Source organism: Brassica napus, chromosome C2, assembly GCF_020379485.1.
Source record: "Brassica napus cultivar Da-Ae chromosome C2, Da-Ae, whole genome shotgun sequence".
Taxonomy (NCBI): Eukaryota; Viridiplantae; Streptophyta; class Magnoliopsida; order Brassicales; family Brassicaceae; genus Brassica; species Brassica napus.
In genome coordinates, this window is record NC_063445.1 from 22,821,402 (window position 1) to 22,878,273 (window position 56,872).

The 56,872-nt window shown below is 38.8% G+C and overlaps 4 protein-coding genes and 1 pseudogene across 10 annotated transcripts; 3 read left to right on the plus strand and 2 right to left on the minus strand.

Annotated features, from left to right (window-relative positions):
• The first annotated feature begins 11,458 nt into the window (after window positions 1-11,458).
• LOC125581568 (uncharacterized mitochondrial protein AtMg00810-like) lies at window positions 11,459-16,673 on the plus strand. Of its 5 annotated transcripts, none has more exons than XM_048747224.1 (5): window positions 11,459-15,367; window positions 15,537-15,816; window positions 15,896-16,037; window positions 16,121-16,190; window positions 16,277-16,673. In XM_048747224.1, the coding sequence occupies exon 1, from the start codon at window positions 12,212-12,214 to the stop codon at window positions 13,235-13,237; it is 1,026 nt and encodes a 341-aa protein (XP_048603181.1). In that variant the 5' UTR covers window positions 11,459-12,211; the 3' UTR covers window positions 13,238-15,367; window positions 15,537-15,816; window positions 15,896-16,037; window positions 16,121-16,190; window positions 16,277-16,673. The 5 variants fall into 5 exon arrangements, with proteins under 5 accessions (XP_048603181.1, XP_048603183.1, XP_048603182.1 ...); XM_048747226.1 differs by having other exon boundaries at window positions 15,636-15,816; window positions 15,893-16,037; XM_048747225.1 differs by having other exon boundaries at window positions 15,636-15,816.
• LOC125582255 (reticulon-like protein B8) lies at window positions 15,882-16,446 on the plus strand. Its single transcript, XM_048748848.1, has 3 exons — window positions 15,882-16,037; window positions 16,121-16,190; window positions 16,277-16,446. The coding sequence occupies exons 1-3, from the start codon at window positions 15,882-15,884 to the stop codon at window positions 16,444-16,446; spliced, it is 396 nt and encodes a 131-aa protein (XP_048604805.1).
• Window positions 16,674-16,858: 185 nt separating the features above from the next.
• LOC106417818 (glycine-rich RNA-binding protein 5, mitochondrial) lies at window positions 16,859-18,490 on the minus strand. Of its 3 annotated transcripts, none has more exons than XM_022696136.2 (5): window positions 18,350-18,490; window positions 17,937-18,055; window positions 17,766-17,834; window positions 17,565-17,668; window positions 16,859-17,285 (listed from the first exon to the last, which is right to left on the minus strand). In XM_022696136.2, exons 2-5 carry the CDS (start codon window positions 18,043-18,045, stop codon window positions 17,130-17,132), a joined length of 438 nt encoding a protein of 145 aa, XP_022551857.1. In that variant the 5' UTR covers window positions 18,046-18,055; window positions 18,350-18,490; the 3' UTR covers window positions 16,859-17,129. The 3 variants fall into 3 exon arrangements, with proteins under 3 accessions (XP_022551857.1, XP_013714014.1, XP_022551858.1); XM_013858560.3 differs by lacking the exon at window positions 18,350-18,490 and adding an exon at window positions 18,253-18,347; XM_022696137.2 differs by lacking the exon at window positions 18,350-18,490 and adding an exon at window positions 18,248-18,347.
• Window positions 18,491-24,546: 6,056 nt separating this feature from the next.
• On the minus strand, window positions 24,547-25,272 carry LOC106416909. The gene has a single exon (XM_013857788.1). The coding sequence runs from the start codon at window positions 25,270-25,272 to the stop codon at window positions 24,547-24,549; it is 726 nt and encodes a 241-aa protein (XP_013713242.1).
• Window positions 25,273-49,888: 24,616 nt separating this feature from the next.
• LOC106418089 lies at window positions 49,889-50,751 on the plus strand (annotated as a pseudogene).
• The last annotated feature ends 6,121 nt before the right edge of the window (window positions 50,752-56,872 follow it).

The window sequence follows — 56,872 nt, forward strand, 5'->3', positions numbered from 1 at the left end:
TAAGGTAAATAAGGAATATTTGTTTGTTTTCATCAAATAATTACCATAAATGGCATAGGTTTGTAAATAAAACCAAAAACTAAGGGCAAAATCCTATCTTTAACAGTATAGATACATTATTGTTGTCTTATTATATTGTTGTGCTTAATATAAGAATACAAAACACATTATATAATGATAACATTAATATTAACATCAAGTAATATAAATTCTTTCAAATACATAAAATAAATATGCTAAATATATCTTGCAATCTACTTACTTTTAGTCTTTTATTTATTTATTTTATTTATTTTGTCTTCAAAGTTTTTAATCACTATCTCAGTACGTAACATACATATCTTGATACCTAACATATCTCGAATTGTTCTATTGTTATCTCACATTTTAGTCTGTAATTGTGTTTTGTTTATAATATAAGATAATCAATCGAGTATTTTTTTATATAAAATAGTAATCCCTATGTTTCTAATTATAAGTAATTTTGTCTAAAACACAAGTATTTAGAAAAACACATCTATAACTTTAGCACTAAAATTTATGAGAGAAAATGACCAATAACAAATCACACTTCTAATTTTGCTTTTAACATTTTATTTAAATATTTTTTTATCATGTTATTTTTGTATTGGACTTTGAGAACAACTTACATCTACATTGTAAAACAAACAAAAATCTTCAAAACAACTTATATACAAAGAGGGAGTAGTATATTATTCATTTTGTTTCATAATAAGTGTCATTTTAATTTTTTTTTTGTTACAAAAAATATCACTTTACAATTTCAATTCAAATTATACTTACTTTCAGCTGAAAACCAATTGAAAACTGCATTGATTTTATAAATGATTTTATTTATTCTAAATACTATTGCTCAGAGAGGTATAATTAATAACAACTTACATATATTTCTGTTAATTTCTTAATCCGTGCGAAAAATGTCAAAGTGACACTTATTTAGAAACGGAGGGAGTATAACTTTTGGAGACGACTATTCTAATAATAGTTCAGAAGTGTGATTGGGTTCTTCAACGTCGATTTCGACTTATGTGTGTTCTTTCGAACGTGGGCTTTAGGATTACAAATGAAGATTTTCTACGTGTTTCTTCTCTCCTTAATCACTTCTATCTTTTGTTATGTTTTAGTCATGATAGCTTATCAGCTTACCCTTGAGTTTTTCTTCGTTTGTAACCGTCTTAGCCTATTAGGCGTTTAATTTTAATATAAGTATTAGGATAAGACCTGCGCCTTTTGCATGGTAAATTTATATGAAAATTATTTAAGAAATATCGTATGGAAAAATAAAATTTATATTCTTGATCGAATTAATATTTTTGGCCCTTAAACAATTTTTAAAAACTTTTTTGTTAATTACATAATTTGTTTACTGATGAGCTGGTCCCATTTTTAAAAATATTTTAGGTCAAAAAATCACTTATCGCATAAGAACCTAACATTTAGGCCGAAGAATCTCATGCCTACAATTTGGTTACAATGATACTATGCCAACTCGGTTTTATATCATGATTTAGCAATTTAAAAGTTAATTATGGTTATGAGAAGTTTACGTTCTCGTGCCAATCCTATCTATCTTCATTATTTTTCTCATTTTTGTGTCATTTGTTTTCATTTTGGTTTTGCTCGATATAAATATTGATTTTTGAGTTTATTCCCATTTCGTTAATTTGTTTTGGCCTCAGATTTAAAAAATGTTTAAGATTTAAAATTATCAAAGAGATACATACTTTGGTTAAGATCTGCGCCTTGTGCAAAATAAATATTTTATATTTTATATTTATTACTTATTTTATGTTTTATACATATTATGAAATAATAAAATAATAATTATATATTAAATAAGTAAAAAATCAGTTACTATTATGTGATAAATTGACGTGCACATATAAATCAAACTACCGCTCTTGTTTATCCGCAATCATTTTAGGGTAAATAAATCAAAACAATCAATTTTATCTATCATATATGATATATAATTAAATTTAAAAGATATTAACATAGATATATAGTATACTTTTAATATGGATATTTATTGTGTTTTGGTTTCTACTCATATTAATTTATAATTATTTGCATATTTGCTCAACAAAATTTTACACCAACGATTTTTTTTTTAATGTGGAATGTTTAGTGGTTTCAATAATTTATATTTATTTTTAAAAAAATGAAGATTTCAAAACTAAAATATTAATTTTTCAATATATGTTCAATGCAGATATCAAAAATAAGTATGTATTTTCATATGATGTATAGCTTAATTTAAATTATATGAAATATATATATATATATATTAACATAAACACCTATTAAAATAAAAAATCTTTATTCATATGATTTTATAATCATTGTATCTTATTATAGAAAAAAATTTAAACCTTGATCACAAGCAACCAAAAAATTATACTCGTTTTGAAAAATTCAAAATACAACAAATACTCGTTTTGAAAAATTCAAAATACAACAAATACAAAAAATTTAAATTTTTATTATATGATTGTGTAATTGTATAATTTATTTTAATAATAAATAATTAAACAAAAATAATAGAAAGTATACAGATTGTTAGCAAATTTTTATTATTTAAAATCATTAATTGCCATATATATCATAATCACATTAGATAATTCCGTATGTTTTATTTAAGGAAAAAATATATAATAATTTTAATTTGGTAAATGAATTGTCCATAATGGACATACTATATAATATAACATTTCCTAGCAATTTAATTTTGGACTAACAAAATTCTCTAAAATTCTTAATTGATTCTCAAGCCGCCGCAAAATTAACATTTCAATTACGTGACAACTTAGCATGATATTTTTTTTAATTATTATAAACTTCAGGTTATAATTTTTTTAATGTTCCTCTATTAATATAAATGGGATTTGGTGTTTTAAAAAAATGTTCAGGAGTGTGAATAAAGTAAGACATGGTGTATGATCACGAACTATCGTCTGAAGAATAATGGACTGACAAGTGTCACGATTTATTGACAGTCTCGACACGGCGAAAGAGACAGCCAGATAGGTACTTTGACATAGGAACACATTTTTAGCTATAAAGTCCCCCGAGATAGTCGGTGTGATAATCGGCACACCGACTCACCAATTTTTATGGACCCACGGGATCTCTTAAATGCATCGAAGTCATCCATCTCATAACTAAACCACACTAACAAATAACAATATAACAAAAAGTTTGGTCAGAATCAATAATGTTTACATCTACTTAACCAGTATTTTTTCATTCACATATACTAACAAAATCTCTACTTATCTTAAGTGTTAATAAATTCGAAAATCGATGCTGAGTGTTACTTAAATTGGAATATAAACATTTTTATAAGCGCCTTTAATATTGTGTCACTAGTTAAAAACAAATATCATAAAGTCTATTATTGATTTTGTATTATGTTATTACTGACTTACTGGCATATGAATTTTAGACGAAAAAGCAAAGAAAAGTAGTAAATTGTGGGCTCATCCCACATTGATTTCACCTCATTCTTAATTCTTTTATTTTGTACAAGTTGTTTTCTTATATAATTTTTAGTTTAAATTAATCTATTGTATTACTTTTTAAATATATATAATACATATTTATCGTTTTTTGCAAATATAATTATAAGATGAAGTTTAAAGTATTAGAGTGCAAACACTAATAACAATGAAAATAGATATTTTATGACTTAAAATTCATACGTTGTTGATTTATATATCTAAAATAATTAAACACTGAATTATTGTTTTTTTTAGTTTTATTAATGCTTTAGATGTAATTTTCAATTAATTTTATTTTCCTATTAAACTAAGAAAGGAAAGACATATTTTCTCAATTCCAAAAAAATGTGATATTTTTATTGTTTAGAATTATTTATTTCAATAAAACTAAATATTTTTATTGGTTCGAGAAATATTTGTGTATATAGATTGTAATTTTTCGTGTTGTCACTATTTTGTTGTGAAAAAAAAATGATTTAATAGATACTAAAAGTTAAATGTTTGAAATAAATGTATGATATTTTTATTTTTTATTTTAATACAAAGAATAATAATCTATTTGAAAAAAGAAAATTTATTTTTAAAAATGTAATAATGTTTTTTTTCTTTTTGAGCTTTTCTATATTTCGTTTTACCATATTTTAGAAGATAAATATCTTCATGATTTTAGCTCCAAAATTTTATTTCCAACTTATTAGTGATTTTTATGGCAAGATGTGTTATATTAAAAAAAATAGTGATATGTAGATTTAGGAAAAAAAATATTATATGTATTATAACAAACTTGATGGTCAACAACCATTATATGAATTTTTATTTAAAATAATTAGTATCTTTTAGTAATGGTCAACAACGGTCACAGGCTACCATTTGATAAGAAAGAAATTCATGAGTCTACGATCTTATACAATCCAATGATCCATGGACCTTTTTCAATCCAATATTTTCACAGCAAGGTTTCCTGCCCCATTTATTTTGGCTTCTTAGTGACATTAATCATAAATCATATATATAGGTATGCTGCTAGTAGAAAACATAGCGAGAGTGCTTTGAATCAGGTAGTGTGTGCATTCTCTATAGATCATATTTTTTAACAGGTCACTTGCATGCAAAAAGACATATAAATCAAAATGTAACGCAAAGCGGTAAACATTTATAACTGAAGCAGTAAATAATGGTTGTCGAGGTACTTAATAATGGCATCGATTGCTGGAGAATTTCATCAACTGCTTTTTCCTTCTTTGATGGTATTCTAACAATCATGCTTTCTATCTCTAACACCCACAATATATGTTGCGTCAAGATTGGAATCACCCACATCAGAAGTTGTCCAAACTCTATTGCTCCTTGACGTACTCATGGAGGAGATAATATTTTTTATTCTCTTCTTCAGCTGTTACTACATCAGCAAGAGCTTCCCAATCATCCCCACACCGTTATCATCATCATATGAATTTCCCGTTTAAGTTCCCACGTCAGAAGTTGTCCAAACTCTACTGCTACTCATGATGCACCTCCATTTGAGCTATTAGAAGTTTGCTCCACAAAGCTCTCATGATGAAATTTCCCACCATTGTCATCCTCTTTTCTACAGACTTTTAAATTCTTAACTGGGTATCCCTCTCTTCTGGCTTTTCACTGCAATTAACACTCCTCTCCTTGTTCGGCACGGTACGATAATAAGGATATCAAACCCAGAATCAATATATACGAAAACCATTTTAAAAGCAACAGCCTAAGTAGACAAACACACAATCAAAATCATTATAAATCCTGAACAATCTGAAGAGCATGAAAGAATGAAGATAAACTGAAATATATTTCAGCTGATAGGAAAATAACCATAAAAGGCATATTGGAGTTTCAGCCACTAAATCCAACATATAACATTCGCTTTACCTAATATTTAAGGGAATGGAAAGCAAAAATCTAGCAGACAAGCAAAGATAAGCAATGCATAATTACCTTTAACTCAAGAATCTGGCCTGGACTCTTTTTTTATGTTTAGCTTCCACTTGCATTTTCATAGCACCACCCTCACTCCATCAGGAGCTATGATATCCCCTGGCTACACAACATTTATTGTACTTAATAGACAAGCAAGGGAATGTAGCAAAAGAGTCAAAACAATTCATTTATCTCATAAAGAAGGCACTAAAGACCCCATGTTTTCCTGCAAGAATGATTCTTTCTCAAAATCATCACACACTTTTGTAATATTCAATACATAAACTGCATTCACCAGCTTCATTTGACAAACTCTTATCCACTAAAAGTTAAAGTCAAACTCAGACTCAGCAATGACTAAAAGAACCAAAAAGCTTCTTTTATTTTGTTACATTTTTTTGTAACAAAAGAACATGGCATCATAGAACCCTAGTTTTCTATTCCAAACTACGCTCAATTTAAGGAGACAAATAAAAACTATAGCCAGAAGCATAGAAAACAAACTTATTTTGTTACATTTTTTTGTAACACAAGAACATGGAATCATAGAACCCTAGTTTTCTATTCCAAACTAAGCTCAATTTAAGGCGACAAATAAAAACTATAGCCAGAAGCATAGAAAACAAACCACAGTCTTTTCATTCAGCAAATCTCGTTCCTCAAACGTCGTGTCAAGCATAATCTTCCCAAGTTCACTTCCATAATTGGTACTAAACTAACTGTACAGCAGCTTAGATCGGATTCTCAATGCTCTGAGACAGCAGATGTGGATTGACAATCTGGAAACAAAATCCATATCAACGAAAAACTCAGCATTTATTTCAATTAAGATAAAGAAACTAAGGAACTGAAGATAATAAGCTTTAAGTAGATAACAAATTCGATGTGGATGTTGACGTCATCATTTGTAATAGAAGTCTGGTTACCAATTGGAATACACAAAGCATGCTCAAATAGAAGAGTATGGATGAAGAGAGTTGATGAGGACGAACCTGTTCTTCAATAAGTAGCAGCTCTATGCCTCCCCTTCCGAACCGTCGATGCGCTTGCTTTTTTGTCAACAACGGCGACGAAATCTTTAAAGAATCAAAATCGGGGAGGTATCAATCTAATACTTAAGTTCCATACGAATCAAAATATGGAACTTTCGTCAGCCGGCAGACGCTCGAAACTCCAAAGCAAAAGGACGAACAAACCAATGTCAATTCTAGGCCTGAAATGTAAATAAAAGCCCAAACGAAACTATAGTTAGTTATGGTGACACGTAGCAGCAGACGCCCTATGGAGAGAAGAAACTCAACTTTATTGTATAAGATTCTTTTTTGCCTCTTTAAAATTGAAAAATATTTAAGAAAATAAGGGAATGATCTCGGAACCTTCATGGAAAATCAAAAACCAGCTTTGTATTAATCAATAACAGAGCAGCTATAAATACTTAAATACAATCACGCCAAGGCACGACAAAAAAATAACCAAAACAAAAGAAAATAACACAAAGCTCGCGAGATTTAAGCAATGGCAAACATCTTCCTCATCGCCAGTGGATCAAGAAGAACAAGAAGAAACCCTAAAGAAAAGAGATCAAATACCAATTCCATTCCAGACAATAACTTCTCATGCAAGAAGCACACGAAACATAGACAGTCTCCTGGAATCTGTTCCTTATGTCTCACTGATAGGCTCTCTAAGGTATCACTCGAGTACTACAGCTACACTAAGAACGCAGCTCAAACGGCTTTGTCTTACTGCTCATCAACATCATCTTCCCCATCGGTCTCGTCTTATTATTTGTTAGATTCGGATTTAATTATGGACTTCCAACTTAAATCCAATTGGATTTAAACCCATTAAGTTGGAAGCCCATAATTAAACTCGAATCTAACATGGTATCAGAGCTCAGATCCTAAATACCCTAAACTCCTAATTAAAATTAAAATTAACCATTCTGACCGGGTATAAAGGTCGTGATTAACCCTTCCAACCGGGTATAAAGGTTGTGTTAAACTCGCTCGACCGAGTATAAATGTCCTCAAGTTCCGAGATTTCTGGCCGATAAGAGCCATCATCTCGAGGAGGGGTATTAGGGATATATATCCCACATCGCAAATTCTAAGAGACATTAAGTAATATATAAAGGGTTATGGTCAATCCACTAATCACCAATTGGTTTTAAGTTGGAAGCCCATAATTAAACCCGAATCTAAAATTATTCCTCTTCTTCGATCTATTCTTGTTCGTCTCCACTGCAATATCGGTACAGAGAGAAGAAAACAGATGGGAAGAAACATATCTTTTTGTTCAGATTATTGCTCGGATCCATCGTAGATTAGTTCTTTAATTTCTTTAAGTTTTTTTTATCCACACTACTGATACAATTCCTTTTATGCATTCGTTCTTGGTCACTCAGGAAATGCAGAAAATCAGTCATATTGCATAAGATTTTTTATACCTACAAAATTATAAGTATATTTTTAAAATTTTGTTGTAAGCCAATAAAGGAGGAAGTGAAAAATCATTTGCGGTTTGGTTAGATTAGTTGGTTTATTCTCACTTTTATAGCTGGCTATATATACATGTAAATGTCCATTTTAATCAATAAGAGATATTTTGATAACAAACTTCTTCTTCTCTCTCAAGCAAGCTTGTTCGTAATATGGTATTAGAGCTAATATTAAGCTTGATCATCTCGTAATTTCTCTTGCTCGATCTCGTGTTACTTCGATTATCAAGCTTTGATGGTGTATATGAAGAAGATTTCTCTTCGATCGACCCGTATCGCAACCCGCGCAGCTCTGATAGCTTCTCCGGCGATCTCAGGTCCGGATATTCAGGCTACACGAGCACTTGTTGGGTTTGATCATATGGAATAGATTCACTCTCCCTTCTTTATGCATACTTCCGATCATCCAGGTTTACTACTGATTTCTATCAAACTCGATGGATCTAACTTCGATGATTGGGAAGCTGTGATGAAGATAACTCTAGATGCGAAGAACAAAATCGGTTTTATAGATGGATCGATGTCCCATCCTATTGAATCCGATCTTAACTTTCGTGTATGGTCTGGATGAAACAGCCTTGTTAAGTCTTGGATTCTTAACTCGGTACCAACTCAAATCTATCGTAGTATCTTGCCTTTGGATGATGCTACAGATATTTGGCGTGATTTGCATAGCAGATTTCATATGCAAACTTGCCGCGAACTTACAACCTCACGCAGGAGATTCAAGATCTATGTCAGGGCTCCCTGTCCCTCTCAGATTATTTCACCAAGCTGAAGACTCTATGGAGTAATCTGGAGAATTGTGAGGAAGCTGATGATCCGTGTACATGTGGGAAAGCAGCTCGACTTCAACAAAAGGCTGAGCGTGCTAAGATTGTGAAGTTTCTGGCAGTACTCAATGAATCATACGCTGTGTTTCGCCGTCAGATCATAATGAAAAAGACTCTGCCTTTTCTCACTGAAGTTTATAATATTCTTGATCAAGATGACAATCAGAAGAGCTTTGCGACTACAATCTCACCGGCTGCATTTCAAGTATTTGAGACTTCGGTTTTGCCTTCAAATAACTCGAGTGTGTGCTATGTGCAGACTGGTGCTCACAAATGGAAACCAATTTGTTCGTTCTGTAACAAAGTTGGTCACATTGCGGAGAGATGATACAAGAAACATGGCTTTCCTCCAGGTTATACTCCTAGAGGCAAAGCACCTGAGAAGTTTCTGAAATCCACATCTGTTACTCCTCAAGTGAACTTGTCTACTAAACCTGAAGCAAAGTCATCTTCTCTTGACAACTTGATTGGTAATCTTTCCAAGGACCAGATTCAACAGTTCATTGCTTTGTTCTGTTCTCAACTCTAGAACAACAATGTCTCGGGTCAAGGCGAAGCTTCTACTTCTCAGAACACAAATGAGATTCATGGTATCACCTTCTCCTAATCTACATTTTGTTTTATTGGTATTCTTACTGTTTCACAGAGCATGCTAAACAATTATACATGGGTTCTAGAGCTACACATCGTGTTTCCCATGATAAAGAACTCTTTGTATCATTGGATATGAACATCACCAGTTCTGTGAACCTCCTAGATGGCTCTATGATCAAGATCAGTGGTGTTGGAAGCATCCAACTAAAGAAACACATTCTACTCCGGAATGTTCTGTTTATTCCAGAGTTTCGCTTAAACCTCATCATTATAAGCTCATTGACAACTGATCTTGGCCCCAGAGTTATATTTGATCCCTTTACTTGTGAAATACAGGATCGTACTAATGGCTCGATGATTGGCCAGGGTAGAAGGATTGGGAATCTGTATGTGATGGATATCAAAGAAGCTTTTGTGTGTGTGAATGCAGTGGTGGATATTGGTACTTGGCACAACAAAATGGGTCATGCTTCTTACCCAAGACTCGACCTGATAGCTCTGATAGCTGATAACTTGGGAACTAAGAAGCAGAAGAATAAAGGCAACTCTTATTGCCATATTTGTCACTTGGCGAAGCAGAAGAAACTTTCATTTCCTTCTCCAAACAACATATGTAATTCAAACTTTGAGCTTTTTCATATTGATGTTTGGGGACCATTTTCGGTTGAGACAGTGGATGGTAATAAGTATTTTTTGACGATTGTGGATGATCATTCTGGTGCTACTTGGGTTTATTTACCGCGTACAAATGACGAAGTTCTTAAGGTGTTTCCAGCGTTTGTTGCTCAAGTTGAAAATCTGTATAATGTGAGAATTAAGGCAGTTCGATCGGACAACGCACCTGAGTTAAAATTCTCTTCATTATTTCAAGAAAAGGGCATCACATCGTATCACTCTTGTCCTGAGACACCAGAACATAATTCAGTGGTAGAACGTAAACACCAGCACCTGTTAAATGTTGTCCGAGCCTTCATCTTTCAATCTCAGTTTTCACTTGATTATTGGGGAGACAGTATCTTGACTGCAGTCTTTGTTATCAACCGTACTCCCTCTCCTTTGCTTGGTAACAAGACTCCGTTTAAGATTCTTACTAGGAAGGTTCCTGCATACGATCAAAAACGACCATTTGGTTGCTTGTGTTATGGATCTACATCACCGAAACAGAGACATAAGTTCCACCAGAGATCAAAAGGTTGTGTTTTCTTGGGTTACCCTTCTGGTGTCAAACGTTACAAGCTCTTGGATCTGGAGACACATACGATTTCAGTTTCAAGAAATGTCATCTTTCATGAAGATATTTTTCCGCTGGCTTCTACTCAACCATCTGATAGCTTGAAGCTCTTCACACCATCTTCTACTTTGTCCTCAGGTACTCATCACTCATCATTTTCACCATATTCTGATCATCCATCATTTTCACCATCTTCTCATCTTCCATCACAATTTTTTTCTCGCCCACGCAAACAACCTGCTCACTTGCAGATTATCATTGTTACAATTTGGACTCTTCTATCACTTATCCCATTTCATCCTCTCTTTCATATTCCAAATTGTCTCCTTCTTAGGCCTTGATTGGCAGAGCATTAGCAGTAGCAATATGCTATAGAAGCAGTATGCTATAGAAGCAGTATTCTGCAGGAACTGTATGTTTTTGCTAAACTGTTTAATATGATGATTGGTAGAGCAGTATGAGTATCCTATTTAAAATTATTATAAAAATTAGTATATAATATATAATATATAATATATTTATTTTAATGAATATATTTCTAATATATATATATATAAATATATTAACATATAAAATTAAAAAGATATATAATTAATTCAATTAATTTAATAATTTAAAAATTATGTTTATATCGAAAAATATTATTTTAAAATAAATTTTGTAATTAGAATATTTATTTTTAAAAATATTATTTCACTTTTAAAATATAATTAAATTATATTTTAAATGTGAAATACTATTTTTAAAAAAGTATTTTGATTGTAAATTAATTTTAGAAATCAAAATTTTATTTTCTGGATATAAAACTAATTTTATGATATTATTAAATAAATAAATAAATAAATTATATATTTTCCTTAATTTTATAAATTATATATGCAAATGCTCTTCTAAAAGCTTCATATGAGAGCATTGGACATAGCATTTGGAGAGCATTAGCATTTAGTAAATGCTTCTCTAAATACTTTTTTAACAATTGGTGATTGGATAATGTAGAGCATAATGCTAATGCTAAAGCTCTACCAATCAAAGTCTTATTTATCTTACATTAATAACATCACCAAAATCCCAATCCCTCAATCTTATTCTGAGGCAAAGGACTCTAAAGAGTGGTGTGAGAAGCAGTTGATAAAGAATTTGGGGCAATGGAATCGACTGGAACTTGGGAAGTTGCTACCTTACCGGCTGGGAAAAAAGCAGTTGGGTGTAAGGTGTTGTATTCTTTGAAGTTTAATGCTGATGGTACTCTTGAGAGACATAAGGTCCAGGGGGTTGCTAAAGGTTTCACTCAAAAGAAGGGATTGGATTATACTGAAACTTTTTCTCCTGTAGCTAAACTCACGACTGTCCGTTTCTTATTGAAAGTTGCAGCTTCAAGGAACTGGTTTCTCCATCAACTGGATATATCTAATGCATTTTTGAATGGAGAATTAGAAGAGGAAATATATATGAAGATACCTGATGGTTATGCAGAGAGACGAGGGCTCACGTTGTCTAAGAATGATGTATTTCGACTGAAGAAGTCCATTACGACTGGGGTTCTCAACAGGTACAAGTGATCACACACTTTTCTTGAAGTCGTTTGATGATGGTCACTTCCTTGCAATATTGGTGTATCATTGTGGCCAGTACAAATGCTTCAATATCCAGGCAGTTGATTCATGATCTTTCACAGCAGTTCAAACTCAGGGATCTTGGTGCTCTTAAATATTTTTTGGGTTTGGAGATAGCTCGTACTAGTCAGGAAATCTCTCTATGCCAACGTAAATACGCTTTGGAGATACTGACTTCTACTAGCATGTTGGGATGCAAACCTACTTCTACTCGCATGATCCCGAACTTGCATTTGGCTTTGAAAGATGGAGATCTGATTGATGAGCCTGAGCGATATAGAAGCCTTGTAGGCAGGTTGATGTATCTGACTATCACTCGTCTGGACATCACATTTTCGGTCAACAAATTGTGTCAATTCTCTTCTGCACCTCGAACCTCTCATCTCAATGCTGCATATCGAGTCTTGCAATACATCAAAGGCATTGTAGGTCAAGGACTCTTCTATTATGCGACCCCTGACTTGACCTTAAAAGGGTTTGCTGATGCTGATTGGTCTTCTTGCCTGGATAGTAGACGTTCAACTACTGGTCTTTCGATGTTTCTTGGTGACTCCTTGATCTCATGGCGCTCTAAGAAGCAAGACACAGTCTCTTGTTCTTCAGCTGAAGCAGAGTACCGTGCCTTGAATAGTGCTTCCAAGGAGATGATATGGCTCATCAAGCTGCTGAATGATCTGAAGATACCTCGGACTCAGACTCCTACTCTCTTCTCCGATAGCACTACAGCTATATATATTGCCACCAATCCGTTTTTTCATGAGCGAACCAAACATATTGAGAATGATTGTCATTTTGTTCGGCAATGGCTTGATAGGAAGGTTCTCAAATATCTACATGTGCGTACAGCAGATCAAGTGGCTGACATTTTGACCAAACCTTTGTTCCCTCACCTATTTTATCATCTTATGTCCAAGATGAGTCTTCATAATATTTTTGGAAGCTCATCTTTAGGATCCTATTGGTTAATAGATTCTGGTTTAGTGGTTTGGTTAGATTAGTTGGTTTATTCTCACTTGTGTAGCTGACTATATATACGTATAAATGTCCATTTTAATCAATAAGAGATATTTTGATAACAAACTTCTTCTTCTCTCTCAAGCAAGCTTGTTCCTAATAGTTTATTTATTAATGATACATCACAATTCACAAGTCTCGGTTGTAATCTACGTCGGTGGTGATAGTGCATATGTTTTGCTTAATCACGACATCATTCATAATTCTCCAAAAGCTCGAGCCATACTACACATACATCGATGCGTTGGAAGGAACTTAGAGGATTTGAACTAATTAATTATGTTCCCATAAAACGAACGCCACTGAGCATGATCGGAGTGTTCTCATCACAATCACCGGACGGAACTAATCATCTAACCACAGTCACATGCAATCAATCAATCTACAACGATTCTGAGCTATTTAGGTTCCGATACAATGCCGCTGAGCATGAACGGAGTGTTCTCATCATAATCACCGGACGTAATTTAGCGGAGAAACTAACCGGTCTAAACGTAATCACATGCGATTGCTGAAAGGTAAACTTGATTTGGATCAAGTTAAGTTTTGGGCTAAAAACCCAATAAGTATTTGTTGGTTAAAGTTTGATCCAAATTCTAGAAAGTGTCTAGAAAAATCTCCACCTCCATAAGATAAAAATCTAAGATATTTTGGAAGAATTATCTAGATAATTAGGATAAGATTATCTAGATATTTTAGTAGAGTTTTCTAGATTTAGGATTAAAATAGGTAAGATATTTTGTACTTTAGAGGCTATAAATACCTCCACTCTCTTCTCATTTGTATCATCACCAAGAAATAATCCAAGTTTGTAACAAGTAATAAAAATCCTCTTCTAAGTTATAAAAGTTTTATTCTTCACAAAGTTTCTTTCTCTTCAAACAGTAAAATACTTTCTCCATCTCTACAAAGTTTTTCATTCCAACAGCGATAAGTCAATCTACAACGATTTTCTCAGATTCGTATCCCATCGTATAAACCAAAAGAGAATGGATTCTGAATGGATTTAACTTCGATACTCTTACGGTCACTCGGAGGAGGAGGAGGATGCTCGTGATTTTGAATCCGAGCCCTTGCTCGTCATGTTCGTTGTGCAAAGAGAAGGGAATGTATCTCTCGAACTCTCTCCAGGTATTATTAGGGATTATGAGGTTTTAGTGAATAGGCTTTGCGCGCAAATCGATAAGTTCCAATTTCCAATTTGTTGCGAACATTTTAATTTCAAATTACAATGTATCAGAGAAATTAGTGGGTAAAATCGTAATTTCGTTAATTATTTGTCGATTTGTGTAAATTCAAGTTCCCTGTAGATCGCTCTATCTACACAAATAAATGAGATCAGTGTACGGTCTCTCTCTCTCGCTTCTTTCTTCTTTGCAGTAATTAGATAGTGATTGCTCCAACTGAACCGAAATGCTCTGATCATACACATGTTGTTACATTGTAGCCTGTACCATCATCAGTCTGGGATCCCTCAAGAGAACATGCTGTACTTGTAAACTGAGCATTTGCATAAAAATGCCATCGGTACTCATTCATCAGCAAACCATGTAGGGTGCAGACTTGTTCATATGCTAATAAGTCAAAGCAGATCGGGTTGTCTTCAGTTTTGAAGATAGAAAATCTCAAAAAAAATAATAAAGAGTCTGTTATAAGGTATTGCAATTTCTGCCACGATCTCTTCTGTGTTTAACTCAATCTCCTTCACGTTTCTGCCACGATCTCAGAACCAGGAAGCCGACGAGTTAGTTAAAAGAACCCTTCATTTATCTATACTTTCAGTTTGCAAGAGTACCGTTAACCCAAGTGTTTTATGGGTTGCTTATTGATTTTTGGATTTAAAAGAAAAAAGAAAAATAAGTGATTAGAAAAGAAACGGTGCTTAATTAAGCCTCAGAAGAAGTGGTGCTTAGTGGACACGTGTTGCCCTATCATTGACTCAGCATCCCTTTCTCTCTCTCTCAAGAAACGCAAGCGACGGTGACGGCGAGGAGATTCGCCATCTTGATGAGGAGATCGCGGACGGCGACGGCGAGGATATTGGAGCAAGAGACGGTGACGACGAGGAGATTTGCCATCTTCATATTTACTCTCGTTCTGCTCTTTCTCACCAAGTAATAAGATCTGGGTTTCATATCATTGTAATCATCACAAACGAACTAGTTAAAAAGTTGGATACTTTCAAGGGTTTCGGATTTAGGACAGTATTGGTCGGCAGAACTTAACCGAAAGATTCGATTTTTATATGTTTGTTTGAGAATTTCAGATTTCATTATGTTTCAGAATCATGCATGAGAAGAAAATTGTAGAGGACGTTATCAACGAGAGATTCTATTCTTTCAGTGTTCTAACAAAGTCTTTTGAGAGATTCTATTCTTTCAGCTGCTGATGTGTTGTTGTGGAGGAACAAGAAGATCTCCGCAAGTGTTCTGATGGGAGCTACTGCGATCTGAGTGCTTTTCGAGTGGATCAACGTCCATTTTCTCTCTCTCGTTTGTTACCGTCTCTTGCTTGGTACGATCGTGCAATTCGTTTGGTCTAATGCCTCAGGGGCTCTAAACCGGTAATGTTTGCATAACATATCATTGGCTCATTGGGGTTGCAATCTAAACAAGTGCTTTATTACATATGTTTCAAAGCAGCTCACAGTCTGGAGTGCCTCGCCTCGTCCTTCCAAAAGATTTCTTTGCGGAAGTCGGTGTGACCATTGGAACAGAGGTTAACCGTGGTTTGATGTTTCTTCAAGACTTGGCTTGTAGAGGGAGTTTGAAACAGTTCCTCATGGTAGTGTATATCTTATTAACATCTGCATAATGTTAATAATGTTCATGGCACTTTAATCAGTTCTGCATTAACATAATTTTCAGGCTGCGATTGGACTATGGCTAGCCGCAATGATCGAGAGCTGTTGCAACTTCCTAACTGTTTTGTATATTGGTGAGTGAGATTCTTTAGAAAGATTGAGAATTTGAGTTTATAAGATTTTTTTTTTCTAAGGGGTGATGCATTTTGTATGTGTGAAGGGTTTGTGGGAGCTCACACAATGCCGGTTCTGTATGAGAAATATGAAGACGAAGTTGATGGTTTTGTTGATTCTCTGCTCATGAAGTTTCATAGTCACTATAAGAAGATGGATACTGGCTTTCTCAGTCGAATTCCAAGTGGAAGGTTTGGGTTCAAGAAGCATGACTAAATCAACTTGTTTATCTGTGGATGAAAGGTATGTGTAGCTTGGTTTACTCTTGAACGTCATCTTCTTGGTTTACTCGTATAGTATGTTTCAAACAATGATGGCTTACTTTCTGATGATGGCAAAAGATTTTACAAACCACAGTGTTTCTTAATTTTTTTTTTTTGATCTTTTAATATGTTTTATATAATAAATAAATTTTATCTTAAATAAAACAATGTTTAATTTTTTTTAAGAATCCTTAAATAAAATACTTGCATTGGAGGACAAAATTTAGATGTTGCTTAAAAAAGTGTTTAACACCCATTTATTACTAAAAAAGTGATTAAGAGCCCCATTAGGGGTGCCCCAGTGGGCTAACCTTTTATTTACTCCGTTTTAATAAAATCTTTGGTTGAACAAAAAAAAAAAAAGGTATTACAATTTTTATTTATTTATTTATGAAGATGATAAACAAACCCCAAATATCATGATCAGAGTCACGGGGCGGAATCTTGATATTTCGCTGAGAAACTAACCGTCTTTAGCGTAATCACATGCGATAATAGAGGTAGAATTCTAGATGATAAACAAACCCCAAACGTTAAAACCATAAAAATTAAGAAACTTTCATATGTTTATTCTGAAACTGCAACATTATGGAGGGATTAAGCTCTCGTTCTCTGAACCACCAAACTGCCAGATTGTCAATGGCACAAAACAGAAAATTCTTCTCTGTAACCACAAGGTAGAGGATCATCATAAAAAACAGCACCACCACTTGGACCACCGAACCCCCTTCCTCCAAATCCACTTCCTCTTTCAGTAGCGAAGTTCACCCTAATTCTTCGACCATGAAGGTGCTGTGTTCCAGAAAACAAAAAACAATAAATGGCCTATTGACAGACAACACGAAGCAAAGAAGAATCACAAATAAGCATTGTCTGAATCATCTATACACAGTCTGAAAACAGTGATTTATTTTAGAACTAACTATAAATAGAATGACATTGCTCTCCGTTTCAGCCATTCATTAACGAATGATTATTATTATTTCAGGCTAGACAATGAATGAATGACAAAGGAATAAGCCAGATGATGACATCTTAGAATTAAAAGAGGCTGGAACATTTGTGTCTTACCTGTCTATCCAACTGCATGGCATTAGTAGCCTCCTGGTTAGAAGTAAATGTCACGAAAGCAAAACCCCTCGATCTACCAGTTTCACGGTCCACAATAATTTTGGCTGCAAATTGATAAAAAAAACAAGAGAAACTGTTCAGAAGAAAAAGGAAAGGCTAGAGTTTTACAATTAACTTAAAAAGCGAGAGATAGCAAACAACCATTAACAACTTGTCCATATTTGCTAAAAGCTTCTCTCAAGCCAAACTCATCAGTGCTGTAGGAGATACCTACATAGACAACTCTGAGACCAACAAGCAGAGAGAAACAATACTAAAAAAAAAAAAAAAAGAGAATACTTTCTCCCACAACCGAGATAGAGTTATAGTCACCTCCAACAAAGATTTTTGAAGAAGAGATGCTCTGTAGAATCGAGTTAGAGACAGTGACATAATTGCTAGTCTGCCTAAATATCCTTCCAACTTTACTTAAGAAAGCCATGTTGTGTATCCTGGCAGCAAAGAAAATTCACTACAGTGATTAAACAACAAACAGAGAGCAAACAAAAATACAGATATTGATTTCAGAAAAAGGCAGAATCGATGAAACTGATGAACAAGCGGAAGACCCATCAATTCAATCGTAAATACAAGTAATAAAAATGCAGCCTTTCATAAAAATAAACAACACGAAAGATACAAACTTTACACCGTGACCTGGCAAACTCACTAAACCCAGCAAACAGAGAACAATCTATCAGCGAACGTAACATCAAAAAGAGAAGCATGGACGAGACTAAACTCACTCTCTAGGGTTTGGCGGAGAACTATCTATCTGGAAGCGTCTTTCAATGAGGTTCGCTCATCCTGTCTGTCCGTTCATTAATATCAGGTAATCTTAACCGTTGATTTGGATTCTTTCGCTAATCTTGACCGGTAAAACTAAACCAATGGTTAACCGAATCTAAATCGAGACCGGGTTATTAAAATAATAGCATTGTGGAAAAATAGTTAACGCGTGCCTTTTTGAAAATTTCTAAAGTTAGGGTCTCTTTCTTGCTTGCGTTCCACGTCTTCATCGTTGTCCTTTCTATTTCCCAAGGCTGGGCAAAAAACCGGATCCGAAAAACCAAACCGAACCCGATCCGAAAAAGTAGTACCGAACCCGAACCAAAATTGATTAAATATCTGAACGGATTCAAAATTTTGGTATCTAAAGAACCGAAACCGAACCCAACCCGAACCGAAATATCTCGGGTACGCGAATGTAACCGAAATAGATTTATATACCTAAATATATTACTTATTTTTAGATTTAATATATACGAAAAATATCCAAAATATATAAGATACTTTTAAGTTGTCTAAAATACTTGAAAATATACATAAATAGTCAAAAGTAAATGTATAAAATATATTTAAAACAATAAAATACTTGAAATATCTATTGATTTTCTATCCAAATATTCAAATCAAACCAATTTATATATTAATTTTAGGTATTTTGACATATATTATACAAATTTATATGTACTATATTATTTTGTTTTATAGATTTTAAGAAATTTTAAGCATATAATGAATATTAAAATTTTAAAATTAAATAAATTAAATGGGTTATCCGAACCCTAACAGAACCCGCAAAGATCCAAACCCGAACCGAAATTTAGAAATACCCAAATGAGGCTGAAATCTTTAAACCCGAAAACCCAAAACCCGAATAGATCCAAATCGAACCCAAATGGGTACCCGAACGCCCATCCCTACTATTTCCGTTGGAAACAAAATAATTAATTTACAGCCTCGCTATTAGCTTGACCACCTCATCTTCAAGTAGCACGAAACCTAGTCCCATCCATTCGCTTGATTCTCCCCATGATGCATCAACTTGACATCGCCATCTGCATCCCAAATTCACAGTTTGATTACTCTGTTCTTGTTGCGGCTCTGCTTCTTCCTGTTCCTCCATCTCCTCTCCTAGTTGCGCCAGTTTCCATGCTTCTGCTTCCTTACAAGCGAGCTGTAAGGTATCTAGAGCTGTGATGTCTTTTGCGTTAAAACACTTCTCGTTTCTTGCCTTCCAAATATACCATAACAGCCATGGAAACATATCTGCTCCAGATGCGTTATACCTTCCTCCTGAGACCTGCTGGAAAAGGTAGTCGAAGTTTGTGAACAGAGATGAGCACGGGAAAAGCCCCAGAGAAGACGGGATGGTAGATAAAGCCCAACACTGGAGTGCCGGCGGGCATTCAAATAACAAGTGGTTTATAGTATCAGCATTAGCTCCACACCGTTGACACGTAGTATCAGTACCACAATGGCGCTCCACAAGTTTACTCGCTGTGGCTAAATACCCGGTTAAAACTTGCCATAAGAAGTGCTTGATCTTACTCGACGTCTTGAGTTTCCATACCCTCTGTTTCGGTCCCGTCGTACTGGGTTCTGTCACCTGGCTGACCTCTTTTCGCGTCTCTGTTCTACAGCAATAGAGTACCCAAACCGCACTGTATAGTGCCCCGACTTCGAGTGTTCCCATCGATATCCATCGTGTAGTCCAGTTTGGCTTATCTTCAGCTTCAAGATCCGTGGTAAATCCGCTGCATCAATAACCTCTGAGGTGAACTCTGTATTCCATTCTTTCAAATCAAAATCGATGAGATGGTGTACTCGTAGGTCTGGATCGTAGTTCAAGTTTATTGGTTTCGCCGGTCTGGCTGGAGTATCAGGTATCCATACATCGTTCCATACGGACGTATCAGCATCCGTTCCTATCGTTCTTTGTACTCCTTCATTTAGCACCTGCTATGCTGCCATCAAGCTATTCCAGCCGAAAGAGGCATTATATGCTTTTCCAGTCCTCAAAAGGATTTGAATGCCGATAATAGCGCCCTTTTAGAACTTGTGCACGAAGGGAATTCGAGTATACGAGTAGTCTCTAGACTTGCTTAGCTAGAAGTGCTAAGTTGAAATCTCTGAAATCTCGGAACCCCAGCCCTCCATTATCTTTTGGTACACAGATTTTGTCCCAAGCGACCCAATGGAGACCACGGTTGTTGTTCCTTGAGCTCTACCAATATCTTGCCAAAGCGGCGGACAGCTTATTGCATAACCCTTTTGGCAGTAGATAACAAGACAACACGATGTTGGAACTGCTTGTGCCACTGATTTTATTTGTACTTCTTTCCCTCCTCGAGATAGAAGTCTTGCGGACCAAGAGTTTACCCTCCCATTCATGCACTCTTGTAAAAAAGCAAACACTTGGTTCTTTGATCCAGATATTTTATCTGGCATTCCTAGATACATTCCTACTCCCCCTTCTCTTGTGATTCCCAGTGATCTTTTCAGATCGGTTTTAGTGGACGTTACGACCTTAGAACCGAACATAACTGAAGATTTTGCTTTGTTCAGTTGTTGTCCTGAGGCTTCCCCGTAAATGTCGATGATTCGCATCAATTCCTCGCATTGAGGTTGTTCTGCTCTACAAAAGAACAGACTGTCGTCCGTGAATAAGAGGTGGGATATAGCAGGGCTCTCTCTGGTGATCTTCATACCCGTAATCGTTTTAGTATTTTCCGCTTGCTTGATGTGTGATATCAGCACTTCCGTACACAGTATGAAAAGGAAAGGTGATAAAGGATCTCCTTGTCTCAGTCCTCTCGACGATTTGATATTTCCTTTTGCTTCTCCATTGATCAGGACCTGATACGAGACCGATGTTATGAACGTCATTATCCGCTGTACCCATCGCTCATCAAAGCCAAATTTAAGTAGGAGGGCTTCCATGAAGCTCCATTCCACTATGTCGTATGCTTTACTCATATCGGTCTTGATCGCAACGAACTTATCTTTGCAGTTATGATTTGTTCGGAGAGCGTGAAACATTTCCTGCGCTACTAAGATGTTGCCAGTGATTAAACAAAGAGCCACAAAGGCCGATTGTATTTCCGAGATCAGCTGCGGTAGAATACGTTTTAGCCTTGATGATAGAATTTTTGAAATGATTTTATATCCCACATTGCACAGGCTAATCGGTCTAAACTCTGTCATAGTTGTAGATCTTTCGATTTTTGGTATAAGACAGATGTTCGTTTGGTTCAGGCGCTCATCAAACTCGCCTGATTCAAAAAAAGCTCGTACCATCGCGCAAACATATCTTCCAACTGTGCTCCAGAACCTTTGGTAGAAGAGACTCGTCATTCCATCTGGCCCTGGAGCTTTCTCTGGATTTATCGCGAAGGCTGCCTCTCTTATCTCCTCATCTCGAGGGATCTTCATGAGCTGTTCATTCATATCATGTGTAACTGACGCGGTAATGTACTGGAGTGTATCATCTATAGTGGCCAGATTAGATGATGAAAAGAGTTGTTGAAAATACTCAGTAGCCACTGCTTCTATTTCGTCCTCCGTAGATACCCATTGGTTCATCGAGTTCTTGAGACTAGTTATGCAATTCCGAGCACGTCTCTGCTTAGTCTTTGCATGGGCGTACTTTGTGTTTTGATCTCCTGCTCTAAGCCAAAGAGCTCGACTCTTTTGTCTCCAGAAGAGTTCTTCTTCTCTATAGGCAGCACATAATTGCCATTTGATCTCTAACTCCTCCTCACTCGATAATAGCACATCATTTTGGGCCTCGTCCATCTTCTTCTTTAGGGTCTCAATCAGCTTGGCGTTGTTCGAAACAGATCGCCGTTTCCATCATGAGATAGCTCGCCTGCTTTGACTGAGCTTCTAGATAATATTACCATTTTGTTCCAATTCCGGTGACTCCCAAGCTTCATTCACAGTCGCTGAGAAGCCTTCTTTACCGATCCATCTTCTATCGAATTTGAAACCTCTTCTAACTTGATTGTTCATCGCTTGGAACCTCGCTAAGATAGGGCGGTGATCTGATCCCCACCTTAGTAAATACTCCACATATGTGTGGGAAATTTTTTGGTGCTAATCCTCGTTACCAACTGCTCTATCAAGCTTGCATTCCCTTGTACGACCTGACCAAGAGAAAGAATTGCCAATGGAGGGAAATTCAATCATACGACAATTAGATAGCATATTCTTGACGTCAATCTCTTTTCCCTCCTTTTTTCTCAGCATTGCTAATGATCTCGTTGAAATCTCCCATAAGCAGCCACACTCTAGTTCTTCTCAGGCTGATGCGTGTTAGGCGCTCCCATACATTTTCACGGTATTCAATGATTGGATCTCCATACATAAAGGTGATGAACACCTCATGTCTTTCCATCTGCGCTTCTATGTCAATCATACAATTATTTGAAAATAATATATCAACCTCAGAATCGTTCATGTAAAATAAAGCCAGTCCACCGCTCCTACCAATAGGATCCACAGTGAACAAAATGTCATAACCAAACTCAACTTGAAAGTCTTGCAAAAAAGAAAAACTATTTTTTGTTTCAGAAAGAAAAGAAAGGTAGGATGAAAGCAATGATATAATTCCCGAAGGTGTTGCTTGGTTAGGTAGGCTCCGCCCCTCTGACAGTTCCATGCGATTGCACTCATATATGAGTACTGGGTGGTTTCTGGGACCCCACCGAACCTAAAGCAGCCGAAAATTTATGTCTCTCCGTTGAAGCCGGGAACACCTCAATGTGAGGGACAGTGGTCGAATCTTTATTCTTATCCGAAAAAGACGGTTACTCCTGATCAGCTTGCCTCTCGGAGATACTCGTCCTCTGGATGCCAGTTTCTTTGAGACTGATATTCCTTTTTTGTCAGGTGTTCGCTGACCTTTCTTTTTCTTTGCGCCCAAAGGAGTTCCTGAGTTCTTTGAGGCATTACGAGAGCTCTCTGTTGCCTGTCGTTTAGACATCTCCCATGTTTTCATCTTCCTTGTCTGTTCTGGAATTGGGGGTTGTGTTCTGCTTGGAGGGGACCTGGATTTGCATATGCTGGTTGCGTCTATCGTGGTCTTTTTCCTTTTCCAGTGCATCAGCCATTGGTTCATCAAGGAGATCATCTTCAGCAAGCATTTCCTCATCCATATCGACCACCACATTTTCATACTCCTCCGCAATCTTATTCATTTCCTCCTCCGTGAAAAGGGATTGGTCCTCCTCCATCATGACTTTATCTCCTTCCGGGACTATATCCTTTGTTTGAGTAGTCACTACTGTTTCCAATTCCTTCTCCTTCCTAGGATGTTGTTGATCACGTACGCATGCTTTGTGGATAGGAGTTGAATGATTTTCAGATTCCGCCTGAGTCTCAGGGAGGTTCTTTGTGTCCTTTCGCAATCGTTTGAGCTCATTTGAATTCCTCCGTCGTGTTTTGAAATCTCCAGCTTGTCATATTCCTCTGTTCTTATTGCTTTCCCTTTAATCCTTCTGATCCTTTCTTCCTCTGTTTCACGAGTATCTCGAGGCATAAGCTTGTGAACCATCGCTCTAGGGGAGCGGAGCGATTGCCATTCCATTCTACTCTCACGGCGAACCTGGTACGGGCCTCTTCTCTCATCCATCAAACTTCTCTTGGCCCTCGCACTTCGTCTATCTCTTTGAATCTCTGATATTGTGCGTTGCGATTCCGGTGATTGTTTGTTCGATCAAGAAGACTGTGAGACCCTGTTGTATCCAATCTGATGAGTCCCAGATCTCGATGTGTTTCTTTTTACTCTCCATTCAGAGGATGATGTTGAGTCTCCATATTTTGATTTGTGACCTTGGGATCTTTCTTCATTTTTTTCTCCAGCGAGTCCCATCGTTAACATCTCTATTGTATGGGTGAAATCTCTCCCGATCACGGGGATAGTCAGAGCTGTAGCTTTGTTCCAACCTATTCCATACATTCTTACTTGGGGGATCCTCTTTGTTTTGTAACTGGCTTCGTAGGTCTGTGTACTCTGTTTCTTGGTGAAGGTCTCCTCTTCATTTGCCGTACCGTTCTGCACTAGCATTCATCTCCCTCCTTTCAAAATATGGTTCATGGTAGTGTCTTGCCTGAATATCGGAGTTATGGAAGGGATTGGAGACCCGTGCCATTAATTCTACCTTCTCCTTCTTCTCCAGTCTTGAAACTCGGTTCTTTTCTCTTTGTTCTGGAGATAGTTAGGGCATGTGCCTTCCTCATGCGATATGCGTTTGCATGTAAAACATAATCTGTGAAGTTCTTCATACTTCAGAATCACCGTCACTACATCTCCATTAGCGTATCCTGCTTTTCTTTCAAATTGAAGAGGCTCATCGACGTTGATTTGAACTCCGACTCTCCCGTTAGTAACATCCACTGTATCAACTTCTCCCAGAGCTTTCCCAATGATTCTATAAGATTCATCTTTCTTGTAGTGTGTAGGAACACCCGTGATCGTTACCCAGAGAAGCATTGAGTTTGGGTAGTCTTCTTTGATAGTAGGGATCCATCTCTCTAGTGAGAAACTCCATTTATTGAAATGGCAAGGTCTGCGATGAAGCACCTTCTGGAGATCTTCTTCTTTATCGAAGTCGAATTGACACTTATTATTTCCCAGATTTATCCCACGAACTCTACCTTCCACATCCCAAATTCTTCGTTTTGGCATGTGGGTTATTAGGGCATCCACGCTTCTTCCGTCAATGTGAAACATCCGACCAACCAAGGATAGCTTGTATTTCTCCACCAAGTTTGAGAAGTCGAAATCAGGTACTTTGATTATCTCTTCCTCCTTTTGTAAGCCCCTTCGATCTTGACGAGAGTTTTCACCCCTCGATCTCTCTGATCGACCTTGTCTCCACATCTTTCAAGCTTTCGGTACCACTGATACACCCTAAGGAAGGGGAGAGAGAAAAAGTATGCTGAAACCTAGAAAGTTTCTTTACGTGCTGGTCATGGCCACAATCCTATTGTAATAAGTGTTGGGGATGGATTGAACCCATCCACAAAGCCCATCGAACAAAAGGTCCAATTCGATAAGCCGAATAGTCGTCGGCTCGGAAGCCGATATTCGGAGTTTCGACTCGACTATAGATGGCTTTTAGTCAAACAGAGAGCATATAGAGCGTGATCGACTTAACAGCTCAGGACGAGCATTCACTAGCCAGGCCCGAAAGGCCGACAAGGCCCAATCAATTAAAAATGAATTAGGTTAAGTCGATCGGATAAAGACTATAAAAGGAGAGGAAAGCAAAGGAGAACGATCATCGACACTGGGCTACACAAACTTAGCGGCGAGATTAGGGTTTATTGTCCGTACAATCATCTCTCTGCTATTTGTATTTTTCCGGTTTAAGCTCTCACGAGCTCCGGCTTGCCATTACTTTCTCCACCTTTGTAACCTCATCTCGAAATCTAATAAACGCCTCTGTTCGACCCATTTTTAGTATTGTTTACTTCACCAGAGACCAAAATCACCTTAAACAATTGGCGCCCACCGTGGGGCCGAACAGACCTAGCGTTTCTAAACCGAAATGACCACCGGAGGTACGAACCCTGATACCTCGGGAGAGGGGTCGGAACTCACGCCTCCTCCCCTTCTCTCGTCGGAGTTCATGAGTTCAGTCATGGCTCGACTTGCTCATCAAGAGGAAGTCCAGAAGACGACAAACGACCAGCTCGCTGCCATCGTCGCTGCTCTCAGCGCATCCAACGGCAACTCGCAACCATTCCATCGTCACCTCTTCAACACAAACCCCCCTACTCCAACGGACGGTCGTACGACGAACCCAGCTGACCCTGCAGAGACCCTCGTCGCCGATGCTCTTCCAGCAGCGTCCGATCCCTCAACTATCCGAGAGATTGCCGAGCTCAAGTTAAATTTTCAACAAATGAGCTCGAGAATCCACCAAGCAACCAGCGCAGCTCCTGAGACTGATAGCGTCATCGCCTCAACATCACGCACACCTTTTACCGAAGAACTGACGGAGGTCAAGCTCCGGAAAATGGACAAGTTGCGTCTCCCAGAGTACAAACCAGGAGGTGATCCCGTCGAGCATTTGACGGCTTTCAACATCGCGGTGGCGAGAGCTAGACTTGCGCCCGAGGAAAGAGACGCAGGATACTGCCAACTCTTTATCGAGACACTGAATGAACAAGCCCTGACTTGGTTCTCGGGACTCGAGGAGAACTCGATTAGAAGCTTCAAAGAGCTCTCCTCAGCATTTCTCAAGACTTACATCATGTTCACCAAGCGCGAAGCAACAGCCTCGAGCCTTTGGAACCTCAAGCAAACGAAGGACCAGAGTCTTCGCGACTACATGGAGCGATTTAAGTCGGTCGTGTCGAGAATCAACATTCCCGATGACATCGCCGTCGACATCTTGAGGAACAATCTTCGGGTAGAATGTAAGTTCCGAGAAGATCTCTATCGATGTCCCACCTCGTCACTACAAGATGCCATTGCTCGGTCCCACAACTTCATCCGTATGGAAGAGGACACTAAAGCCATCATGAGCAAGCATAACTCGGCGAAGCAATCGGCACCTAAAAACGCTGCTACTGCTCACGTCGAACCTCGTCAGCATGCTGCCAGCGACAAACACAACCGCAAGAATGGTCTCCTCTACGTCGTTGATGAAAACGGGAAGAAATGGAACACCTTTCATCGAGAGACAGATCCTCCTAGCGAATCTCCCCGAGCAACAGCGGCCGCCGCAGTCGCCTAGGTCGATTGCGTAGCGGGTTCATCCCGGACTCCTCCAGGACTTACCAAATCGTGCAAGCTGCATGGCGTCAAAAGCCACGACACGTCAGAGTGCAAAACACTTTTCGCACAGTTCCTCTCTTCGATCGAAAGCGGCGAGCTTAAGATCCCTCCTCCGAAGCCAAAAAGCGAAAGCAGTTGGAGCAGGAACAAGGAGAGGAAGAATCAGCAAAAAAATCAAGGGAAACCGCGTCAAGGCGACCAAAAGACAAAGGATGCCGAGCAGACCCCTCGTCAGGATGACGATGGTGATGTCTCAGCAGACGAAGACCAACCCGCGGTCAGACAAAGGATCGAAGTTATTCGCGCCCAACCAGAGTCCTCATCGGACGAAGTGAGTGACCTCGAGGAAGCTCCCGACTCGTCGGACTTACGTATGCTCCTCAAGCGAAAGGCTACTCCGAGGATTAGCGAGACTCCTGGTCCCTCTGATCTCCGAGTCCAGCTCAACGCCAAAAGAACCAAGCACGCGCCGAGTCAAAGATCCTCACCAGCATCTCCAGACGACAACCCTATCGTCGATTTGCGCGACCAACTTAACGCCCGGATGGACGATCTACGTACGAAATTGGATCGCAAAAGGACCGAGCAATCAGAGGAAAGCAAGGATCTCCGAGCTTTCCTCATCAAGAAGCAAGCAAGCATCAGGCCGCGAATTAATGTGATTATGGGAGGATCACCACCTTGTGGGGACTCAGTACGGTCTGTCAAGGATCACCGCCGACTGGTGGACACTTCGCAGCGTTGGCCACAGAAGCCCCCGAACGATCCCCCAATCTCCTTCTCGTCGGAAGATCTACTCGGCGTAAACCTCCCTCATAACGATCCACTTCTCGTCGTCCTGGCTATCGATAAGAACGACGTTACCAAAGTACTAATCGATACTGGAAGCTCAGTCGATATCATTTTTCGCGAAACTCTCGTAAAAATGGGTATCGACTTAAAAGACGTGAAACCATCTTCCAGAACTCTCACCGGCTTCAACGGCTCCTCCGAAGTAATCCTCGGGACTATCCGTCTATCAGTACAAGCCGAGGGAGTAACTCGGACGGTCAAATTCTCGGTGGTCAGTACCAAGGCCCCTATCACGTGATACTAGGTACCCCATGGCTCTACTCTATGCGAGCAATTGCATCTACATACCACCAGTGCGTCAAATTCCCGGGCATGGATGGGACGATTAAGACAGTAAGAGGAGATCAACGAGCCGCACGAGATCTCTTGATCGCCACGGTCAAATTACAGCGCTCGCAGTCACTCGTCAACTCGGTTTGCCCTCCGATAAGTAAGGTCTGCCCACAAAAGGAAGAAGTGCTCGAGGTTCCGGTCGATGAGTCGGACCCAAGCAAAGTGCTACGCGTAGGCGCCTACTTATCAGACGAGACGCAGCGCACGATCCTGGATTTCCTGAAGCAGAACTTATCTACCTTTGCATGGTCAATGTCTAACATGCAAGGGATCGACCCTTCCATCACGACTCACGAGCTGAACGTGGATCCAAACATCAAGCCCATTCGACAGAAGAGACGAAAATTGGGTCCCGAGAGATCTAAGGCAGTCGTCGAGGAAGTCGAGCGTTTACTCAACGCGGGCTCGATAATGGAAGTCCGTTACCCGGAGTGGCTCGCCAACCCAGTGGTCGTCAAGAAGAAAAACGACAAGTGGCGTATGTGCGTTGACTTTACCGACCTCAACAAAGCCTGTCCTAAGGACAGCTATCCGCTTCCGAACATCGATAGGCTCGTCGAGTCAACTGCCGGCAATGAAATGCCCACGTTTATGGATGCTTTCTCGGGATACAACCAGATCATGATGCATCCGGATGACCAAGGGAAGACATCATTCATAACCGACCGAGGAACCTACTGCTATAAGGTGATGCCCTTCGGGCTAAAGAACGCCGGAGCGATGTACCAGCGACTAGTCAACCGTATGTTCGCCAAGCAGCTTGGCACGACAATGGAAGTTTATATCGATGATATGCTCGCCAAGTCACTCCGAGCAGACGACCATCTGACGCATTTACGGGAGTGTTTTGACATTCTTAATACATACAAGATGAAGCTAAACCCGACCAAGTGCACTTTTGGCATCTTGTCCGGAGAATTTCTCGGTTACATAGTAACGCAGCGAGGAATTGAAGCAAACCCGAAGCAAATAGCGGCTGTCCTCGATCTCCCAAGCCCGAGAAACTGCCGAGAAGTCCAATGACTAACCGGCTGAATCGCAGCACTCAATCGTTTCATCTCTCGATCCACCGACAAATGTCTCCCCTTCTACGATCTCCTCCGAGGAAACAAGAAATTCATCTGGGACGACAAGTGCGAAGAGGCTTTCAATCAGCTCAAAAACTACCTGACGAGGCCCCCGATCTTGGCGAAGCCAGACGTAGGCGACGTCTTGTCCCTCTACATTGCGGTCTCATCCGCAGCAGTCAGCAGTGTACTAATCAAAGAGGACCGAGGAGAGCAAAGACCCGTTTTCTACATGAGTAGAAGGATGACCGGACCGGAAACCAGGTATCCGACACTCGAAAAGATGGCCCTAGCTGTCGTCGAATCAGCGAGGAAACTTCGTCCTTACTTCCAGTCGCATTCGGTGGAAGTTCTTACCGACCAGCCGGTCCGAACTGTTTTGCAAAACACGAACAGAGCTGGCCGTCTTACCAAGTGGGCGATAGAACTCGGGGAGCTTGACATCGCTTACAAGTGCAGAACCGCCGCTAAGGCTCAAGTCCTCGCCGATTTCCTCGTGGAATTATCTCCAGAACTTGCCCAAGATCTCGAAGTCCCAGATTCAAACTGGATTCAGCACGTCGACGGTTCCTCGACGAACAAAGGTTCGGGAGCAGGAGTTCAACTCCAATCACCAACAGGGGAACTCATCCGACAGTCGTTCAGCCTTGGTTTCCCGGCGTCGAATAATGAAGCGGAGTACGAATCGCTCATTCCCGGCCTTCGTCTCGCGAAAGCAGTCAAAGCTAAGCGACTCAGTGCATACTGTGACTCGCAGCTCGTCGCCAGTCAGTTCAGCGGCGACTATGATGCACGCAACGACATGATGGATGCCTACCTCCGAGTCGTTCAATCACTAGCTAAGGAGTTCAAATTCTTCGAACTCACAAAGGTTCCCCGCGGGGAGAATATGTGTGCTGACGCATTAGCAGCACTCGGAAGCAAGCTCCACGACCAAGTCAAAAGGGTTATCCCGATCCATCGGATCGAGAAACCGAGAATCGATATCTCAGCGGAGGCAGCTAACTTCGTCACTACGGACTCTGAAACGACGCCCCAATCTCTGACTGACGGCAACGCCTAGATGACAGACCAAGATCAGCCGACACCCAACTGGAGAACTGAGTTCATCCAGTACCTTACCAACGGCACGATTCCAACTGATAAGTGGGCTGCGAGATGGCTAAAAAGACGCAGCGCTCACTACGTCATCATGGAAGAGGAACTCCATCGAGTAACAGCTAGCAAGGTCCTCCTCAAATGCATATGCGGCGAGCAAACACGATTAGTGATGGCCGAGACTCATGAGGGAGCAGGTGGCAACCACTCCGGAGGCCGAGCACTAGCTTTAAAAATCCGAAACTTGGGATTCTTCTGGGCAACAGTGAATACTGACTGTGAAGCGTATGCTCGACGATGCGACAAATGCCAACGACACGCTCCGAGCATCCACAGCCCAACCGAGCTACTGCGAACCTCCGCAGCCCCTTATCCATTCATGCGATGGGGGATGAATATCATCGGACCAATGCCGAACTCCCGTCAACGCCGCTTCGTGTTAGTATTAACCGACTAGTTCACCAAGTGGATTGAAGCCGAAGCCTTCGCGCAGGTTACCGAGAAGGAAGTTCGCGGCTTTGTTTGGAAAAACGTCATCTGTCGTCACGGCCTACCATACGAGATCGTGACCGACAATGGATCCCAGTTTATGTCTGGAAATTTCAAAGATTTCTGCAACAAGTGGGACATCCGACTAAGCCCCTCGACACCAAGGTACCCTCAGGGAAATGGACAAGCGGAGTCGTCGAATAAGATCATCATCGACGGGATCAAGAAGCGTCTCGATCTCAAAATGAGACACTGGGCCGACGAACTCGACGATGTCCTCTGGTCGCATCGGACGACCCCCCGAGGAGCGACTAAATCCACTCCCTTCTCCCTTGCATACGGGATGGAAGCAATGGCTCCGGCCGAGGTCAACGTAACAAGTCTCCGCCGATCAAAGATGCCCCAATATGTTGAGCTTAACCAAGAGATGCTGCTCGTTGCCCTCGATGAACTCGAGGAGAAACGCGACCAAGCTCTTCTTCGGATCCAGAATTACCAGAACCAAATCGAGAGTTATTACAACAAGAAGGTCCGCTCGCGTCCTCTCGAGCTCGGTGATCTAGTCATGCGAAAGGTCTTCGAGAACACAAAAGAACTCAACGCTGGAAAGCTCGGCGCGAATTGGGAAGGACCGTACAAGATCACTCGAGTCGTCAAACCAGGTGTGTACCGACTCGAAACTTCCCGCGGAGAGGCAGTCCCACGAGCTTGGAACTCTATGCATCTTCGTCGCTTCTACTCATAAAATGAGTAAACTTATAGAACGAGTAAATGATCTACGTCACTTTTTACTCGTAAAAAAAAAAAAAAAAAAAAAAAAAACCGAGTAAATGCGCCCTACGGTCACTTCTACTCGTCCGAGTAAATGACTACCAAGACATTTTTACTCGGGCCAAAACGAACTACGAAAGGCTTGATCCTCCTCGGAGGTACGTAGGCATCCCCTCTACGGGGTCCAGCCCCAACAAAAACAAAAAAAAAAAAATCCTTTTTACTCATCTCGTTTCTCCCTTGAGCAAATGACGAGAGTAAAAAAACCAAACAAACGATGCCACCCCCTTAACTAATAAGCGGCGCACGGGCACTCGTCCCGATCAATCGGACCAATCCTGATCAGATATCGAACGAAGGGAAAAATAGAGTCTCGCGTCACTGATGTATTCCGCATTGACCGACTCACGAGCGGAATTTTCGGACCTCATCACAAATCGAAGAATAACGAGTTGGCCGACTAATCGTTGTCTTTATTCATCTGGCTGTGTAGCGTCCGAATACCTTTTCCTCGGAAATTTATTAAAATTCGTTGTCTTTATTCATCCGACTAATCGTAAACAAGATTGGTAGGATTAAATCAACGGGCAACAGATTATTTCAAAATCAACTAAGTCATTTACGATCATTCGTGATGCACTTAAGATGAAAACACTTGAAAACAATTCAAAGTTTTAAAAAGGAAAGGGAAACCTCCCGAGTACCGAACAACAAAACCCATCCGGGCCAATAATACAAGACAAAACAAGAGTTCAAGGGCTTCAACGAGCCGAGACCGAGATTAAAAAAAAAGAAGAAAAGTTACAACAGACAACGAGTTTCACTCATCGACAACAGGAGGATCCTTGCTGCCACCTCCCTCTCTGGGACCCGAGACACGACCAAATGTTGGGGCTGGCGGATCCGCGTTCGCCGTAGGCACCTCTTTTGGACGACCCGCAGGAACACCGTCTTCCTTCTCGGGATCTTCAGAGGAAGATGAGGACGAGCTTGCGTTTTTAGATGCCTTCGCGGGAGAATCAGTCAGGACGATGGTAGGCACGACTCCGTCCTTCGGAATGACCGCACCGGCCGACGTCTGCTTCGTAGGATCGATGTCTTGATCAGTACGCTGAGTGGAAGATCCGGCGGTCTGAGCAAGCTCTTTCATGCGATCTTCGGAGCGGGGATCTCGGTCGACGTGGGGAGTACGTAGAGCAATAGCAGCTTCAGAGTCGATCAAATCGACATTGACCCGAATGGATTGATCTGCCGCCAAATATCTTCAATTAAGAACCAAGATTCCAATACTAGCGGATAAAGGCGAAGATCTTCCACCGGAATCTCCTTAACCTCCAAACGAGTTGCTTCCCGCTCGTAAAGCTCCTCTTGCTCGGCAAAAGTATCAATGGTCCCCTACGGGATTTCAATTCCCGAGTCCCTGATCTGCTCGAGACATTTCCTCGTACCAAAAGCTTGGCTGTACCACTACAAGAAAACATAATCTTAACGAGGGCGGTTTTCCTCGTTATTTCGTCGTAAAAGAGGCTTTACGACGAATTAGCGAGGAAACGCGTTTGCTCGTTACACGTCCGTCGTAACACATATTTCCTCGCTAATTCGTCGTAACTTAGCGAGGAATATATTTCGTCGTAAAGACGAAGTAGAACGATTCGTCGTAAAGACGTCGCTACAATTCCTCGTAAGGACGTCGCTACAATTCCTCGTAAATAACTCGAAAACAGTTCCTCGTAATCTACACGTAAATACCTTGAAAGATTTTCCTCGCAAAATACACGTAACAACCACGAAATGATTTCCTCGTAAAATGGTCGTAAACATTTCCTCGTTATTTCCTCGTAAATAATTCCTCGTAAAATACTCGTAAACTGTTTCTCGTCATTTCCTCGTAAGATTTCCACGTAAAGAGGTCGTACATTAGCTACGAATTTACTTCGTTTTTATTATTTTACAGAATTTTAAAATATAATTAAAAAATAATTAAAATTATTTAATTTAATAATAAATTAAAATTCAAAATAAAAATAAATTCATATGAAAATATTTTATAAATAAATAAGTTTTGAATTTATATAATACAACAACAAAAAAAAAACTAAGGGTCGTTCATCGCCCGGTAGAATTCATCACTCCTCCTCGTAACATCCGCCTCGTTATGTACGTCGTCGGATGACTCGCCATGAATGGGATGTTGTTGTCGCATGTTCCTCAACATGGACTCCCATTCCGGATTTGTGGCCGCAATAACGTCCAAGAAGCCCTCGACTCCACCCATACGAGATTTTGTCGCGGTCAACTCGTTACGCAGCTGAGCGGACTCTCTACGCAGCTCCGTGACTTCATCATCCCGTCGCTGACCATAAGACGATGTCGCTCTCGGAACATCGTTGACGGAACCAATACCCAACGTCCGTCCCTTTTTTTTAGGGACAACCTTAAAAACAAAAAATAAATATTGTAAGTAAATATTTAAAGTTAAATTAAATGAATAATTAAAAATTAATTTTTTTTGAAAATTTACCTCCTCGTAAATTTTATCCACTTCAAGTGTGGATAAGGTAACGGGTAATCCGTCGGTAGACTGCTGGGTCAGCTGAGTCTGGCGGTCTTCAACCCGAGCAACTACGTTGTTGTAGATTTGCTCGGACTTGCCATCTACAAATACGCCCGCCTTGTTCTTGTGGGTCCTCTCGTAAAGTTCCATAAGAGACGGGAGATGTCCCGTCTCTTTGGCCTAAAAAACAGTTAAGAAAGTTAGAATAAATTAATATAATTATTAAAAAAATTATTTAATAAAATATTTAATTACCATTTCCAAACGGACACCGGCGTGGGGTTTTTGGCCCGTAGTGTGAAGCATCGGCCCGTTCCCGTGCTCATCGACCGTGTTACGGGAGTTAGAGCAAGCCTGGGCGATTCTAATCGAATCAGGAAGGCGCCAATAACGGATGAGGCCATCCCACACGTCCGTGGTGAGCTCAGCGGGTTTGCCACGCTCATACCCCTTCACGATCCAGTCACCCTTCCAGTTGGAGACCGTGTCCAACAAGCGAACTTTCGCTTTCGCGTTAAACTTCTTCCACACCCTCTCAGTGATCCCCAAAGCCCAATTATATTTTTGTTGTTGGAAAAAATAAATTAACAATTAGTTTTTTAGAAAGTATATATATAAATCATGAAAAAATTAAAATATATATAATTAATTAGTAGAAACTTACAGCGTAAATTTTGAACCACGTCTTTCTGACGTAGTGAGGCGTCTTACTCCAGTTTGGATGTGCCATGGAGAAGTAACCCTTGATCGTGTCGGTTACGTCCGATGCAAGACATCCGTCAACCCCCCACCTGGAAAATACAAATTTAAAATATAAATTATTTTTTAATGTTATAAAAGATATTTAAACGAATTAAAAAATTAATGCAACATACCACAACGTTCCGTCCGGTCGGTCTGGGTCGATGACTGGTAAACCTTCTCTGCCTGGCAGACTGAGAATGTCCTCTACCGTGTACTGCGAGTAAGGAGCACTCGGAGGCACCATCAGATCAGGATGAATATCAGCGGCCATCGGAGGTGCCATCGGAGGAGGCACAGGAGGAGGCATCGGAGGAGGCACATGAGGAGCCGATGGTGCACTAGAAGAAGTAGACCCAGAGACTCTCTGAGTGTACTGAGTCTCGGGGACAGTCTCCTGGCCCGAAGAACTGGGAGCGGAAGAAGAGGCCGGGTCTAAACGACTACCCGGCTCACCGAAGATCTCTCTGTAATGGGCAGTAAGTCTTCCTTTTCGAACCTGAAAAAAAAATGAAATTTTTAAAATTAACATCAACAATATATTTTCCAACATTATCCACCTAATCAACACTAAATAACATAAAATCCGCAAACCTATCTAAATTCCCTATACTAACCACCTAATCTATCCTAAACTAACCAAATTAGAGAGGAATCAGAGAGGCTTACCATTGCTACGAAATGGAGAGGAAGTAGAGAGGAAGTAGAGAGGAAAGAAAGAGTGAGCGGTCGGGTGTATATATAAGATTACATATCGTCGCAAATTCGTCGTAAATTTACGACGAAATAGCGAGCAGTTACAAAGACCCGTGTTTTTTTTTACGAGAAAATGGCGAGGAATCACAAAGGCCCGTGTTTTTGTTTACGTGGACTTTACGACGATTTTGCTTACGTGGAATTAACGTGATTTATGTTTAAATCTTTTTACGTGGTCTTTACGACGATTTCATCCTACGTGGAATTAACGAGTGTTATGTTTAAATCCCTAGAACCCCAAACCCGAAACCCGATACCCCAAACCCCAAACCCCAAACCCCAAACCCCAAACCCGAAACCCGAAACCCCAACCCCGAAACCCCAAACCCGAAACCCCAAACCCGAAACCCCAAACCCGAAACCCGAAACCCTAAACCCGAAACCCCAAACCCCATATTCCTTATTTTCTACTTCATATATTCCAAACCCCCATCTTTAATTTTTTACTTCATATATTCCAAACCCCAAACCCGAAACCCGAAACCCCAAACCCGAAACCCGAAACCTGAAACCCCAAACCCCATATTCCTTATTTTCTACTTCATATATTTCAAACCCCCATCTTTAATTTTCTACTTCATATATTCCAAATCCCATATTTAATTTTAGGTTTCGTCGTTATTTCCTCGTTGTCTTACGTGGTTTTTACGACGATTTAATCCTACGTGGACTTTACGACGATTTCATGCTACGTGGACTTTACGACGATTTCATCCTACGTGGACTTTACGACGATTTCATCCTGCGTGGACTTTACGACGATTTGTGCTTACGTGCAATTAACGAGTGTTATGTTTAAATCCCTAGAATCAGAAACCCGAAACCCGAAACCCCAACCCCCAAACCCCATACCCGAAACCCTAAACCCGAAACCCCAAACCCGAAACCCGAAACCCCAAACCCGAAACCCCAAACCCGAAACCCGAAACCCAAACCCCCATCTTTAATTTTCTACTTCATATATTCCAAACCCCAAACCCGAAACCCGAAACCCCAAACCCGAAACCCGAAACCTGAAACCCCAAACCCCATATTCCTTATTTTCTACTTCATATATTCCAAACCCCCATCTTTAATTTTCTACTTCATATATTCCAAATCCCATATTTAATTTTAGGTATCGTCGTTATTTCCTCGTTGTCTTACGTGGTTTTTACGACGATTTAATCCTACGTGGACTTTACGACGATTTTATGCTACGTGGACTTTACGACGATTTCATCCTACGTGGACTTTACGACGATTTCATCCTGCATGGACTTTACGACGATTTGTGCTTACGTGGAATTAACGAGTGTTATGTTTAAATCCCTAGAATCAGAAACCCGAAACCCGAAACCCCAACCCCCAAACCCCATACCCTAAACCCGAAACCCCAAACCCGAAACCCGAAACCCCAAACCCGAAACCCCAAACCCGAAACCCAAACCCCCATCTTTAATTTTCTACTTCATATATTCCAAACCCCCATCTTTAATTTTCTACTTCATATATCCCTAGAACTCCAAACCCCGTAACCCGAAAGCCCAAACCCGAAACCCAAAACCCAAAACCCGAAACCCGAAACCAAAAACCCGAAACCCCATATTCCTTATTTTCTACTTCATATATTCCAAACTCCATCTTTATTTCCATTCCAAACCACAATTCCCACATTTGCTTATTCATAAAACAAACTCCCGGCATTACCTTATTCATAAAACAAACCCCACATTATCTTATTCATAAAACAAACTCCCTCATCTTATTCATAAAACAAATACATCAATCGGATATATCGACATTCTCGTCATCACTAGAAACATCATCATTTTCATTAAACTCGTCTTCAACAGCTTCGTCTGTGGCATCATCGGTAAGATCTTCGTACTCGTGATTATGCGGATCAATGAGAAGGATGTCATCAATTTCTTGTTCAGGTTCCTCGACTTCATTTATCTGTTCTTCTTGCAATGGTGGTTCTTCTCCACTGATGATTCGTCCTCGAGGTGTAACTTTGATCACTGCTAACCAATTTATACCTGAATCTCTCATCCGAGGGTATGGAAGGAAGCTAACTTGGTCTGCTTGTGAAGCTAAGATGAAAGGCTCGAATTTGTTGTACCTTCGTCCACCGTTGACATCAACTACACCGAATTTGTTAGACCGAACACCTCTGTTGACGACGGGGTCGAACCATTCACATTTGAAGAGGACGCATTTCAGCTTCAGTATCCCTGGAAATTCGACTTCAATAATCTCCGTCAAGATCCCGTAGAAATCTGTTTCCCCTTTCACACATATTCCATAGTTACTGGTCGCCCGCTGTCTACCATAGTCATATGTATGAAAAGTATAGCCTCGTGTGAAATACATCTGTGATGTGGTGACCTTTACAAGTGGAGATTGAATTACTTCGTGTAACCACTTAGGATAATCTGCATCGTCGTCGTCATAATCAACCTGCAAAAATAAAGAGAATGTTAATGAAATACAGATAATGTATGAAAAAAAGTTTTAGTTAATACCTGATTCCGCAACCACTTAATGAAGTGTTGATCTTTCCTTTTGTCTACGTCACTTGTGGATATACCAGGAAATGTTTCTTCGACTTGAGAAACAAATAGGCTGTAAAATCACATTTTATAGGAATGAATCTCTCGCAATTATACAATTAATTATACTTATATGTGTTTCGAAGTGTCAATATATGTTACCTTTCAAAATAACGCATCAATGGATCTTCGCAATTGAGTAGAATATAGGTGTGTGCACTATGAGCGTCTTCTTCACTCGACCACCAAACCTCTTTACACTTCCCACCGAGTCGCCCAATCTGGCTAAAGATGTCTGGAACACCAGCAACTGCATATGTTGGCGCAACACCACCATCATCATATCTTCTTGGAGCTCTTCTCCGTGTACGTACTTTTGACGCAAAGTAGTACGATGTGAAGTGAGAAACTTCTTCCGTCAAACTTCCAGCAATTATAGAACCTTCAACTTTGGCGAGGTTCTTTGCTTTTCCCTTCAAATATTTCATGGCTCGCTCATACTGATACATCCATCCGTAATGTACAGGTCCACGAAGCAATGCCTCATATGGGAGGTGGACAGCTAGATGCTCCATGACGTCAAAAAATCCGGGAGGAAATATCTTCTCCAAGTTGCACAATAAGATGGGAATGTTCTCCTGAAGCTGTTCCACAACTTCTTCTTTAAGAGTGCGTGTGCTCAGATCCCTGAAAAATGCTCCAATGCCTTTTATATTCAAAAAAAAATTAAACACATTGTTAGTCATATATTATTTTGTAAATTATTGTGATATAATACACTACGTACCTGCAAGTGCTTCATGTACGTTTGTTGGAAGTAGCTCCGCAAATGCAAAGGGCAGTAGTCGTTGCATAAATACATGACAATCATGACTCTTCATCCCGGAGAACTTTTGACCCTTTTCAACACATCTAGAGAGATTCGAAACATACCCATCGGGGAACTTCACTTCTGATGCCACCCAGTTGAACAACACCGACTTTTTTTCTGAAGATAATCTGAATATCGGAACGGGAACTTGTCCATTGCTTTTAATATGTAACTCGCTTCTTGAGCAAATATCCGGCAAGTCCAACCTCGATTTTATGTTGTCTTTTGTCTTCCCTGGGACATTCAATATTGTATTCATGATGTTCTCAAAGAAATTCTTCTCTATATGCATCACATCGAGGTTGTGGCGCAGAAGAAGATCCTTCCAATATGGCAACTCCCAAAATATACTCTTCTTGTGCCAGTTGTGATGAACACCGTAAGAATCTGGCATATTACGAGGGACATGCCAATTACCACCCCAACGAACTGTTTCGTTAGCTCCGTAGTAGTCGATTTGCGCTTCAATTTGTTCTCCAGTTAGATATGGAGGAGGAGTGTCTCTCACAACCCTTTTGTGCCTAAACAAATTCTTGTTTCTTCGGTAAGGATGGCCAATGGGAAGAAATCGACGGTGACAATCAAACCAACTTGTCTTCCTACCATTCTTCAGTTGAAACGCATCTGTCGTTCCATTACAATATGGACAAGCTAATCTCCCATGTGTAGTCCATCCAGACAACATCCCATAGGCAGGGAAATCACTTATGGTCCACAAAAGCATCGCTCGCATCGTAAAATTCGTCTTCGTTGAACAGTCATACGTCCTCACCCCTGTTGACCACAAATCCTTCAACTCTTTTATCAGTGGTTGTAGGAAAACATCCAGGGACCTTTTTGGATGGTTCGGACCAGGTATTAATATGGTCAAGAATAGTAACTCCCGTTGCATGCACATCTCCGGTGGCAGGTTGTATGGAGTAAGAAAGACTGGCCACAATGAATATTGTCTCCCTGACATTCCGAACGGACTAAATCCATCTGTGCATAATCCGAGATACACATTCCGGATATTGCTAGCGAAATCTGGATGTACTTTGTTGAAATGTTTCCAGGCTCTTGCATCTGATGGATGAGTCATCTCACCATCCGTCTGAGTATGCTCGGCATGCCATCTCATCTTTCCAGCAGTCTGCTCTGATTGATACAATCTTTTCAATCTGTCTGTAATTGGTAGGTACCACATCCTTTGGTACGGTACCCTATTACGTCCCCGTCCTTGCGGCTTGAATCGTGGCTTCTTGCAGAATCGACATTCTTCTAGCTTCTCATCATCTCCCCAATAGATCATGCAGTTGTCGATGCAAACATCTATCATCTCCGAAGGCAACCCAAGACTATAAACCAGTTTCTGAATCTCATAATAAGAATCAGCAGACACATTGTCTTCCGGCAAATACTCTTTAAACAAGTCCGCCCATTCGTTCATGCAACTTTCAGGTAGATTGTGATCAGTTTTAATATTCATCATTCTAGCAGCTAACGACAATTTAGAGAGACCTTCTCTACAACCACTGTAAAGTGGTTGATTCGCCGCGTTTAACATTTCGTAAAACTTTTTTGCATCTATATTAGGTTCTTCATCTCCATCATGAGCTACGAATGCATCAGCTACCATATCATGAACCCTATCATAATCTACCATCTCCTCCTGCTGGTAACTATGTTCATTATGCAAATGATGATCAACCGGTTCTTTTTCCTGAAAATTGCTATTACTACTACTAGCTTCATTCTGATCATAATTAAAACCTTCTCCATGTTGAAACCAGATATAGTAATTTGCCGTGAAACCTCTATTTATTAAATGCTTCCAAACATTTTCACGGTTTGCCAGTTTCGAATTGTTGCATTTCCGACAAGGACAGAACATCTTACCACTTTCTTGGGCGAGCGGTGTTGAATCTGCTTGATGCATAAATGTCTCCAGACCCGCAAGGTATTCTTTCGTCACTCTCCCGTTAGCATCTCTATGCATATACATCCACTTCCGCAACTCGTAAATATTCCCGGAGCCAGCCATTTTTTTTTCTTTCACGTTTTTTGTTGTTGGTGTGTTTAAAATGATGTTTAAACATCCATATTTATAGGAAAATTCGAATCTGGTAGTTGTAATTTTGCTATGAATTTACGACGAAAATTATTTAGGTGGGCAAAAAAAACGTGTAACACCTATAAAGTTGGTGGATTCAAAAATTTCCTCGCTAAATACACGTAAACTATTCCCTCGTAAATACCACGCAAAGTTTACGTCGTATTTACGAGGAAATAGTTTTTCCTCGTAAAATACTCGTAAAGTTACATCCACTTTACGGCGAAACAGTTTTGTCGTTACGTTACGAGGAAATAACGATGACTTTAGTTTTTCACATAAATTTGTCGTAAACTCGACGCAAATTTACGAGGATTGTTTTTCCTCGTTAATTTTCGTCGTTAAGCATGTGTTTTCTTGTAGTGTACAGACACCGAGCATTATCGTATTTGTCCCTTTGATCTTCGCGAAGAGAAATCCGATGAAAGCGTTTTTCAGCTTTGGCGATCATAGCAATCATCACACGGATCCTCTCGTGCGTAACTTCGTATTTGCGAGATTTACGAAGTCTGTTCATCTCCTCGGTGTGCTTCAGCGATTCCGCGGTCCTCACCTTCTCAAGATCAGCCTTTTCCTTCCCCAACTTATCCACCACGGATTCGAGGTCCTTCATGGACATCTTGCACAGTTGCAAGTCGGCCGCATCAGCCGTCCTCGTCTCGTCGAACGCCTTCCTGAGTGCCTTTTCCCGAGCGATTGCATCACTCTTATCTCGCACTGCAGCTCGGAGAGCCTCCTCGGCCTTCTTCCTTGCTTCCTCGCCCTCGCGAATCTGCTCTTTGGCTCGCTTCAGCGCCGTGTCGTACTTTTCGACGAGTACGTTCCAATCGCCTTGACTCTGCTCGGGCATAACAAGGAAAAGTTAGAAAAATATTCCTCGCAAAAAATGGCGGAGAAGAACAGACAAACACTTACTTTTACAGACGAGCAAGCGGCGTGTTCATACTCGTCCTTAAAAATGAGATCTTTCACCGGAGGAAGCTGGTCGGGACCGCCCTTAATCAGCTGCAGTAAACGACCACAATCTTCCGGGTGAAAGGTCAATGGAAGCCCACGATCGAACTCAAATTTAAATCCATCTTCCGGGGTTTCTTTGGGACGTCCGGACACACGGGTCTCGGATCCCTCTGCAATACGAGCAGGAGACTCGTCGAGCAAGCGGCCTCGCCATCCCTCGGAGACTGCCGATTTCCTCGGAGTCTCCGAGATGTCCCGATCATCCGCGAAGGCTCCACGAGACCCTTCATCAACAGTCCGTCTCTCCCGCCTCCGCAGACGTAATGCGATGGTCTCATCCTCATCATCATCAGAGGTTCTAACCTCGGAGACAGCTTCAGGGACCAGAACCTGAAGTTCCTCTTCACAGACAGAGGATGGGCGGGGCAGAGTGAAGTCTTTCTTCTTCATCTTCTTCTTCTTGAGAGCGTCCTCTGTAGGCGGATCCCCGGCCTTCCTCTTCTTACCTCCCTTCTTGGAGGTACCGCCCGCGCCGGTTTGCTCGACGTTCCCTTCCTCATTAGGCTCCCCCCGAGCCTCGACATCTTTCTTCTTCTTCCTTGAGTTCTTTCTCTGGGAAGAGCCGCCAGTGAGCGCTTGCTCGGCGGCAACGGGAGCAGCAGCAGCGACCTCTGTCCCCGGGGGACCCACTTTGCTTCCGGAAGCACTTTTCTTGGCACCTATCTTCCCGGCCACAATAAGACTGAGATCTGGCAATTGCTTCATGGATTTGGCTCGGTTAATTTCTTTCTGCTCAGCTCGTGTGAAAAGCGACAACCTCTTCATTGTCGACTGATTGATGTGGGGAAGCGAATCCGAGATCCAATCCTCTGCAAAAAAAATGAAAACTTATAAGTTATCGATTGTTTGCTCGGAAACAGAAAAGGGGGGTAGAAACTCACGATTGGCAATTCTATCGATAGATTTTTGGATCCTCTCCCGAGTAAAGTTTTCCCAATGATCATGTCTCTGCAACGCGACAGTTCGGGCACTCTTCTTCCAATCCTCTGGGTAGGTGGCAAGATTCGGATGACCAACTGCAAAAAAAAAAAAAAAAAAACAACAAACGCAAAACGTCAGATGAGTACGCGCGATGGTGGTCACTAAATCAGTATGCTATACCCATCTCCGCATTCCAAAGAACACGATAACTAGATCTCGGCGGTTCCTCAAACGCCGACCTATTCGACTTCACATAGAAGTACGAACGCTGCCAATCTGAGGTTTTGGTCGGATACCCGGTGACCACGTTGTAGTTCGGGCGCATTCTCATCGAGACTAGCCCATCATCGGAAATTGAGACCGAAGTCAGCTCCTCGAACGATCTTACGCTCAACGATGTCCCCGCCTCAGCCGCGATCACCGACAGAATGACCATCAGACGAAGCGAGCCGTTCATCAACTGACTCAGAGCAACTCCCCTGCGGAATGCGTAAGCTGTGACGATTCGAGGAATCGGAAACCACAGCTTTGTGTCGTTCTGAAAGTACGACTCGTAGACGCATTGATAACCTCTCGGCGGTGACCAAGGCCTCTTGTCTTTCTTCGGAATTATGAACGAAACCCCGTGCGCGTTGAGATCTCGGAGAATAGCTTCCACCGACTCTACGGTGGACTTCGTCTTCTCGACGTTCGGCCAGTCTTGTCCATCAGCGACGGAAGGTCGAATCCGCCAGGCCTCCAATGGACTCTCCTCGGCAAAAATGTTCCCCGGATAGTAACTGATCGGAACGGTCAGGATGTCGACCGCCTCTTGACCATCATCGTCATCTCGGAATTGTTCCCTCGCCTCCGAGACTAGGAGACGTTGCGCTAGATCCATGTTCCCCGTATCCACCATTGCTTCATGATGGATATCCTCCGAATCCTCGGAAGAACCCCGAGCAAGCGCTACTTTCTTCCTCATTTGATCCCGAGTTAACCGTTGGGACAGCGACATCTTGGATAATCGAAGTTCTAACAAAGAAATTAAGAGAGAGAAGGAGAGCAGAGAGAGAAAGTACCTTGATGCTGCGGAGAAAAGTGAGAGGAAGCGAAGAGGGGTGCGCTATTTATAGGAAAAGGCAAGCGCTGGGATCAAGGCGTAATAATTACGCCTAGTAAGGCCTAAATGGGCCTAAACCCTATTGGCGCGTGACCGACAGACGCGCCGGTTCGTTTTCTCGACAGAAAAACGTTTGTCTCACGATCATATCGGTTCGATTCCTCAACAGCAATCACAACCGTCCACCTCAAGATAACGTCAGTTCAGGTTATTTGCTCGGATTAAGTCTTTTATTCTCCGAACTAAAAACACCAAATTCATCGAAGATCGATTACTCGACTCATCGATGAACTGGGGGGGGGGGACTTACTGTTGGGGATGGATTGAACCCATCCACAAAGCCCATCGAACAAAAGGCCCAATCCGATAAGCCGAATAGTCGTCGGCTCGGAAGCCGATATTCGGAGTTTCGACTCGACTATAGACGGCTTTTAGTCGAACAGAGAGCAGATAGAGCGTGATTGACCTAACAGCTCGGGACGAGCATTCACTAGCCAGGCCCGAAAGGCCGACAAGGCCCAATCAATTAAAAATGAATTAGGTTAAGTCGATCGGATAAAGACTATAAAAGGAGAGGAAAGCAAAGGAGAACGATCATCGACACTGGGCTACACAAACTTAGCGGCGAGATTAGGGTTTATTGTCCGTACAATCATCTCTCTGCTATTTGTATTTTTCCGGTTTAAGCTCTCACGAGCTCCGGCTTGCCATTACTTTCTCCACCTTTGTAACCTCATCTCGAAATCTAATAAACGCCTCTGTTCGACCCATTTTTAGTATTGTTTACTTCACCAGAGACCAAACTCATAAGGATCGGGGTTGCTAGCCAAAAACTAAAAAGAAATCCAAAAAAGCGCTGCAAGGGGCAGGAGATTTGGAAGAAGAGTGTTTGCTAGTCTCCCTCGTCCCTAAGAGTCACCAGAGGCCTTGAGATCCGTCGCCGTTGACGAGGGCGGAGCAGATCTGGTAATCGCCTTTGAGTCGCCTAAACCCTAACCGTCATCGCTATTGTTTTAAACAAAATTATTTGTCAAAAGCAAGGTTGGTCAATGGTCAATCGATTATTGAGTTCACAAAATAATTTGGTTGGATTTTGGTTTTAAGTTTCTTGAATTCTAAGAATAGATCCTATAGTTTGCCAAATAAAAGAAAGATCGTATTCAAGATTAAATTTTTATGCTAAAATTTATTAGCTTTTGGATTTTTACTTTCGTTCTAGAAATAAAGTTCTATTTAAATATGATAATATTATGATTCTGTTTTGGCAAACAAAAGAAAATCAATTATGATAAGTAAAAACCAATACAATTTTAATTTCAACGACACTGTGTATTGACAATCGCACGCAAATGAATGCACTGAACTGAGCCCGGAGACATCGGCGGAGCATGCGTATTCTGGGGCCGGTGGTTTTAACGCCAGAGATAGTATTTATTCAAAATGGGCTTCACACTTGCCCAAAATTCCAAATTTCAAAACGAAACAATTGTCACATGCACATTCATTTTTGGCCCGCAATATAATATCCATAATTGTGAAATTAATGTCCAACAATTTTTTTTTGACAACATTATGTCCAACAAAATTCAGAGGATGATTAGGCAATTTCACCCATTTTAATAGAATGAACACATTGTTGTGTTTATTATATTGCTGTGTTTAATATAAGAATACAAAACACATTATATAACGATAACATTAGTACAATATTAACACCAAATAATATAAATTCTTTTAAATAGATAAATAAAATATACTAAAAATATTTTGAAATCCACTTTTTTTTTTTTGGTAACCGAGTATCCTGGCCCCATCGTAGTGGTCCAGACTAGAGACCGAAATGAGCAAAAACGCTACCAGGACGTCACCATGTGGCTCACCGCGAACGGTCTTCGGTCTCGGGCGCGGGGGTTCCGCATGTGAATTCTCCAGTGGTCGGGTTTCGAACTCAGGTGGCGGAACTCACAGCCGTGAGTCCTTTACCACCAGAGCTAGAAGCCCCGGTTCTTGAAATCCACTTACTTTTGATTGTTTTTAGTCTTCAAAAGTTTTACGGGTTCCGTGAACTTCATAATCTCAGTACGTAACATACATATCTTGATACCTAATATATCTCGAATTGTTCAATTGTTATCTCACATTTTCGTCTATAACTGTGTTTGGTTTATAATATAGGATAATCAATCAAGTCTTTTCTCTATAAATAGTAGTATACTAGGTGTTTCGTCCGCGCATGCGGGTATAATTATCTTACAAAAAATTATTAGTAAATGCATTATAAATTTGAAGATTAGTATGATAGGTTATTTTAATGATCTTATTTATTTTCATGATAATTTAAACAAATTTTGGAAACAAAAAATCAAAATAAGAACAAAAGAAATAAAAGATAAATTCAAAATTAAATTTTATGATAACTTAAAGAAAAACTTAAAATAAGCTAACTGAGATAATGATATTATTTTCTTGATTTATTCTATAAATAGACATACACATACTTATCTTACTGTCTTCTAAATTTGAATCTCTTATGAAAGAAAAATAGGTGATGGCAATTTTATTATTATAATACATGGGAAATTGCCACAAATATCACATTTATATTACCATTTTTTATGTTTACACTAACCATTTTTCCCTCACTTTTAATTAAGAGTAAAAGACATTTATATCATTAGGGTTAACTAATCTATATTTAGGATTTATAGTTGAGGGGTGAGGTAGAGTTTTTGGAACGTGAAATTTAGGATTGTAATAAATATATAAATAAAAACTTAAAAAAAACATAATTTTTTTAAAAATAATTTCAAGCATAATTTTTGATTTTCAAAAAGAAATTTTGAAAAAAAATCTAAAAAAAAAAATCTAAAAAAAAATCAAAATAAAAAAAAATTATAAAAAAGTTCGAATTTGAAAAAGTATAATTCGAAAACATAGAAACATATTTTTTATTTTTATTATTATTATTATTATTTTATTTATTTAAATAATTATTTATTATATATATAGAGAACAATGGTATAAGAGTCTTTTGCCACTTAATGAATAATGTATTTTTGAAAAGCCACTTAATGGATAATGTATTTTTGAAAATGTCCTTTTAGTGGTGCTAAACATAAATAATAGTACCATGAAATTGGTAAACATGAAATTCTCCCATAATACATTTATGGTTATTTATATAGTGACAAAATATTCTTAAGAGTTTTGATGATTTAAACCAATTAACTTTTAACATAAGATTTCGGAGCAGAAACACATTTCATAAATAAAATATTTTATGATAACTTAGATACAAATTTAAAAAGAATATGTTAATTTAGATGATATTAATATTTTCTTCATTTATTCAATAAATATATATGTACAGACTTATCTTATTATTTAATAAACTTTAAATTTTCGGAAAGAAAATAGGTAATAGTTATGATTTTGTTATTACAATAGATTTGTTGTTAATTTTATTATTTTAAACCTAATTATTTATTTTGATGTTTAAAATGGTTAAAAAATATATATGTTACATTATTAACATGAATTTATTTTTCATAATATACTTGTAATTCATCATAGATGAAGATTCATTAATCTTGTAACGTGAGTATTTATTTAAGGTTGATAAAAGTTTAGAAGAATCTTAGCTTTTCACAATCTCTAAAACAAAAAAGTATTTTATTTAAAACACGTTTCTAACTTTTTGATAATGAGAAAATATTTTTCCCCTTTTCGTAAAACCCATATTCCTTTTTTTATTATACTTATTTAATATTTAATTTATGATCAATTGTAGAAAAATAAACATATTTATTAGTTAATAGTATTATCGATATTAATCATTCTAAATTTTAACGCGAGAGTTCGAACGCGAAAAATTATACGCAAATAATAGTATAGATTATAATTTTTGGAGACGACTTTTCTAATAATAATTTAGAAGTGTGAATAATCGAAATAAATGCTTTTTTCAAAAAAAAAAAAAAGAATATACTTGAAATAAAGTAAGACATGGGGTTATGATCACGAATGATCGTCTGAAGAATAATGGACTGACAAGTGTCACGAGTAATTGACAGTCTCGACACGGCGAAAGAGACAGCCAGATAGGTACTTTGACATTGGAACACATTTTTAGCTATATAAAGGCCCCAAGATAATCGGCAGAGACTCACCTACTTTTAGGAACCGCCGGATCTCTTAAATGCATCTAAGCCGTCTATCTCATAACTAAACCAAACTAACAAATAACAATATAACAAAAAGTTTGGTCAGAATTAATAATGTTTACATCTACTTAACCAGCATTTTTTTCATTCACATATACTAACAAAATCTCTATTTATCTTAAGTGTTAATAAATTTGAAACATCGATTCTGAGTGTTACTTGAATTAGAATATAAACATTTTTATCAGTGTCTTTACTATTGTGTTGCTAGTTAAAAACAAATACTCCATCCGTTTCATTAAGTTAGATGTTTTAGAAAAAAAAATTGTTTCCCAAAGATAGGCTTTTTGTATTTTCTATGAAAAAATTGTGATTTTCAAGAAAATTAATTAACTTTATTGAGTTACTATTGGTTAAAAATTATTGAAAATTGAAAAATTACATAAACGATATATTTATGGGCAATTCTCCTAAATAGACCATTTTCAAGTTTTGGTCACAAAAATAGACCATAAGAAGAAAAATGATCAAAATGTTTCATTTAATAGGTAAAATGACACTAATACCCTAGATATAAAAAAATTAAAAAAATAAAAAAAAATTAAAAAATTTAAAAAAAAAAAGGAAATTTTTTTTATAGTTTTAGATTATATGTTTTCAAATTCGAACTTTTTTATAATTTTTTTTTGATTTTTTTTTTCGAAATTTGTTTTTTATTTTTTTTTTCAAATTTTATTTTTGTAATTCGAAAATAATTTTTGAAACTATTTTTAAAATTTTTATTTTAAAATTTTTAATATTTATTTTTTATTTTATAAAAATTTAAATCTCAGTCCCAAATTTCTACCCCTTAACTCTAAATTCTAAGGTTTGGATTAGTTAAACCTAGGGGTATAAATGTATATTTACCTCTTTAATGAAACATTATGGTCATTTTCCTTTTTGTGGTCTATTTTTGTGACCAAAACTTTTTTAGTGCTATTGTAGGGTATTTCTCTATATTTATTATAGTGATTTAATGTTCTTTTTTAATATGTGTGAAAACACTAAAAAAAACTATCTTTATGAAACGGAGGGAGGATCATAAAATCTATTATTGGTTTTGTATTAATGTTATCACTGTCTATATAAATTTTAGACGAAAAAAGCAAAGAAAAATACTCCCTCTGTTCCCGAAAGTAAGATTTTCTAGAGTATACACGTTTATTAAGAATTTAATATATGTTTATAATTTAATTTATTTTTTACTTTATGATACAATTTCCAATAACTTTCCACCAATGCAATTTAATCAATTCAAATATTCTCAATTAATGTTCTTCAAAAGTATAAAAAAGTACCTTAACAATATAGAAAATCTATATTTGTGAATAAAAAAAAAATCTAAAAAATCTTAGTTTCGGAATCATACCATTTTTTTTTTTGCCTCTTTAAAAATGTAAAAAAATTAAGAAAATATGAGAATGATCTCGGAACCTTCATGGAAACTCAAACACCAGCTTTGCATTAATTACACAAAGACAAAGCAGCTATAAATAGTTAGATACAATCACGAGAAGGCAAAACAAAAATAACCAAAACAGAAAATAACACAAAGCTCACAAGATTTAATCAATGGCAAACATCTTCCTCATCGCTAGTGGATCGAGAAGAACAAGAAGAGCAATGAAATCAAAGAACCCTCAAGAAAAAAGATCAAATAGAGCAATGAAATCAAAGAACCCTCAAGAAAAAAGATCAAATTCCATTTCAGTCAATAACTTCTCATGCAAGAAGCACAAGAAACATAGACAGTCTCCTGGAATCTGTTCCTTATGTCTCACTGAAAGGCTCTCTAAGATATCTATAGAGTACTACGAGTACACTAAAAACGTAGCTAAGAAGGAAGCATCTTGCTGCTCATCATTTTCTTCTTCCACGTCGGTGTCATCTTGTTACTCATCTTCTCAGTCTCTTCTTGTTCCTCTCCATTGCAATATCGGTTCAGAGAGAAGAAGAAGGATGGGAAGAAACATAGCTTTGTATTCAGATTATTGCTCGGATCCATCGTAGATTAGTTCTTTGATTTATTTAAGCTTTTTATACATACTAGTAATATAATTATTTTTATGCATTCATTCTTGTCTAGTTAAGAAATGCAGAGTATCAGCAAAATTGCACAAGATGTTTATACCTACAAAATTCTCCCTTTTTTTTTAAATTGTTGTAAGCTAATAAAGGAAGTGAAATTCATTTTTTTTTTCTTTTTAAATGATACATCACAATTCACAAGTCTCTGGTTGTAACCTATGTCGGTGGTGATACATATGTTTTGTTTAATCACGACATTTTTACTGGTTAAAAATAAAATTTCACTAGATTATATAATCCCACATTTTTTATTTTCGTATGATTTTTTTTAAACTATTATCAAAGTGAGATACAAACTCGAAACCAAAGCCGGCAGTTTTTCTCGGAGATACAAATACCAAAAAGGAAACACAGCTCTAAATTATTAATCAAAGAAAGATTTATTGACTTTGCCACCAATTTTAATAGATTACTTTTAATAGTGAATTTAGAATTTATATATGTCATGTAGTGGTAAGAAAACGCAGATCCTACGGCTTCGTAGTGATTAGTTCTTGGACTTAGAAAGCTTTTGGGATCACACGCTACGGTTATAAAAAAAAAAGAGAATTTATATATCTCACGTAGAATGAATAAAGATCAACATAAACTAATTCTCGAGATATATGTTCGATAACATTTCTCGAGATATATAGAAAGTTGGTTATTTTTCAAACGTTTACTACTAAACAAAAAAAGAAACCATAACAATTTTCGTAGACAGATTCAATTGTGTTTTTGACATTCGTGACGAATCTAGGTCTTTGTCCTGTCTACGAAATTTGAGCCATTATAAACAGTTGAGTGAGCCAGACCTTATTGGTCAATAACGCATCAATTTATCTATATATTTGGGTGCCATCTTATGATAAAATACGTAGGTAACTAGGTAAATCTCAGGACAACAGTTGAAAAAGACGAATAATTCTTTTGACGTTCCATTTTTTGTAGTGCACATATATGTGATCTGTATTAAGAACGTCAACAAAAGAAAAGAATACACAAAAAGATCCATGACATCAGGGCCGGTTCTGGGTGAAACATTCGCAACAGACCCTCAAATTTTTTGAAAAAAATTACATACAAATAGATCCCCGAAAAAAAATTTTAGGTTCTCAAATTTGTAAAAAGAAATTTCTTACATAAATACAGTCACAGACCCCCGAAATCTCAAGACCGGCTCTGCATCGACATGATAAGCTGGCGCATGACTTTTACTCTAGTTGCCAGAAATAATGTACGGTATGAGGACAAAGACGTGTTGTACTTTCATACCATATGATTCACTTCATATTACATACAGCTGTTCAAAATTTTAATTAAGCCGTACCAGTAATGTTTGATGCATGCAATCATAAATATTTACAGATAGATGTGTATGTGCTGCGCGTCTTGGAACTTAGAATATACTACATAGATCACCGGTCCCGTGAAACTTCTTTGAACATTAGTATATATGTTTTAATTCACCAGCAATCATTAATTCGTTTTCTAGTTATGCTCAAATGAAGAACTATAACCCCCATTAGTAGGCCTGGACACGGATCGGATATCCGGATTTTTGAAGGTATTTATGATTTGCTTCGTATGTCACGGATATCTAATTTTTCGATTTGATTTGCTTCGGAAAAAATATGGATATTCGGAAAAACGGATATCCGGAAAATAAATAGATATTTGCGGATATTTACGAATACTTACGAATATCTCATATGTTTTGATTAATGCAAATAATCTTAAAAATTTGATACAAATTTGTTTTGTAAAATATTTTTTTTCATGATATATAAGATAAAAATTAAAAAAATAGTGAATCTACATATTTTATAAATTTTTTAAACTTAGTTAACAATTATAATAAGACAAAACTTAAGAAAAAAATATAATTGTCATAAATTTATTCATTTCCTTTTATGTAATATTTTTATATAAGTAATAATTTATCAAATCATATGTTAGAATAACAATTATATAATTTTAACCATTTAAAACCTTAAATATAATCAAGATATACATGTATATATATATTACGGATCGGATCGGATATCTGATTCTCAAAATTTTAATATTTGTGATTTGCTTCGATTTTAACGGATATTGATTTTTGGTATTTGCTTTGCTTCGAAGGTTTACGGATATCCGGAATTTTCGAGTCTAATCGAAACGAATAACGAATCAAATCAAATTTAACGGATAAAATGTCCAACCCTACCCATTAGACTATAGTGTCAATGATTGACATTAACAATCAAGTACGTACAAATTCAAACAAAAAATAAATTTGAGCCAACCAAATACGTTTTTACGGATATGCATATATAATAAGTTATTTTGATTTTCTTCAAACCAAATGGAACTCAAAACCGGCCTATAGTCTATTACTAAGACCAGCCTCGTCTAGTCTTGTTTCAGCGTGAGATACGTTACTGATTTACTGATATGTTTTCAGTTGTTGTTTAATTCACTTCCTACAAGATATATCTATCTATGACTGAATGGAAAAAAGAAAATATCATTAACCATGTGCCGACTGTTGAAGTTAATCTTGAAGATAACTTGGTTCACAAGTTAAACTAAACTTATTCGAAATAGGAAAATTATCTTATCTAAGAGTTATATAGATAAGTTAAGTTTAAAGGAAAAAGGAATATCATATCTCTATATAAGAAGATGCAAACTTGTTGCATAACTTGTGAGATTAGAGATTGAGTTTGTGAGAGCTTAAGTTTTGAGTTATTTTCTTAAGCTAATAAGAAAGAGTTTTCTTATATACTTCGTTCTTTATATCTTGTGATTGAAACAATAATTGGTATCATTAGTTTTGAAGACAACCATGGGTGATCTCTCGACTATCGTTAACAAACCAATAGAAGGATCATCATCCTCGATAAAGTGCCCTATGCTAACTACTACAAACTACACAGTATGGGCAATCAGGATGAAGATACTTCTCAAGGTTCACAAAGTTTGGGAATTCATTGAGAATGAATCAGCCGAAGGAGATAAGAATGATATGGCGATCGCTCTTCTCTTCCAATCCATTCCCGAAGCTCTTATTTTACAAGTTGGAGAACTTGACACAGCAAAGAAAGTGTGGGACGCCATCAAAGCTCGCCATCTAGGAGCAGACAGGGTCCGAGAAGCAAGATTACAAACATTAAACGCTGAATTCGATCGTTTGAAGATGAAAGACAACGATACCATCGATGACTTTGTCGGCAAGTTATCCGAAATTTCCTTAAGATCATCTACCCTAGGAGAAGCAATTGAAGAAATCAAACTCGTGAAGAAGTTTCTCAAGAGTTTGCCCCGAAAAAATACATTCACATGGTAGCTTCTCTAGAACAGGTGCTTGACCTAAAGGTGACAAGCTTTGAAGACATTATCGGTCGTCTAAAAGCCTATGAAGAGAGAATTCATGATGATGAAGAAGAAGGTCAGAGTGATCAAACCAAACTAATGTACGCTAATTCGGAAACACCAAATACTCAATCCTATGGAGATTATAGAGGCAGAGGTCGAGGAGGACGCTTCTATGGTCGAGGTCGAGGTCGCGGAAGATCTTACAGAGATATAGACTACTCAAAGATTCTGTGTTTTAGGTGTGATAAACTCGGTCACTTTGCCTCCAGCTGTCCCGACAGATTGTTAAAACTCCAGGAGGCATATGAAACGAAGAGTGAGACGAAGAATGATGATACTCAAGAAGCTGACAAGTTGTTAATGCACGAAGTAGTGTACCTTAATGAAAAGAATGTGAAACCAAAGGATTTTGAAGCCAATGCCAACAACAAAAGAGTTTGGTACCTAGACAACGGTGCAAGCAATCACATGACAGGTATGCTAGATTACTTCAAAACGATTGATGAGAGTGTTACAGGCAAGGTTCGGTTCGGCGATGACTCAAGAATCGATATTAAAGGCAAAGGATCTATTTTATTTATGAGTCAAACCGGAGAACATAAACTACTCGCTGATGTCTACTTCATACCGGATCTCAAAAGCAATATCATCAGTCTTGGACAGGCCACAGAAGCGGGATGTGAAGTAAGGATGAAAGAAGAACATCTTACACTCCATGATAAAGAAGGAAAGCTCATTGTCAAGGCTAGAAGATCACAGAATCGACTTTACAAAGTCCTTATGGACAGTGTTCATTCCGAGTGCTTTCAACTGGCTGCTCAAAGTGATTACAGTAGATGGCACGCACGGTTAGGACATATTGGAGCAAACACAATGAAGTCAATGATGAAGAATCAACTGGCTATAGGTATACCAAACATGAGCATTGAAAATGAAACGTGTACAGCCTGCTTACTTGGAAAACAAACAAGGCGTTCGTTCCCAAGTGCAACCTCGTACCGAGCTACCCAAAAACTCGAGCTCATTCATGGGGACTTATGTGGACCCATTACACCACCTACAGCCGGGAAAAATAGATACATATTTGTGCTCATTGATGATTACAGTCGATACATGTGGTCGATATTGCTACAGGATAAGAGCCAAGCATACGAGAAGTTTAAAAGTTTTAAGACAATGGTGGAAGCTGAGACAGGGGAATCAATCAAAACACTCCGAACCGACAGAGGAGGAGAGTATACATCGAATGAATTCAAGACTTTCTGCGAGGAAACAGGAGTTAACCGACATCTTACCGCACCCTACTCTCCACAGCAGAACGGAGTAGTTGAACGTCGAAACCGAACGTTGCTAGAGATGACTAGAAGCATCATGAAGCACATGAATGTACCAAATTATCTATGGGGAGAAGGAGTTCGACATTCTACATACCTTATAAATCGAGTAGCAACAAGGACTTTGGTGTCACAAACTCCATATGAGGTTTTAAAGGGTAAGAGGCCAAGCATCGATCATCTCCGCGTGTTTGGTTACTTAGGATACGCAAAGACAGATGGCTCACACCTGAGAAAGCTGGATGACTGGACGAGAACCCTCGTGCACTTAGGCACATAACCAGGATCGAAGGCATACAGGTTACTTGATCCTGTAACTCGAAAGGTAGTGGTAAGTAGAGATGCTGTTTTTGATGAGAACAAAGGATAGAAGTGGAACACTACAACAAACGAGAACAATGAGGAATCGGGTATGTTCAAGTTATCTTTGGGTTTGTATGGAAATAATGGCTTACGAGAAGAAGAAGAAGAATTGGAACAAGAACAGAACAACGATGGTAGTATGGAAGAAGAAGACATCGAAGAAGAGGAAGAAAGTCCATCGGAGACTGAAACAGAGCAAGTACAAGATCTGCTTAGACGATCAACAAGGATAAGCAAGAAACCAGGCTACTTGGATGACTATGTATACCTAGCTGATGTAGAAGGAGAGAGATTACTACTTCTCATTAACGATGAACCTTGGGATTTCAGTGAAGCCATTGAAGAACAAGTATGGAAAGATGCATGTAAGGAGGAAATCGCATCTATAGTAAAGAATAATACTTGGGAACTGGTTGATCTTCCTCTTGGAGCAAAACCTATTGGACTTAAGTGGGTCTTTAAGATCAAACGGAACTCTGATGGAAGTATAAGCAAGCACAAATCAAGACTAGTGGCTAAAGGATATATTCAGAGACATGGAATTGATTATGAAGAGGTCTTTGCCCCTGTTGCACGCATAGAAACTGTACGGTTCATTATTGGTCTAGCTGCTTCTAACGATTGGGAAGTTCATCACCTAGATGTTAAAACCGCATTCTTACATGGTTATCTCAAAGAGGTCGTGTATGTCTCTCAACCAGAAGGTTTTGTGATAGAAGGAAGTGAAAGCAAAGTTTATAAGCTTAATAAAGCTTTATACGGCTTAAAACAAGCTCCTAGAGGTTGGAATGAGAAACTAAACAAAGTTCTTGGAGAGCTTGATTTCGTTAAGTGCAGCAAGGAACCTTCTCTGTATCGAAAGCGAAAGAACCATGACCTACTACTTGTGGCAGTATACGTAGATGATCTCCTCATTACAGGTTCGAAGATAGAGATGATTAACGAGTTCAAGGCAGGGATGTCAAGAAAGTTTGATATGAGTGATCTCAGTCTTCTAACATACTATCTTGGAATCGAGGTGTTTCAATTTAATGGTGGAATTATGCTGAAGCAGGAAGGTTATGCAAAGAAAATTCTAGAAGAAACAAAGATGGCCGATTGCAATGCAGTTCAAAGCCCTATGGATGCAGGTTTGAAGTTGTCAAAAGCTCAAGAAGAAAGAAAC

What these genes read in the sequence shown, in the direction of transcription:
- LOC106416909 (XM_013857788.1), bottom strand. Translation starts at nt 25,272, where the DNA reads ATGTGGAGACAAGGTCGATCAGAGAGATCGAGGGGTGAAAACTCTCGT.
- LOC125581568 (XM_048747227.1), top strand. Translation starts at nt 12,212, where the DNA reads ATGATGGTCACTTCCTTGCAATATTGGTGTATCATTGTGGCCAGTACA.
- LOC125582255 (XM_048748848.1), top strand. Translation starts at nt 15,882, where the DNA reads ATGTTTCAAAGCAGCTCACAGTCTGGAGTGCCTCGCCTCGTCCTTCCA. An exon ending in GTTTGAAACAGTTCCTCATG is followed by an intron (nt 16,038 to 16,120) that starts GTAGTGTATATC and finishes CATAATTTTCAG; the next exon opens with GCTGCGATTGGACTATGGCT. An exon ending in CCTAACTGTTTTGTATATTG is followed by an intron (nt 16,191 to 16,276) that starts GTGAGTGAGATT and finishes GTATGTGTGAAG; the next exon opens with GGTTTGTGGGAGCTCACACA.
- LOC106417818 (XM_022696136.2), bottom strand. Translation starts at nt 18,045, where the DNA reads ATGGCTTTCTTAAGTAAAGTTGGAAGGATATTTAGGCAGACTAGCAAT. An exon ending in ATATGGACAAGTTGTTAATG is followed by an intron (nt 17,669 to 17,765) that starts GTTGTTTGCTAT and finishes ATCAATTTGCAG; the next exon opens with CCAAAATTATTGTGGACCGT. An exon ending in CCATGCAGTTGGATAGACAG is followed by an intron (nt 17,286 to 17,564) that starts GTAAGACACAAA and finishes TCTGGAACACAG; the next exon opens with CACCTTCATGGTCGAAGAAT.